This window comes from Ochlerotatus camptorhynchus, unplaced genomic scaffold (genome assembly GCF_037179485.1).
Source record: "Ochlerotatus camptorhynchus isolate MF236.1 unplaced genomic scaffold, CSIRO-AGI_Acam_v1.1 ptg000138l, whole genome shotgun sequence".
Lineage (NCBI taxonomy): Eukaryota > Metazoa > Arthropoda > Insecta > Diptera > Culicidae > Ochlerotatus > Ochlerotatus camptorhynchus.
The window spans coordinates 509970-582058 of record NW_027040628.1 but is presented as its reverse complement, the minus strand read 5'-3'; the positions used below and the strand labels follow the sequence as shown (position 1 = coordinate 582058).

The window sequence follows — 72089 nt, the reverse complement described above, 5'->3', positions numbered from 1 at the left end:
CCGCCTACGTGGGAGTGCCTGTAAAACGTGGTTCGCTTCGTAAAAATGACAAAAAGATTGACACTCAATCTTATGTCATACCGTGCTGCAGTTCGTGTCAAGTGCTAGTCACAATGAACTTTGACTTCAAATTGCTAATCGATCAGCAGGCGAAACTAACCGAAATAATAAATAATAACTCAGAAGTCACACATCGCTCCGCTCAGCAAAATAATGTTGATGTTGTGCATAAAGCGATCGATCACCTCGACACTCTGCTCACCGACATAAAAAAAGAGCTGGCAGCGAATAAAAGCAGCGGTTCTACTGGAAATGTTATTGCCATTAAGAACCATATGACATCGCTAAATGATATGGCAATGCAGGCATCCAATAAAAGCATATCGACGTCATTACAAGCGATGACGTTAGGTATATCAAGTGACTTGAGATGTTTAAGCGATGAAGTTAATAAAATCTCAAGTCTCACTATGGACCTGACAACTAGTGCTCCAATGCGCAATAATCCAATGTTAGAGTTGGACATTCTGGACGAGCTGAAGTCATTATCAGCAAACATTATGACAGTACATAGTACTGCACCTTTGACTCTGTCTCCGGATTTGTGTCCCAGCCTGGACTCAGAAATAAACAATACAAATAAAAATAACAACAATAATGATGCCACTGACTCAGGATGGAGACTTCTTGGTACCCGGAAGGTGTGGAGACCAGATTGGACGGACTACGACGCTCGTGTATCGCGCCGCTTGAGTCAGCAAAAATTGGCTGACAAGGCTAAAAAATGGAGGAAGCAGAACACATCACGTCAAAATTTAGGCTACAACATCCGTAACAACAACATCCGTAATAACAACAACAACAACAACAACAACAACAACAACAACAACAACAACAACAACAACAACAACAACAACAACAGCAACAACAACAACAACTACAACAATAACAAAATCAACAACCAGCACCAAAATCAAAGCAGAAACGACAACTACGATGTTTACTTCTACAACAACAGTCGTAACAGGGATAATAGTGACATCAATCGCAGAAACATTGGACTGAATCGCGCCCACTTACTTCCGTCTGATAGAGAGCTTCTTGCAGTAGCGAAAGATCGCTTCTCCAGGCCACCGACTAATTATCGTCCAACGATGCAATTTCATCGAGGTGAAATTCTAAACCCATATCCGGAGAGCGAATCTCCATGTACCATTCCTGCGCCTAACCGGATGATTTCAGCTACTGCATGTGAGGCATGTTCAAGTTCATGCAGGCATTCGTGTTTTCGACTAAATTGACGAGTCATCTAGAGGAAAGCCCCAACGATGACAATGTTTTTGAATAACTGGACAACTTTCACGATTTGACGACCTCTCGACAGCAGGAAGGAGAGGTAATTAATTTAAATAGTTTTAGTTTGCCGCCTAGTACTGAAGCACAAAATTTGGAATTGCATCGTAATGATGAAAGTAAGGAGTTGGTCATTTACTGTCAGAATTTTAATAGAATGAGAAGCGCCACCAAAGTGAATGAGATTTACAAGAAAGTTAATGCTTGCACTTTTCCTGTGATTTTAGGAACAGAAACAAGTTGGGATTCTAGTATTAATAACGAAGAAGTTTTTGGCGATCGTTTTAATGTTTATAGAGATGATCGCGATAAATTATTATCCAACAAAAAATGCGGTGGAGGTGTGTTAATAGCAGTTAGCGTGGAGTATGAATCTGAGCAAATTTCATCTTGCAAGAACAAGGAGTTTGACCATGTATGGGTCAAATTAATTATTGGTGATCGTGTTCATACTTTCGCGGTTGTGTATTTTCCACCAGAACATGCTAAAAAAGAAGCATTTGAAAAATTTTTTGGTCTTGCTAGCAGTATTATGTCGGAATTCGAGGCTGAAGCAAACGTTCACATATACGGAGATTTTAATCAACGGGCAGCTAATTTTATTGTAGATGACGAAAATGAATCCATTTTGATTCCGATTATGGGGGAAAATGAAACACTTCATACTTTGTTTGAAAAATGCGCAGAAATTGGATTGAATCAAGTAAATCATATAAAAAATCAAAATAACTGCTATTTAGATTTGCTATTTACTACCATGACTGACGATTTTTGCGTATCAGAGTCACCTTCTCCTCTTTGGAAAAATGAAGTGTTCCACACTGCTATTGAATATTCCATAATGATACTTGAAAAAACCGCAATGGTGGATAATAATTTGTCAGACCCCTATTTCGATTTCAGTAAGGCAGACTATGGAGCTATCAAAAATAAATTGAACAGTATAGATTGGCAACTTGTAATCCGTAGTCATGATACAGAACATGCAGTTGATGTATTCTATCAGATTATTTATTCTATTCTAGAACAGACAGTGCCCATGAAGCAAAAGAAAAAAGCCAATGCAAAAACACCAATATGGTACAATAGACAGATAATAAATCTTAGAAACAGAAAGCAGAAAGCTCATAAAGCGTACAAGAGAAACAAAAATGATGAAAATTTTACCTATTATCTTACTATTTGTGACCAACTTAATTTAGAAATTGAACATGCATATGAAGAGCACAATAGAAAGATTGAAACTAACATTAAGTCAGACCCCAAATCTTTTTTTAACTATGTTAAAGAAAGGCAAAAATCCAAGAGCTTTCCATCCAAAATGCAATTAGACAGTAAGTTGGGCAATACTCCTAGTCAGAATAGTAACTTATTTGCTGACTTCTTTCAGGACGTTTATACAATTCATGATGAGAATGAGCGAGATTATCAATATTTTTCGTATCTCCCCGAGCCAATGAAGAACATCGCAGTGGATAATTTAACTCTCAAGGAAATTATACGTGGTCTTGAAACCTTGGATGCTTCAAAAGGTGCTGGACCGGATGGTTTACCACCTATTTTTTTAAAGTCACTTTCGAAGGAGCTAGCAAAACCTTTGTTCTGGCTGTTTAATTTATCCTTGGAGTCGAGTGTACTTCCTCCGATTTGGAAGGAATCATTTTTAATTCCAATTTTTAAAAGTGGTAAAAAGTCTGATGTAAAAAATTACCGTGGAGTTGCTATATTATCAAGCATTCCTAAATTATTCGAATCCATCATTAATGACAATGTATTCTTACAGATTAGGTCGGTAATTACTAGCAAACAGCACGGATTTGTTAAAGGACGATCTACAACTACCAACTTGATACATTTTGTGTCATACTGTTTAAACTCAATGGATAAAGGAAATTATGTAGAAACGCTATATACTGATTTCAGTAAAGCATTTGACAGAGTTGATATACCACTCTTGCTTTTTAAGCTATCCAAATTAGGCTTCAGTCCTAGGCTACTGAAATGGATCGAGTCGTACTTATCAAGGCGGACGCAAAAGGTAAGATTTGAAGGAAATCTGTCCACCATAGTTAATGTAACATCTGGTGTGCCACAAGGTTCACATCTTGGTCCATTACTGTTTATTTTATTTGTCAACGATATAGAACATATTTTTAAATTTCTTCATGTTTCTATATATGCTGATGACATGAAACTTTTCATGGAGATATCTAAAGCACCTGATCTTCAAATATTTCAACAAGAAATTGACGTTTTTTACACATGGTGTAAGAAAAATTTGTTAGAACTAAATATTAATAAATGCAATTCTATATCGTTCACAAGAAAGCAAGCTGTAATACACGACACAATTACTCTTGGCCAGAAAACAATCCAAAGATCCTATCAAGTCAGAGACTTAGGTCACCTAAGTTAGGTGTTATCCTCGACTCCAAGTTAACTTTTGCTGATCACTACAATAACATTATCTACAAAGCAAGCAACATGCTCGGGTTCATTAAAAGATTTAGTTTGCACTTCAATGATCCCTACACAATCAAAACACTTTACGTAGCATATGTGAGGCCTCTTCTCGAATATTGTAGCATAGTTTGGGCTCCATATCATGATACACATGTAAACCGCATTGAATCAGTTCAAAAGCAGTTCTTGTTGTTCGCTCTAAGAAAGTTGGGTTGGACGAGTTTTCCACTTCCATCTTATGAATCGCGTTGTATGCTAATTAATTTAGATGAGCTCAAAAAGCGAAGAGAGTTCGCAATGGTTGCTTTTATAAACGATGTGATTTCGCAAAGAGTTAACAGTCCAGAGATTTTGGAAAATATCAATTTTTATGCTCCCACTCGCTCACTGCGGAATAGAAATTTGTTTAGCATCAACAATCAAAGAACAGACTATGCCAAAAACAGCCCATTGAATAGAATGATGTCTTGCTATAATACATACTGTGAATATATTGACATAACAATGAATAAAAGTACGCTTAAAAAAACTTTCTTCACGAGGTTAGCTAGGCATCAATAATAAAATATAAATGCTATGCAAGTAATTGAAGTAAAATTGTAACAATTAGCGTTTAAGTAAAACTGTTAAACGGTCTACACTGATTGACGACTAATAAATAAATAAATAAATAATTGAACTTCCTGGAGAAGACGGATGAAACTTTTTAATGTAGATTGGGGAAAAAAATCTGGAGGAAGTCGAAAGCCAAAACGCTAACGGAACAGTCGAAAGAAACAAGGACATAATTCCGGAAGCAAGAGTTCTTGGGGGATGTTCTAAGGATCCAGAAAATTTTACAAATAATCATAAAACATCCCTGAAGACCCCGCAATGCCCCTGAAGTTTATGGAACATTCTGAAATGTACTTAGGAATATTCCATATTTCCTCGGGCTGTTTTGGAGTACACTGATCATCTTTGAAATACTTGGAACTTCCCTGATTATAATGAGACTACCAGCATATCTCTAATCAATTTTGAAGGTCTCTGTACTTTTTTGAAGCTAACGAAATTTCTTAAGCGCACTCACAATGTTCTTGAATTTATTGTAACATCAGCATTGAAGTTCTCTGATCTTCCCGATTTTTATACTTTTTAAAAGTTATCAACGCTGCCATTAATAAGCACGGAACTTCACATAAAATGTTCTCACAATGTGCTAATGTTCATGTAACCTCCCTTACGTTTCTTAAATTTGCGTGAGCCCCTCGGAACATTGCTGAAGTTTTCGGAAATTGCCTGAGTTTCTCGGAACTCCTTTAAAATTACAGCGATTTCCTTGAAATTTATTGATCTGTCCTGATGTTCTCGGAGCTTCCTAAAGTTCTCTCAATTCTCCTGAAACTAATGAAACTGTCCTGAAAACCATTAAATTTTCCAGAAGTTCTTTGGACTTGTGAAGTATCCAAAATATTTATGATATTTCCTTAAGTTCACTGGAGTTCGCTGGACCGGGTTTTAGAATTTTAACAGCAGTTGTTGAAACATTCTTTTATTTATCAAAACTAACTCAAAAATCTGGACTTTTCTGAAGTTTCAGAACTTCTTAAAAGTTCCTGTAGCTAGTATGAATCCGCAATCAAAATCTGGAAGCATCCTTGAAGTTCCAGGAAAGTTGAAAAAAACTGGCCATTTTCTCTCTAGTGACAGTTACTCCGCCTCATCCTGTAGAAATTATTCTTGTCCTGTATAGCTCAGCAGCATAGGTTGCTGCAGAACGTTGGATTATATAATGGTTTCGATCTCGTGTTATAAATTGGGCAACGATTATCTTCCAATTAATAGCGACGCCGGTGGTGCAGTGGTAAGCGTGATTACCTCTCACCCCAGCAGGCCTGGGTTCAATACCAGTCGGCGCCGCCGGGATGTTCTGAGGCATAACATCTCTGATCACGCCCGGAAGTAAAGCCGTTGGTCCCCGGTTCATGAGTTGATGGGTCGATAGGTAGGGTCCAGGTGTGGGAGCTGCCTTCCTGGCACGTCGGTAGCATTGGTGCTCAGCACGGAAACAAGATCGACGGAAAAAACAAACCAAAGGAAAAAAAAAAATCTTCCAATTAATTGATTCTCATAGTCCCTCCACCGTGCGGTTAAGCTCGCTCAATATTGCTTCTTTTCGTGTGCTTTTCGCTTAGTGGGGGTTCACGAAGCTCAGGTAGAGCATCGATGCCAATTAATAGGCTTCCTCTTGATCAGCACAGAATTTGCCTAAACACTAAATAGGAGACCAACTCCACGATACTGGGGAGCTTCCGAAGACCCCGGTAGGTGCTAATCACGACAGAAAACAAATTTAAGCTATAGCCCACCGAATAATTCTTGTTGATTTGACGGCTGAACGTTACAGATAAGTTTGCTTTCAAGATGCCAATTAACAGCATTTAACAATTGCTTCAACGAAAACCGTCCGTACCAAAAGCAAGCAATCGTTAACAACAGGGGTGATAAATTTTCCTTTCGATAATCCAAATGTTCTCAAATCCAAACCCGGAAGCAGGTAGATGTATATCCTTCTTTCAATAATGGCCATCAATGTGTAAATGGCTCTACCACCATTAAATCCATAACCATAGCCAAATTACCTCTGTGGTAACCGTGTTCCAGAAAATCGTTGTCTTTCGCATTTTCACCTTCCGGATGGACACTGTTGAGTAAAACAGGATACAAGGTGCACATTTAGATAAATCCCAACTTGAAACGAGCTAATTTATTGCTTTAATGCCAATGCCGTGGCTCGACGCTGCTGAAAGGCAAGGACGAATGAACGGAAGAACATCCCATAAATTTATTCAAATCCGCCGAATAGGTACGTCGTTACATCTGTAATTCTACTTTCAGTTAGCTTTACTTTTATTCTTCAAATTGACCAAAGAGAATCGCGCGCTTTCCTCAAATTTAGCGATCATTTTTCTATCGCAATTGTATTTTTTGCCTCGTTAGTTTGACGCACAATAAGGCTGAGCGTGAGCAAATAAACGGAAAGAACAATCGAACAAAGTTTCACTTCAAATTCCAACATTATAGGTTTTATCTTATGTTACACGCTGAACGGGGCCAAAGGAGCGACCGTGGCATAGTTTCAACGCTTGGTAGAGATAATCTTTTTCTCACTTTCCATCACTTTTCCGGCGATCGTGATGTGCCGAACTTTTCGTTTCCTTCGTTCAAAGTAATGGACGTAAGTTTTTTCCCCTCTATTCTCCCGTTGAGCGTCTTTGTACTGTTTCCGCCTTGATTCCGATTCATCTTTCACTTATCGCAATTTATCGATTCGGAAGTTTATTGGAAAAGTTTTCCAATAAAAATCGAAACGCACCAGCCGAACTCCGGTGAAATGGCGAATGACGACAGTAAGGACTGCCCGTGTGCGGAGTGACGTTGCCGAATAAATGGGTTTTGGTATCGGAAGGGATGGATTTCCGCACTGCTTGGAGGTTGACTGCGAATCATCACTCCGTCGCGGCGTATGTGGATGTAAAAAACGGTGAAATGTAATGCTTCCTTTTGGATAAACAGGATGGATGCTGTCGATTCAGCGTCTGTCTCGGTGGAAGATACACCCGGTGGAAATGTAGAAAAAAAACAGAACCGTTTGTTTCGAGCATGAGCTTAAAACTTTGCAAACAAGGACACATTCCAAATTTACTTTGGTGACGACGGAGGTTTGCGGTATATCCATAGACAAACAGACATAATACATTAAATATTTCTCACTATAAAACATCGTCGCTAAAACATGACTGCCATCTGTTGAGTACACTGCGATGGGCAGTACTCTGACAGATGGCAGTAGAGGGATTCCATCCAGAATGAGCTGCAAAAACCTGAAATCGAGCTCGACCATCTTCGATTTGGATGATACTTTGCCCATATTTTCAGTATGATAGACCAAGTATTTTCCGCTTGAGAGGAGACCCTTTTGACTCAAGGGTAATTTTTTAAAAGGGCCTATGTGTTTTTGCACACATACTTTTAAAAAAAATGTAGTTCGAAAACAGTTGGTTGTAGAAAAAAAATGACTATGAAGGAGTTGTAGGAAACTAATAAGGCTTTATAAAAAATATATACACGGAATATTTTTTCTCGTTTTTTTTACAAAAAAAAATTAAAAATAAACCTCAAAATTAAAAAAAACAAAAAAACAAGTATATTTGATTTTTTTTTATATTTTTTTATAAAAACTTGAATCAAAAGCAGAAGTTTTGAAAACAACTCTAGGATGGACAAACATTCAATAAAAAAGTTTTTCTAAGAGCAACTTTTGAGGCATTTTTGAAAAATTCATTATTTACGGCAAAATGTTCAATTTGATGTTAGTATATGATTATAAAAATCATTTCAAACGATAGTGCTCATATCAATAAACTTCCTAAATATAACCGTTTTCGAGATATTTCAAATTTACTTTCATCAAAATCATTTTTTTGTAGAAAATAAGCCATTTTCATAAGTTAATCGTGATTCTCCATCAGCATTGATAAGTTTAACAAGATACACATATATTTACCATCAATTTGTCTGTTGACGATTGAACGATCAGACAACCCGTTTAGAATTTACAGGGGAAATGAAAACACTATTATTTTAAATATAGAAACCAACACTAGTTAAGTTGCACTTATTTTCATTATCAAGCGTAGTTTTATCCTATTTAAGTTGCTAATATTGATGTACCTATCCATCTTATTATTTTAGGTACATTATAATGTCTTCCATGGTATTTTTCATGCAAAAAGAGCTTCTCTGTTAGAGTAGCTTCAATACCAAAACAATATTTATACCTGAATATCCAAATGGTACCTACGTTTGTATCAGCGTTGCCAGATATACCGGTTTATCGGTATTTATACCGATTTTTATACTCAATACCGATAAAAAGATAAAGCCTTTGAAAATACCGATTTTTAATTTTTCATACCGATAAATACCGATTTTTAAGATTCCGATCCTGAACATGATATTTGGTTCATTAATAATTAGAGTGCATCTTTTTGAAACGCCCCTTCCTTGCGTCGTTTCTTGTGTGCGCTGCGCTCATCCCTGTCCCCCCCTGCGCATTTATTTTTTGTTTGTTTCTTTCGCAAAACGGGACGAGTAGCTATAGACTTTTACCACTCCGAATTTGTTTTGGCTTCATCGGTCATATAATAAGATCGTTTTGATGTCTGACAACCGTCGGCTCAATCGTTTGTTTTTGCAATTTAGATCGGGTCGGCATTTGTACTGACAATAAGCTCGGGTCTGTATAGGTTGGAGTTCGATTGAAAATGTATAAAAATCAAATTCCTCGATTTGAATGTCACCACAAGTAGAACGGGATCTCGATCGTATATTGACGCGCACTGTACGTTGTACGTAAGCTATACGCAAGTGAGTGAATACCATTTTTGGAAAAAAAAAAAATAGTTGTGTTCTGTGAAAATGCCTCAGTATCGGAAAGTTTTCTAATCTAGAAACTAAAAAAAAAAACAAGTGGACAGTCCATTCAGGATTATTTTGCTCGAATTGTTAAGTTTAAAATAGATCTTAGAAGGAGGAAGAAATCAAACCAATCCGAATTATCAACAGGTCAACAAAATCAGGAAGCGACCCAAAATAATGCGGGGGACGGGGAAGTGGCGGAAGTCACCCCCACAAAAACGTCATCGACTTCGGAAGAATGCAGCTCACCCGTGGAGCCATCACTGCTGGCTTCCAGTACTTGTAAGTCATGTTATTTGTAAACATCTTGTTGATAGAAATAGAAATCTAAATTAAATATTATATTTTTAGGTTCAGAAAAAGCAAATCCAGCGACTCGCGAAGAAGGAAGTGAGACATCTTCCCAGGAATTAGGCTCTTTAATTTCGTCGGGTAAATGTCTTCTCATTATTTATCGTAATTATCATATGTATTGTATTGTGGTCCTCATCAACTGTGCCAAATTAGAACGAAGTTGGTCCCGGTCTGACTTTGCGGGAGAAAAATAGTAAACAATTTTTCTATATGACATGATTAAAAATTTATAAACTTTTCAATAGTTTTGTGCACATAGTAATGCAACGATGTTTTCCTACTAAATTTTTATTCAGATGTGATGAAAACCGAACCCAAAAATAAAAAGCCTAAAAAGTCAAGCGATACATAAAGGACTGGGAAAAAAAGCTGCAATGGATTACTGAAAGTCAGAAAGGATTGTTATATGCATATTGCACAATTTGTGAACATGATATAAAGTGCACGGGTGGATTAGTAGATTTGGACAGGCATGGGAGGACAACAAAACACATGTCGAACGGCAAAAAAAATAAAATCGTCAGTAACACTGACGCCATAACCAGTTTTTTGTCGCAGCGTGATGGCTCTACCGAATCAGAACTCCGGCTTTGTGCGTGGGGAGCACAGGACAACATTCCGATGAGTACGATTGAGAGCTTTGCTAGAGTTGCCAAAGATATTTTCAAAGACTCCAATACAGCGCAAAATATGAAACTTCGTCGGACTATAATTACTGCCATCCAAACCAATGTATTTGGTAAAAGCCAAAGAGAAGAGCTTATTGACCTGATGAAAACCAGCAAATGAAGCTTATTGGTTGACGAATCCACTGATCTTGCTGGTCAAAAATCTTTGGCGATGGTAGACCGATCGTACAAGTGGGATGGTCATCACATTGTAATTCAAGATTATTTTTACAAAATTATCACAGTCACGGAAGCTAGTGCCACTGCACTGTACCAGCTCATAACTTCACAGTTTGAAGCGGATGCTGTGCAATGCAAAGGCAATATGATAGGACTTGGTACAGATGGTGCCAATGTCATGATGGGTCAGCACCATTCAGTTGGAGCTTTATTTCGTAAAGAATGTCCTGGAATTTTCCTTATGAAATGCATCTGCCACTCGTTCGCACTCTGTTCGTCGTATGCATGTAAGAACATCCCAACTTAGGTGGAGCAACTTTGCCGAGACGTGTATAACTTATTGAAATATGGAGGTCAACGAGGAGCAAGCTTCAAGGATTTGCAATGTTTGCTGGAACTGAAGCCGTTGAAAATGCTCCATCCTTCAGCAACACGTTGGCTCTCGCTGGAAGCAGTAATTCTGCGAATGTTAGATCGGTACGATGTTCTTTTGATGTTTTTCAATTTTATCGATGATCGTGCCGATAAGTCGATCCGTGAGAAGCAGGGATCTATCCAATAGGTACTGTTAAATCCGCTCACGAAAATGTATATTCTGCCTGCCATCAACAAGTTAAATAGATTGTTTCAATCTGAAACACCCGAACTCTGCAGGCTTCATACTGAAGTTTCCCAGCTATACCGATCCATTCTGGATAATTTCTTGAATGTTAATTACATGCTGTCATGCATAGATCTGGGAAAAGTATTGTTAGAGCAAAGAAACTACAAGGAACTGGGAATTATTTACATCGGTACAGCAGCAGAAGCGCACCTTGAGGAGCTACAAACGAACAACCTAATCCAATGCAATGATGCAACACAGTTCTTAACAAACAAAATGAACTTCTATAATTCGCTTGTGAACCAAATCCAGATCTGCATCAATCTTGAAGAGCCAGTGCTTGTTAACATGTCTATTATTGACCCCAAAAATGTGGTCGATCGGGCCCATGAGTCTATTTTGCCACTAATTAAGGTGTTCCCAAATTTAGTGACCGGTGAAACCATCCAGGAAATGGACTCGGAATTCCGAGAAATTCGGAATGTTGATTTTAAAAATTACACGAAGGAGGAACGAAGAAGTAGCAGTACATTTAGGTCAAAGGTTCTCTCTGCTCAGCGAGCGGGTGGAGAGTTTGCGTTCCCGCATTTGAGAAAGTTCATCGCGGAATTATTAGTACTTCCTCATTCATCAGCTAGCGTAGAACGTTTGTTCTTCCAGTATAATCTGAACAGAACCAAATTGAGAAATCGCCTCTCTGCTGATGTAATGCAAGGATTACTAGCAACTAAAGACTACGTCAAAACTCATATTGACGTTCATGGAAAATTACAGCTAACCGGAAGTGTGAAGAAGAATTTTAATAGCGACATGTACAACAACAAATGTAAATATTAATTATTTCATCCCAAGATAACAAACTAATTCATGAAATATTTATCAGAATAATGTTGTACCGTACCTTACCGTATTTATCAAATAAAAAACAAATAAGAAACAAGTAAGTCAGCCCTACTTATAAATTAATTGTTTATTTTATTTGACCTGTGGAGCGGCGTTTTCTTATTACTCGGGATGGACCTTTCTTGTCATTGCTGGCATCGAGTGTCAATGTGCTTTAAAAAGGGATGGGTTTTTGCTTCTTTTATTGTTAAACTGTAATGCATATACAACGACCGATAGCTGAAACACCTTTAACTGGTATTGTTATACTACTTTATTATAGAAATGCTTTAAAATGAAACATACATCGGTTGAAGTTAACCTATCTGTCAGAATTCATGATGTAGTAAATATCTAACTTCCGTCATATGTTACCGGTTCAATGCTCGGCACAATATGCATGTCCAAGGACAAGTTATACTTAAAAGATAAGGGACACAGTTTTGTTTATCACAGTAAATTTTCATAAGGAGTAATCAAATATTTAAAAACACTTAATTCATTTATTGTTCTTGCTCGGCTCGATATATTTCTTTCAAATGTACAGTAGTTTTAAGTTACTATTTTATGTGTTCTGTTTCCTTCACGGGGTTTGTTTTCTATGTGTATTTAAAAAAAAACAGTCTGTTAAATTATATTATACAATTTGAAACACATATAAGGCAGACTTGAAAACCTATATATACATTGATGGACTCCCGTGGTGATAACCTGAAGAACCGGCTACACAACACATAATAAAATACCTAACCCTAAATTAAAAAAAAAAAAAAAAAAAAAAAAAAAAACAAATAACTAGTCACCCAGCACTCTTTATTGAATCATGTAAGTCTTTGCATGTAGACAAAATAAGAACCAAAAACAATCTCGTAAACACACATAATAAAAGTGGTGTACGGTTTACTAGATTGCTATTATATTCTTCGAGAAGCGTCTCCTAGCGGCGGCTCTCTGGATAGACCATTCTCAATGCTGGATTTCTCTATGGCTCTTCTTTCATCGAACAACTCCTCACCGGGAAGCGATATGATTAAATTCAATCTTCTGAAAAATCTCCCAGATATCGCTAAAAGACGCTTGCTAGATTTATTCAATTCCTTGCTAGAAAACAACATTGTACCGCCTGAATGGAGACAGGTCAAAGTAATAGCCATTAAAAAACCTGGCAAATCAGCGTCTGACCATAACTCATACCGTCCGATTGCTATGCTTTCGTGCATTAGGAAATTGTTGGAGAAAATGATCCTTCGGAGACTCGATCACTGGGTCGAATCAAATAACTTGCTATCAAATACACAATTTGGGTTCCGCAAGAGCAAAGGAACAAACGATTGTCTAGCGCTGCTTTCCACAGATATTCAACTGGCCTTTGCGCACAAGGAGCAATTGGCTTCAGTATTCTTGGACATTAAGGGGGCTTTTGATTCAGTTTCCATTGAAATTCTGTCAGACAATCTGCACAGATGTGGACTTTCTGGAATTTTAAATAATTTCTTGTACAATTTGTTGTCAGAAAAGCAAATGAACTTTTCTCTTGGAAAACTGACAACTTCCAGAATTAGTTACATGGGCCTGCCCCAAGGCTCATGTCTCAGCCCTCTTCTTTATAACTTTTATGTCAAAGATATCGACAACTGTTTGGCAGAACAATGCACGCTAAGACAACTTGCAGATGACGGTGTGGTTTCCATAAGAGGTCCACATGCCATGGACTTGCAAGGACCATTGCAAAGTTCCTTAGATAACTTGTCTTCTTGGGCTAGGAATCTAGGGATCGAATTCTCGCCGCAGAAAACTGAACTGGTAGTGTTTACTCGAAAGCGGTACCCAGCCCAAATGCAGCTTAATCTTTTGGGCAGAAACATTACCCAATCATTGTCTTTCAAGTACCTTGGGGTCTGGTTTGATTCAAAGTGCACTTGGAATGCCCATGTTACGTATTTGAAGCAAAAATGTCAACAGAGGATCAACTTTCTCCGTTCAATTTGCGGCACATGGTGGGGTGCTCATCCGGGAGACCTCATAACGCTTTATAAAACAACTATTCTCTCTGTTCTAGAATACGGCTCTTTCTGCTTTCTCTCGGCAAGAAAAAGTCACCTAATAAAATTGGAACGAATTCAATATCGTTGTCTGCGTATTGCTCTAGGCTGTATGCACTCAACGCATAACATGAGTCTCGAGGTTCTGGCAGGAGTAACACCCCTCCAGAACCGTTTCTGGGAGCTCTCTCTCAGAATACTAATCAAATGCGGAGTGACGAACACACTTATAATTGCTAATTTTGAAGAAATTCTTGGGCTGAACACACAATCTCGATTTATGAGAATCTACCACCACTACATATCGTCGGATATGTGTCTTCCTTGTTATACTCCAGACCGTGCTCACTTCACCAATCGCAGTTCCTCAATTGAATATGATCTGTACATGAAACAAGTGATTCATGGGATTCCAGATCAACTTCGAACTATTATTATCCCGCGTATTTTTACTGAAAAGTACCAACACGTCAATTGCGTCAAAAGATATTTTACAGACGGGTCACGTCTCAATGGATCCACTGGCTTCGGTGTCTTCAATGAAAACTCTAGCGCCTTCCGCAAACTTCAGGAACCTTGTTCCGTTTTTGTTGCTGAGCTGGCAGCAATCAACTTCGCATTGGGGATGATTTCCAACATGTCCGCAGACCATTACTTCATCTTCACGGATAGTCTCAGTTCGATTGAGGCTATTCGGTCGATGAAACAAGGCAGGCACTCATCTTATTTCCTTTCAAAGGTAAGGGAGCAGATGTGTGTGCTGGTCGAAAGATCATATATGATTACCTTTGTATGGGTCCCCTCACATTGCTCAATCCCAGGCAATGAGAAGGCGGACTCTCTCGCAAAGGTGGGCGCGCAGGAAGGCGAATTGTATGACAGGCAAATTTCACACGATGAATTTTACCATTTAGTGCGTCAGAGTACCTTTTCGAGTTGGCAAACCGATTGGGACACTGGAAATCTTGGACGGTGGTTACATTCAATTATTCCTAATGTTTCTTCGAGAGCGTGGTTTAAAGGCTTGGGCTTAAGTCGTGACTTCATTCGCGTGATGAGTAGACTTATGTCCAACCACTACTCGCTAGATGCTCATCTCAATAGAATAAACCTCGTGGACAGCAACATCTGTCAGTGTGGAAACGGTTACGATGACATCGACCACGCAGTTTGGCAATGTACGGATAATGACGCCGCCAGAGAGCGACTTTTGAATACCCTCGAGGCCCAAGGAAGACAACCCTATGTTCCTATCAGAGACGTGTTGGCAACCCGTGATCTCTGCTATATGCCGTCCGTTTATGTTTTTCTTCAAATGTCTAGTATAAGAATTTAATTCCTTTTGTCTTTTGTCTCTCTTTATTAGTTTTTGTTTGTCTTGTCCCCCCGTCTCGATGAGTCTCATCGTCGCCCACTGGTCACCCACCATAGCCGGTCGAACTCCGGACGAAGCTAGAACAGCACTACCGTTCATACTGGCGACAACGCTCTGATGAGACAACGAAACCCTACCCCAAGCTCCTCCCCTGATCCTATCCTTCGAAAATGTACCCTTCTAACCTCGAGTAAGCCGCGAGTAATCGGCCCAACTCCTACTAGACATAGAATTAAGTGAATTTTGTTACACACAGTGAACAATGAATTATCGGCTCCGTAAAGCTAACGCGATTGAGCCTTCCAAATAAACGAACTAGATAAAAAAAAATAGATTGCTATTACTGTAAACGATAAAAAAAAAAGACGGCAAAGACCGCACTAAACCATTTACCCTACAAAAAAGTACTAAAAACTCTTGAATGCTGCTTCATGGGAATAAATGATGAGACGTCTCACATCTCACCATGGCAAACAATGCGTCTTTGTAGTTCCGGAGGAGGAGAGAGAGGAAAGGACGAAGAGTGAAGCATCTAGGAGGTTGAGAGGAGATGAATTGTAGAGATCGAGACAGTTGAGCTTGGTCCGTCGAAACGAGCAGAAGTGCTCAAAAAAAATATATCTGCTATCGGGTTCAAGTGACAGTGGTTGGTTGAAGGTCACGAGTCAACCTTGGTTAAGTAACCACGAAGTCAGTGAAGTGCGATACCGGGGTACTATTACGGCCCCTAGCCTGGAGGATACAGCGTGGAAGACTACGATCGTGTGACTGTACCGATCGGGGGCGTCAACATCGGCGGGTCCAGATCATTCGCTGCAAGTCCGGCGTGTTCGAACCCCTCTTCGGTGATTAGTGTGGGGAATATCCACGGAATTCCCCCCTGGAACGTCACTCGGAGGGTTACTGTTGGACATCATTCCAGGACGGACCACAAGTAAGCCCCTACTCAACACCCTACGGTGCCGGTGGTCAACGAGCCCCAACCGCTACTTCGTTGGATCACACGTGACGTGGAAGCTAGAACGGACGTTTTGGAGGTTAGGGCCCATTAAGGTCCGGCGGGTCCGCCCCCACTTATTGGGCTCCTGACCTATGAGTTCACTTCCCGTCGGCGGGCACACGACGAACCCTCTCAAGATCACCCCGGACAGAAGAAGCATCGGGCGTAGTCACAGGCGGTAACCAGAAACTGCCCGGAGACCACGTTTTGGCATGTAACCTGCATTCAACAAAGGTATGAGTTTTCCCTTCCTCCTCCTCCTCGCATGCAACGGACCAAAGGGCCCCATCGGATGCAGCAACGGCCGCAACGAGCTCACCCTCCAACCTATGTAGGGGAAATGCAGGTAATGTCGGCCTAAGTGTCCCTAATTTGGGCCCATACATAAATTCAGCAATCAACTAAGTTTTCAATAGCAACCAAAAATATCCATTAGTAACGTCCCAATAACGCATTCATCTAGATAAAATTGATAAATAGCAGACTTTTAGCGATGGGCCCATATTAGGGACATGTAGGCCGACATTACCTTCATTTCCCCTATCTTGTTGGAATAAAATTTAAAATTTACAAGTGAAATTCCTATTTGTAACTTTATTTCTATTTTCCGAGCCTAAGGATGACTTGTCTTTGTTCCGCTTTGTTTCTGAGTCCTCCTCGAGCAAGCCAGCCGACCCTGAGTGGATAAACCACGGGCTAGACGAAAATTACACATACTAAGCACAACCCGTGTTTTACTTCTCTATTTGGAGTTAAAGAGTCACAAATTGTTTCTATTATCTAAAATACATCACCGCTTCTTGATTCCAAACTCGGCATACGGATTTTATTTTCGACAAAACACATTGAAACGTGGTTGGGTTCCCTTCGGCACAAGCAGGTAGGCAGGAAAAATAGATTCCCTAGGAGTGCTTCTTTTCTTTTTGAGAAACGTGTAAATAGTCATACCATGCAATCTGATAAACTTTGTATTGCAGCCTTTGAAATAAAGTATCGTATCAAACGTATGATTGATTCATTCATGTAAAAATCATTGATGTATTTATTTATTTTTAGCTAACAACTTGAAGTTTTGTTACTTTCTTATAAAAACTCTTGACTGCATATTAAAAGCAAAATATGATATCAGACTTATGCCGCGAAAATTGAAACCAAAATAAGTTTTCATTACGATACGAACAGCAAACTTTAATATTACTGCTTTCATTTAGTTAACCGAGTTTGTTCAGGCGATCTGGTAATAGGCCTTCAATTAAGTTGACATCGTATAGAGTAAGTCCGACATCGATCAGTTTTATGGACGTTCATTTCAAAGTTCAAGCATAGTTAATTGAAGGATGTCTCGCTGGATATGCCCAAGTCTGGACGGGCGGTAGCTGGTGGCCGTGAACGGTTCCTGGGGAAAGCACTAGATGCGAACCTCCTCCCATATCACCATGGCAATACAGGAAGTATCACAACAAAGGTAATTGCTATTAGATATTTTGCAAACAGTGACAGATAGCGGACATGAAGAACCAGTGGAGGTGCCGGGCGTACCAGGTGTTTATCCTAGACAAATGGTAAGTTACAAATTCTCTGTTGTCGTTGTCGCAGGCGGCATCGTAGTCGTAGGCAGTACCGTTAGTATATTTAAAATTAAACATCAACCGCTGAAAATATGAATTATCGCGTATTTTTGTTGTTCATTACATTCCAAGTGAAATTCGAGAACGTAATTTCATTTGAATAGCTTGTTTAACCAGGTCTTAAACAATCGTTACGTCGGTCATAGCTTGTTATGATTGTCTGAACCATGCGTAAAGAGAAAATCGAAACATTGAACGTCGCGTGAAAGTGGATCTTAATGAAGGCCTAAGTACTCTTTCGTAGCTTTTAGTTTTAGGATTTCAAAGATCGTCGGTTGCAGTGGCTTGCTTACTGAGGAGAAAAACGCGGTCCCAGATCCTTTCATATTAAAAAATGCATGGTAAGATCGCTTGTTTATCGTGTATTTTGTAAAACTTTCGGTGCCGGGTTTGAATAGTTATAAAAACTTGAGTAACGCTATAATGTGATATGAGAGGCTCGGTGGCCTTAGAGCAACCGTTTTTGCTTACTGAGCAGAACATCATGAGTCTAATCTCAAGCCCATCCACATTCAAGATTCGTCAATGATTAAAAAGGAGATCGTCTGCCTAGTGGCAAACGTTTTTGCTTACTGAGCTTATCGTTTACCAAAACGAACCCTGCTGCTAACCCAACCCTCTTACCCAACATCCCTGTGATTCCTCGTGGAAGTGCAGAGGACTCCTTGGCTTCCATCAAAGCGAGTGTCACGTCAACACATTCCTACCCATTCCTTTCTTGACCTGCGTTCAGATGCGGCTGGCGCTGGTATTGCCTAATTCGAGATCACCAGTTTTTACACATTGAGGATGATTGCTAGTCTCAAACATCGTCTATTGGTTCTATGTGTAATTACAGCTGGTCTGGCAATAACAGAGTAGTAACCGTGGGCGGTAAATCATGCTCATGCTCATGCTCATTTCAAAGTTCAAGCATAGAGGTTCAAGTGAGTTGAACGCTGAATTGAATAATCTAAACCCAGCTTTAGCTAATGCCCTTTGCTGGGCGAAAAGTAAACATTTTTTGTGTCTTTCTATAACATTTTCAAAAATACCTAAAATTCACCGCCAACAATTTACATTTAATCTAAATTTCATGCAAAAGCCTGTTTTTTACTATATACCGATAAATACCGATATTTTTATTAAAGTAATACCGATATCATGAAAAACCATCTGGCAACGCTGATAGAACCAAAGCAAAAATAAGCGTCATGGCTACTGAGATGAAAATTGCAAATGGGATTGTTATTCTGATTGACGACCACGACCGGTATTAAGATAACCATTTTCCACAGATGATTTTCCAATTTATTCATTCACTGTTTAATTAAGTATATTTATGTGTGTTACAGCCAAATCGACTTTAATCCCGAACTTCACTCACAAAGCCCAAACCCTTACATAATCCACCTGAAGGGATGCATCCTTTCCATCATTCTTGTCCAGATTCCACGTGGGTAACCAGCTTTCACGTCCATTCCAGAAATCGGTAGCTGCTTGCGGTGAACTATTCTTCCAAGGTTTACCGCCAGGATTATCCCCATTATCCGGGAAATATCCATTAACTCCACCGACCGCAAGATTCAGAATAAAGTGAAACTCCTGATCGAACGGTGCCATCTTGGTTCCATACCGCCAGGGGTTCTCCATGTTGAGCTTATCGAATCCAGCTCGCTGCCAGAAACCATCCCCACCCTCGATGGTGGCCAGGTCCTCTCCGTTGATGCTGACCGTAATATTATCGGGAGACCACACGAATCCAAACGTGTTGAATCCCTTACTGTACTCCACTCCGGGCATAGCGTTCTTCGTCAGTGTGGCCGTGTTGTACCCATTGTGCGATGGATTCGGTCCAAAGTGTAGCGTCTGTCCGACCTGACGCGTCCCGATCTGAGTTTCACCAACCGTCAGATTTTCATTTCCACGGGATTCCATCAGATCCATCTCCCCGGATGCGGGCCACGTGCCGTATGCATTCCGCTTCGGTAGCAACCAAATCGCGGGCCACAACCAATTGCCGCTGGGAAGCCTGGCTCGAACCTCCGCTCGACCGTACTTAAAGTTGAACGACGGAAGCGTACGGATTCGGGCACTCTTGACCGGGTTCAGAACGTGCGTTTCCGTACCAACTCGCTCGCAGCCCCAGAAGGCAGCGTTGGTACATCTGAAAGATGGGCAAGTAATGGTGAATAAGATGTCGTTACTAGTGTTTGTACATTACGAGCCGACAACTCACTGTTCAACGGGGCGATTTCCACGCAGATTGATGGTACCAGAAGTTAAAAAGTGTTCACCATACTCGTGGGCTGTGAGCGTGGGCCGGATGTATAGAATGCCATCATCAACGAACGAATTGGAACGATTGTTAGTGTACCACTGGAATTCCCAGTTCTGAAATAACAAAAACAGAAAAATAATAGTAAGTGAAACCAAATGCAGTAGGTCAAATGATTATTTTGTCGATGGTCGAATGACGATAACCAGTGTACATCAGCGTACGCAGGTTGAGGCGGAAGTGTTGAGAACCTCGCGGAAAGGTGTGCTTTGTGTGTGGTCTGATTTTGAAGAATTAAGAATTTTAATTTTCGGCAGGTTTTTTTTTTAATCCAATCTAAGCACCCCCTAAGGCAATGGTCTCGATCCAGTCAGACCCACCCGGTAGGTTTCTGCTAATTCCATAGCAGTTAACAAAAAGAATGTCCAATATATACACCCAAATGGGAAATGTACGATTTTATTACAGATTTGCATGAAAAATATACAGAATATACAATGTTTCGCGACGTTAACAGGTTCTGTAATGTGGTCGCCAGAAGACTTTTCAATTAATTTTGTAATTTTTATGTTAGCTTATTTTTCGAACAAACTTTGTTTCCCAAATGAATTGCGTCATCTCGAGAAGGTTTCATACAAAAATATTCATTCTGGAAAAAAAAAACTTTGCAGTTCAGTGCAAGAACTGCCATTACATTTGTTGTCTGAAACACATGCAGAGGATGTAATCAATTCAACCTTACATTGAATGTAAGAGAAATTTGTTTTGCGTGTAGCATTCATATCAAGTATTTTGTCTGGTACCTTTATATCGTGCTATAAGTTAGCAGAAAATATAGGTATTCTTTGTCGTACAAAATATTTTCCAATCAAAATCACAATTACAAACATCATCCCAGCCGTGCGCACATCCTGGTTCAAATTGCTGTTTACGTTCCACTATCTGGCGACTTAACTCAATCGACACCAAACCACTCAATTCAAAACAAACAAAAAAATCATGTCTCACCCCACCACCGGCCAGCGTGTTCTCGTGTTCCCAAATCTCAAAGTCGAAAAAGTCAAAGTTGTCCTCGAAGATGAGCTCGCCACTGCAGAACTTCCGACCGCGCTGGATCATGCTCCCACTGGCGGTGGTCGGCGATCGGCCGCATTTGTTCCGTTCTCGAACAAGTTTCACTGAATCACCACCGCTAAAACCGGCTCTCGTATCATTGACCGTTTCGACATCAACACCGGCTGCGACGGCGACAACTAACAACACAAGCGATAATCCGCGTGATACGATCATCCTATAACTGCTGCAGTTAATAATTTACTTCGAACAAACTACGATCGCGTGCTCGACCAAACCGGTCAGAGCTGTCCAATGAACTGAGCGAAATGCTGGGAACTGGATGAGGCTTTATAATTCAGTCATTCCATTCGCAGAGAGCGAGCTAAATATATACAGAGAGATGGATTTTACGAGATTGAATATTTACCAAGAGGGTTACATTTATGTTGCACTTCTCTCGGGAAACGGTTGACTGGGTATTCCCGGGGAACTACCGTCGTGGTAATACTTAGAGTAAATAAGAATAACAATACTAATGCTAACTGCCGGCATTGGCCGTGTGGTATGATCGAGATTATGCTGATTAGAGGAAGGTGTTTTACGTATAATTGATTCACTTGATAGAATGGACACTTCTAGGCCAGTTGGTTCAGGGGCATGAAGTAGTTCGCCTCCTCGTGGTGTTCCCTGGAAACGTTAATTATCGAACCCAAGGGAGAGATATTGCGGCTAAACGAGCTACAGCAGAGTAAGGACGCTGGAGCCCCATCCAGCTCGTCCCAGGAGGTCGATAAGCCCTGCACAAACCCTCGTTGTGCAAAGGCAGGAATAACACCGGGTTCTTAGAGTGTAGACGACTCTGACCAAGTCGCAGCACACGCAGCTGGTAAGCGGTCACATCTGTCCTGTCCTGCCGTGGACAGTTGGCTGGCTATCACGTCTGCTCTAGAACTCAGGCGAACAATTAACAGCGAACGATAAGAGGAAGGCCCTGCACAGCTGCTCACTGTGCAGTTGCGAGTGTCACGTCTGTGACACACCACTAGTGTGATGCGCCATAGCGCAACCGGCCCCCTCCCATGCTTTTGGGCGGTTCCGGGGAGGACAGAGGCCAAGAGCACAGGGTAAGGTTTAGTAGGTCGGGAGCGCTACTTCTCCCATCCCCACACCCTGAGTTATCTTCTCAGGTGTTTGGGAGCAGATTCCCCCCTGTATGAAAAATGCCAGTTGGTCCCCATTCAAATGAAATAATTTGCGTCCCTTTTAACCTTATAGGGAACGTTTAAGTTATAACGGCGATATGCACGTTATGAACTCTCAAAAAGTTAAATAGCTCGTCTTCATTATCGTTAAGAGATCGTGCATTCCAATTAAAAATAATTAATGATTTACAATACAATACAAGTCATGACGATATTGTTCGCAAATTAAACTCCAGTTTGAATAGCATCACACATGGGGTTAGTTTTTCGCATATCAGTAATCATGTCGAATAATGATTTCTGTAAAAATTCCATTTTAGGAGCAGTAATGCTACCTACATAGGTCTAAATTCTTCATTATTGGTGATTTTAATGCAAAACACCGCTTGTGGAATAATGCTCAAAGCAATTTCAATGGTAATATTAAGGGGTAAGTGTGATTATCTCTCACCCCAAAAAGGCTGGGTTCAATCCGAGTCGGCACCGCCGGGATTATCTGAGGCATAAAATCTCATATCACGCCTTTCCTTTTTTGTCAATAAATTCAGCGGCGATTGTAGCTAGACGGGTAAAATCATAAAAATAACAAATTTAGGGTAAAATTGGGCATCATTGAGCCCAACTGGATGAAACTTGCACCAATCGATCTATTATCTAATTCCGGATTAGGAAAACATCTCTTAACGTTCTAAATTCATCGGCGTCTCAAATGTGGGAATTTGGGCACGTCGCGAAATTGGGGCCCCATACTGACCGTTACTTATTTTAGGCTGAACAAGCCTCATCGCCTAGTCAGTAAAGGCATGGTATTACCAACCGGTGGAAACTAACTATTTTAAATTGGCTCACTACTTGACTAGCCTAGTGGTCCCAAGCAAATCGATTAACGTACCCCATTCTAGTAGAAATTCTAGTACTACACTATGTTTGTTTTGATTCGCTATGAAAGTTTGACAGATAAAATGAGGGGTTCGTGGATTTTCCTATGTTTCGAGGGGTGCATTGATTAGCTTGGGACCGAAGAGAGTACCAGAGCTGAGCCAAAAAAGTTGAGCACGTTTCTTCGGGACCTTCTAGTCTTAGAGTTACCTCTATGGTATTACCAATAATCAATACGAAACTAACGATTTTAAATTGCCTCACCACTTTAGTAGCCTATTGGTCCCAAGCAAACGATTAACGTACCCTATTCTAGTTGAAATTCTATTACTACACTATGTTTGTTTTGATTCGCTATGAAAGTTTGACAGATAACATCAGGGGTGTGTGGATTCATGCAGAACATGCAGGGGTGAGTGAAATAGCTTGGAACTGCTTGGGACCGTTGTTCTGGTACTGAGTGAGCCAAAAATAATAATGATTTTCTTCGGGACCCAGTGGTCTTAGAGTTACCTCTATGGTATTACCAATCCAGAGGCGGCGGGTTCGATTCCCGGTCCGGTTGAGGGAATCTTTCGGGCTGGAAAATTTCTCGACTTCCCTCGGCATAGAGTATCATTGTGCTTGGCATACAATGTACAAATTCATGCATTGGTATTGTCATCGAAAGTTCTCAAATAATAACTGTGGAAGTGCATTTAGAACACTAAGTTGAGAGCACGCCATAAGCTAATATGCGATAAGCAATAAGCTTGATATGCGAAAAAGAAGAAGAAGAAGCTTTCATTCAGCTTTAAATGTTAGTTGGGAACCTTCTTATCTAGAAGTTCCTTCTTACTCTGAGACCGACTGCACCGTTCGAAAAAATCATGTAAATTTCAGTGATATCTAGCGCACACGTCATTAAGGTTCGGCGTAAATTTACATGATTTCTCATATAAATTTAAGTGTTATATAACATAAATTATAAATGTTGTATACAAGCTTGCAAAAAATTTCGTTGTTTACGCCAAGTATTAAACGAAGGGGAAATTTTACGCGATGATTACAATTCAGAATTTTTTTCTGTGTGGTCGACTCAGACTCGAAATCCACATTAAATAAATAAACCAAAAATATATGAACGATTTTTTTACTTTTTCGAATTATTTTTACATATAACATTAAAAATAAGGGAACCACATATGAGGGGGTTATAAGGAAAGGGTTGACTGATCGATTCTCTTCATCGACTTTCTCTTTTAATAGCCACAGCTTTATAAACAGATTTTGCGCTATTTCTGCCACATTGTTTGAGAAAGGAGGTTCTCATCTAGCATCCAGAATGGCACAATGAATGTGTTTGCAGCTGAATTATTAACGAAAGAGAAAGTCGACGAAGAGAATCGATCAAAGTCACTTACACCCTTTCATTCTAACGATCTAGTTAGGCTAAGGTCTTGTTGTCCTCTGCTGTCCAAAGAAGTCATCTCCACTCTACTCGATCCATGATTCGCCAGCCTCGTAGTGGTTCATTCGCCTCCTCCACGTTCCGATATCCATCTGCACTCCACCGTAGATGGTACGCAACACCTTCCATTCGCAAACACCAAGGGCGCGTTGGTCCTCCACGAGCATATCCCAGGTCCACCGGTCTAATCAGCGTCGACCGGATCGTCCTCCGGAGTCCAAAGTAGGCACGATTCCCTGCCATAATGCGTCTTTGAATTTCTCTGCTGGTATCATTTTCGGCGGTCACCAGTGAGCCCAAATACACGAACTCATCGACCACCTCGATTTCGTCTCCGTCAATCTCAACTCGGGGTGGGAGGCTAACATTGTCTTCCCTAGAACCTCTTCCTTTCATGTATTTTGTCTTTGATGCGTTGATGGCAAGTCCATTCCACCTAGCTTCAGCCTTCAGTCTGATGTTCCTTTTTCGCCATCGTCTCAAAGTTCCGTGCCATAATGTCAATGTCATCGGCGAAGCCAAGAAGCTGGATGGAAGATCGTGCCACTCGTGTCTATCCCAGCTCTTCTGATCACACCTTCTAACGCGATGTTGAATAGCAGACACGAAAGTTCATCACCTTGCCGTAACCCCCTTCGAGATTCAAAGGGGCTCGAGAGTGTCCCCAACACGCAAACAACGCATCGATCCCCAACACGCAAACAACGATCGATCCATCGTTGCCTTGACCAATCGCGTCAGTTTATCCGGAAATCCGTACTCGTGTATAATCTGCCATAACTGATCTTGATCGATTGTTTCGTTTGCAGATTTTAAATCGATGAACTAATGATGTGTGGGCACGTTGTATTCGCGGCATTTCCGCAGAACCTGCCGAATCGCGAAAATTTGGTCCGTGGTAGCGCGGGCACCCATGAATCCCGCCTGGTATTGCCCCACGAACTCTCTTGCATATGGTGACAGACGGCGGCATAGAATTTAAAAGAGTACCTTGTAGGCGGCGCTCAGCAGTGTGATCGCGCGGTAGTTGCAGCAATCCAACTTGTCGCCCTTTTTGTAGATTGGGTAAACGACCTTCTCCCGAATCTTGGCAATCACGCAGTGCAGCGCACTTGCCAGTGCTACACCACCGTATTTTAATAGCGCACTTGGTAGTTGATCTACACCAGTTGCTTTGATGTTCTTCAGCCGACCGATCTCCTCCTCAACTTCTTGAAGATCAGGGATCGGTAGCCTGTCGTCTTCTGCGCGTGCTCCAAGGTCTTTTTTTTGTGCCACCTTCGTTTTCTGCTGCATCACCCTTGAGGTGCTCGTCGTAGTACTGCTTCCACCTCTCAATCACCTTACACTCGTTCGTGAGAAGGTTACCGTCCAAATCCTTGCACATATCGACTTGCGGCACGTAGCCTTTTCGCGAACTATTTAGCTTCTCGTAGAACTTCCGTATGTCGTTTACGCGGTACAGATTTTCCTTCGCCTCGCGATCTCGGTCTTCCTGCTGACGCTTCTTCCTTTTGGAATTGCCGGTCTATACATTGCCTCCCGTCCTACCTGAGTGTTTATGTCGTCCCGTTGCGAACAGCCGTCGTACACCTGCTCCAGCTGCGCATAGAACGCTTCTTTCTCGTCTTCGGATCTCCCTTCGTGTGGGCAATGCACGTTGATGATGCTGTAGTTGAAGAAACGGCCCTTAATCCTCAACTTGCACATGCTCGCGTTGATCGGCTGCCAACAAATCACGCGTTGGCGCAACATACCCAGCACTACAAAGCCGGTCCCCAGCTCGTTGGTGGTGTCACAGCTCTGGTAGAAAGTAGCCGCTCGATGCCCGCTTTTCCATCCCGTTTGTCCCGTCCAGCAAAGTTCCTGCAGTGCTACGACTTCGAAGTTGCGTGGTTGAAGTTTGTCATAGATTAACCTATCGCAGCTCGGGAAGCCGAACGATTTTCAGATACATGTTCCGAGTTTCCAATCGTAGTCCTTATTTCGTCGCGTAAGTCTGAGCCGATTGTTCCGATCCGTATTTCTTTCTTCGGTGATTGCAACTTTATGTTTTTTCCAGGGCAGCTTGTTGGGCCTGCCCCAACCCCCTGTCTCGCCGGGGGACCATCGTGCACAGCTCTGTTTATAGTCCCACGCTAGCACTAGGACGGTGATCAGCCGCTCCTAACATGGAGAACAGACGCCGTTTTGAGCCGATTCTCCATGGTGAACAGACGCTCAGGTTTGGTGAAGCATTTCCTCTATCATCGTACTATGGTTACCACACCAGTGTTTGCGTCGCACCTCTTCACTTTGCTATTGCCGGATTGGCAACATTGCCCAGGCTACGCCACCCAGCTGTGTCCATGTTTCAGCTGATAGTCTTTTGTTATCATACACACATGGAAATACCTAATTTTACACGTGACGGAATCCATCTTTGACATAAAGGTTGAGACGTAAACAAACATGTTATGTAAAATTAAGTGGTCCGAGACTGAAAAGTTCGTTACTTGACGAAAAGTACATTTGATTGAGCTGAATTTCGAGTCTATTATGACTCAATTTTATGTCATAATTGACGCTCGTATATGTCAGTCTCAGAGCACCTAAATTTACATGAATTTGTCCAAGTGTGTATGACTCGGAGAGGCGTAAGGTAGGTGGATAACTGCACATAACGTATTAGTGTTACTTGGGGCCTCCTTTAGCTCAGTCGATAAAGACACAGCTACAAAGCAAGACCATGCTGGAGGTCGCTGGGTTCGATTCCCGGTCCAGTCTAGGGATACTTCGGGTTGGAAAGTACTTGCCATACAATTATACTAATGCAAAAATGGTACAGACATCGAAAGCTCTTAATTCATAACTGTGCATCTAGAACACTAAGTTGAGAGCACGCAATAAGTTAACATGCAATCAGCAATAAGCTTGAAATGGCAAGAAGAAGAAGAAGAAGAAGTATTAATGTTACGCTTATGCAGAGTGAATATTTCATTTTCTGGAGTATTTGTAGATGCATTCAGTGAAATCTTTTGATTTTGTAGTTTTAAATATGCAAAAGACCACCCTAATGAAAAATAAGTGTACATCACGTATTAAGGACTGCATCAAAATAAGTTTTAAACATATTTTTCTTCAAAAATCAATAAAAAAATATTTTAAAATTAAGAAACGTTCTTTAACTATGCCTGCAAAGTCCTTCTTAAGTAATGAACTTCACAAAAACAAATTAAAATCTATTCTCTTAGATGATCTCTCTGTCGTCTTATACTTTTTGGACAGTGTGACAAAACAGGTTTTAAGCACTTTTTGTACAATATTTTTAGGACTTGTTACATGATCTTAGTAGCTTTAGCATTCATGGAAAAGGTTGTGAATAAAACACAACAATTTTCAATTGTTTTGACCTAATTTGCAGTCAATTCTGTACTTTATTTGATAAATGGGTAAATTGAAAAATTGTGATGTTCGCCTAGAGCGACCCAATTCAGCTTGTTCGCAACTACAACCTTTGGAATGCCTGAATTGCTGATGCTAAATGGCAATTGTAAAGTGCATCTTTAAAAGGATATTAAAAGTTCTAAAACATTGAAATAGTCAAAATATATGCGTTAAAGAAACACGGAAATGCATTGTCCACTACATCTAACATGATACCAGTCCTTTAAAGGATATATTTTGCTTCACTTTACTCTGCTAAGTTATGAGGACGGATATGACACACATAATAGATTAACCTTTTTTTTTATTAAATCATATCTTTTAACCGATTTGGAAGGAAAATTCAGTTTAGAACTTATTTTCGATACAGTCCTTAGACACTAGTGAAAAACGTCGATTTTTAACAAAAGTTTTAGATACCACCAGATCTCAACGTTTCTCGACGCATTTTTGAGTCATTTGGCAACTAAGTCATGTACAACATCCCCTAAATATTAGGTTATTTTTCGGTTTTCAAATAACTCAAACTTTAACGACTTTGCGCCACTCCTAAATATTTAGGTTTAGGGACAAAAGAGCGACAGAAAGAATGTCGAAAGACAGAAGGTCGAAAGACAGAATGTCGAAAGACAGAAGGTTGAAAGACAGAAGGTTGAAAGATAAAAGGTCGAAAGAAAGAAGATCGAAAGACAGAAGGTTGAAAGACAGAAAGTTGAAAGACAGAAGTTCGAAAGACAGAAGGTCGAAATATAGAAGGTCGAAAGACAGAAGGTCGAAAGATAGAAGGTTGAATGACAGAAGGTCAAAAGACAGAAGGTCGAAAGACAGAAGGTCGAAAGACAGAAGGTCGAAAGACAGAAGGTCGAAAGATAGAAGGTCGAAAGACAGAAGGTCGAAAGACAGAAGGTCGAAAGACAGAAGGTCGAAAGACAGAAGGTCGAAAGACAGAAGGTCGAAAGACAGAAGGTCGAAAGACAGAAGGTTCAAAGACAGAAGGTCGAAATACAGAAGGACGAAAGACAGGAGGTCGAAAGACCAAAAATTGAAAGACAGAAATTCGAAAGACAGAAGGTCGAAAGATAGAAGGTCAAAAGACAGAAGGTCGAAATACAGAAGGTCGAAAGACAGAAAGTCAACAGATAGAAGGTCGAACGACAGAAGATCAAAAAATAAAAAGTCGAAAGACAGAAGATCGAAAGAAAGAAGGTCGAAAGACAGAAGGTCGAAAGACTGAAGGTCGAAAGACAGAAGGTCGAAAGACAGAAGGTCGAAAGACAGAAGGTCGAAAGACAGAAGGTCAAAAGACAGAAGGTCAAAAGACAGAAGGTCAAAAGACAGAAGGTCGAAAGACAGGTTTACAGATAGAAGGTCGAAAGACAGAAGGTCGAAAGACAGAAGGTCGAAAGACAGAAGGTCGAAAGACAGAAGGTCGAAAGACAGAAGGTCGAAAGACAGAAGGTCGAAAGACAGAAGGTCGAAAGACAGAAGGTCGAAAGACAGAAGGTCGAAAGACAGAAGGTCGAAAGACAGAAGGTCGAAAGACAGAAGGTCGAAAGACAGAAGGTCGAAAGACAGAAGGTCGAAAGACAGAAGGTCGAAATACAGAAGGTCAAAATACAGAAGGTCAAAAGACAGAAGGCAGAAAAACAGAAGGTCGGAAAACAGAAGGTTGAAAGACAGAAGGTCGAAAAACAGAAGGACGAAAGACAAAAGATAGAAAGACAGAAGGTCGAAAGACAAAAGGTTGAAAGACAGATGGTCTAAAGACAGAAGGTCGAAAGACAGAAGGTCTAAAGACAGAAGGTTGAAAGACAGAAGATCAAAAGACAGAAGGTCGAAAGACAGAAGGTCGAAAGACAGAAGCTCGAAAGACAGAAGCTCGAAAGACAGAAGCTCGAAAGACAGAAGGTCGAAATACAAAAGGTTGAAAGACAGAAGGTCGAAAGACAGAAGGTCGAAAGACAGAAGGTCGAAAGACAGAAGGTCGAAAGACAGAAGGTCGAAAGACAGAAGGTCAAAAGACAGAAGGTCGAAAGACAGAAGGTCGAAAGACAGAAGGTCGAAACACAGAAGGTCGAAAGAAAGAAGGTTGAAAGACAGAAGGTCGAAAGACAGAAGCTCGAAAGACAGAAGGTCGAAATACAAAAGGTTAAAAGACAGAAGGTCGAAAGACAGAAGGTCGAAAGACAGAAGGTCGAAAGACAGAAGGTCGAAAGACAGAAGGTCGAAAGACAGAAGGTCGAAAGACAGAAGGTTGAAAGACAGAAGTTCGAGAGACAGAAGGTCGAAATGTAAAATGGTCGAAAGGGTAAAAAAGTGGAATGAAAAAATGGTCGAAAGGACAAATGATCGGAAGTCCAACAGCTGATTTAAATATTATGAAACTAATTTGTCATTACTTTAAACAAATTCTCAATAGTAAAATATGATTTTATTCTATTATTCTCTTCTTTGAAAGCTGTTCGTTCTTTCAAATTTGGTTTTCATTGATTAATCTGTAATTTCGAATGATATTAAAAAAATTATATCTATTCAATATACCCTTCTTAGAAAGGTTTATGATGAGAATTATTTGAGATACTGTGATTGAAATTTTCATTTAAGACTTTGAGTATTAAAAATGTACACTTCGAACATTGGAAATTTTCGAAGAACTAAGATTAGATATTAGTATCTCATATTTTTCAGAGGTTTTTCCTTTACGTGAGCAATGCTTTAATGTATTAAATATTTTAAAACTCACTCTCTTTTACTTTACACTCATTTAACGAAAAAAATCGACCTTTTGTCTTTTAACCTTTTGTCTTACGAAGTTTTGTCATGCATTCGGTCGGTTTGGGACATTCGTGGGTCGCTTTTTCCCATACATTCATTGGCACTCTAGTAAATAGTCATTACATACGATCTTATATTTTGTAATGGCACTTTTGAATTAAAGTATAATTCATTAGTTCACGGTGAAATCAAAGATATTTGAGCTGTTCTGGTTGATAGGACGGAAATAGGCGCTTAGGCCGAAGTAACTCCTGCTCAATATTCAGTAAGGCAATCTGACACGTCTTCCTTTGCCATACACTCTAACACTATAGTACCCATTAATGAGTACAATTTCACCCATTTTTAAGTAAAGTAGGTTAACCCATTAAATGGGTGAAAAAAATACCCATTAATGAGTAACGTTTACCCACTAATGGGTAACAATTACTCATTTATGGGTATTAGTTACCCAATAAAGGGTAATTTTTACCCATTAAATGGGATAACCTCCTTTAATTCAAAATGGGTGAAATTGTACCCATTAATGAGTACTTTCCAGTTATAGTGTAGAACAACTCATGTTACACAACTTGTCATTAAATGTACACTTATCTAAATCATATTGATAGCTTCAAAACTCCTATCCAGCTTTCCATGCTCGGTAATGGCGGCCTGTTTGTTTGACACTAACTGGAGGGCGTATGTTGTTCCATTATCTTCTGTTCCTGGGAGAGGGAAAGGGAAGGGGTTGAAATTCGAACATCCAGATAGTGTCAAAAAGCACAGTGAAGGATACATTTATTCATACAAACAGGCCGCCATTACCGAGCATGGAAAGCTGGATACCGTCTTTCCCATTTCATTAACATCGTTTCTTGTTGTCCATATCAAGTTATAGGGCAGAGCGCTACTTCGTCGTAATCGTCTATTTCCGTTCTATCGAGCAGAAAACATCAGTATTATCAATGATTTTACCGTGCACAAATCAGTAATACGTTTGTACCGTTGCGTTAGTTCACAAGCTACAACACCAAGCCTATTACAGCTTATTGTGTGAATATTTACACTCATTGTTCTCAAAACAAAAGAAGCACTGCTAGCGAGCTCGTTTTATTCTCCTTTCATCCGTAGGACGAAGAAAATCCAATGGCGTTTCAATACGTTTGGATGGAATTGAAACTCGTAGGACGAATTTGGAATCAAGAAGCACTGTTCGATTTTTAACAATATACCTATCAACAATGTTGTGGTTCTTTATAAAATTCAACGGTAATTGTGGAAAGAGTAATAAATTTAGAAGTCATCTTTGATAGAAGCATGTCATTTATTGTTAAAACTTGTTCAAGAAAGAGAGGTAAAGCGTGAGTTGTGCTTAGTAGGACGTAAATTAGATCAAAAACCCTACTGCCATCAACGAAAACCTCTAATGGTGGTAAGCTCCACCCGATATTATCCTCGGATTAAATCCCAATCACAAATGTCCGGCTGCTTGGATTTCGACATAAGAGTTAATCAACACGCTGCTAAGTAAACATTTTGCAGATCATCCAAACAGCGACGGTATTAAAAGTGAATCCGAGTTGGAGCTTACCGCCAAAAAGAACAATGAATAAAGCACTCGTAAAACCAGTCACCAGTCGCTGGTGAAGTGCATCCTGCAGGGGAATCACAATAAAAGCGTTCAAAATAAATTGCCAATTCTCTTTTACACTATGGAAACTGCGGCAATCACGTTTTTTTTTTATTTACTGCTCATGTTAGTACATAGCTGGATTATCCGCTAATATTAAAACTTAAATCTAATAATAGGAATTATAGAAACATGTCACGATCTTTAAGCCACTGCACTGTATTTATAACAGTCAGTGAGTAATCAATAGAACTTCAACTTCTCACAAGGCCCACACCCTTACGTAATCCACCTGCATGGATGCTTCCTTGGACTCATTCTCGTCCAAGTTCCACGTGGGCAGCCAATCGTTTCTGGCATTCCAGAAATCGGTCATCGGATGAGGCGAATCGTTCCTCCACGGTTTCTTCGTCGGATTGATATCGTCATCGGAAAAGTACTCATTTCCACCAACGGCCAGCGAAATTCTAAAGTAAAACTCCTGATCAAACGGTGCCATTATGCTTCCATACCGCCACGGATTATCCATCCCCGGCGACGTGATATTGTAATTGCCACGGGCCCAGAATCCCGTTCCCACGTTGACCGTTCCTGTTTCGATGTCATTGATGCTGAACGTAATGTGATCCGGTGTCCATTCCATCTGATACCGATTGAATCCAGTGTGGTACCCCTTCCCGGATTCGGCGTTCCTCGTAAAAGTTGATCCCGATCCAGCATTGTACCCCTGGTTGGGGCCAAACTGAAGCTTCGAAGTAACCTGCTCAATTCCGACATTGATCCCATTCTTAATCAAATCACGATTCCCTTTCGATTCGAGCAAATCGATTTCACCGGAAGCGGGCCAAACGCCGTAGGAATTGTACTTGGGAAGGAACGCAACCGCTGGCCACATCCAATCCCCTGCGGGAAGCTTTGCGCTGATTTCCACCTTTCCATACTTGAACGCAAACGTATCCACCGTACGCAGGCTGGCACTTTTCACCGGATTCAGAATGTGAACATGCGATCCGACGCGCTCGCAACCGAAGGTGCTCTGCTTGGTGCAGCTGTGGAAAAAAGAATGAACTCAAATCACTGGATCTGATCAAGATTGACAACAATATTGAGCTCACTAATCAGCAGCTGATCCACCATGAATGTTCAGATCTCCCGATCGGAGGAACGCTTCCCCATACTCGTCGACTGTCAACGTCGGTCGGATGAACAGGTTTCCTTCCTTCACGAATGAATTGGACCGGTTGTTGGTGAACCACTGGAAGTCCCAATTCTAGAACGAGTAATCAAATTTCATTCTGGGAGGTTTTTGAAATGGAATCAACGTACAGTATTTCCAGCCAACGTATTCTCATGCTGCCAAGTGTCCAGATCGAAACTGTCGAATGTGTCTTCGAAGATCAGGTCTCCCGGGCAGTAAGGTCCTGATGGGTATTGGATAGAATTTTCCGTTAGTATTGTAATTTTAAATATTTGAATTAGGCAAATTGTGTTGAAAAATATTGTGCTATAAGGTACTAGGTTCAATATTCCTGATCAAAAAGACTTCAAACCTCCGGCTATTCCGTAGGATTGCGATACAGCCATTCAGGTTTCAGGCCCTGCTCAGTGTTGGGCCATGTGCCTATCCCAACTATCGTTTTCAGTATATGTAAACGCTTTATCAATTTCGATTTTACAGCCTCAAGCTGCATTGAAAAACTATACGATATACGGCAACTTTTACACAACCTTTACACAAGCAAATCTGGCGAACACAGGCAGCTAATTTTGGTCACATTAGACACTTCTCAATCCCATATTCGTTAACACTTCTATTCAGAAATGCTCTTATTCAACCTTTTCCCAGCTACTAAATGATCACTATACAGCTTTGTCGCAAAGTAGAGATAAATATCGTGTGTGTAGAACACATTAAAAGAATTATCGAATTTATATTATTCTGAACATTGGCCGCATTTAATTAAGCACCTAACTATATTATTTCTTGCACCGGTACCTGGACTCGAATTTGTGATGGAAATCTTGGACGCTACCAACTTTGTGACACCAACACTTAAAACTGATCTAGAAATATCTACATGTTGTTCTGCAACGAGACCGCTGAGCAGAGGCTTTATAATAGTACGTGTGCAACACTTTCTTGACCGTTATATTTATAAGATTTATGGAAGACGCAGTTTAAAAGTTATAGAACTGCTGCAAAAGTACACATCATAAAACCAAACCGCTTCGGATAAATAATTGCTTCCAAAAATCGATTAGGGTAAACGCTCCTATAGTTGCGGTACGTTAGAAGCGTTAGGATCCTATAGTTGTGTATTGAGTCTCCATGCACAACTATAGGAACCTAACGCTTCTAACGTATCGCAACTATAGGAGCATTTCCCCTATATGGCTGAGTAAATGCGCTTTCGATGTTTATGTTATTGGTTGTGTAGATGCCATGAGATGAGTAATATAAACTTTTTATCAGCTTTGAATTGCAGCTTGTATGTTGAGAAAAATGTGGTAAACAGTGTACGCGTTTAGCAGCTACTGTTACTTAATTTTACTGACAAGCTGAATAATACCCTAGCAGCACACTTGTCATTTAACTGTTGTGGTTACTTGTATGCACCTTATTTCAGTCACAATCAAGTTGCAGCAACCTATTTTGATGGATGTGTGTTGCTTGGGTAGTTACTCATACTATTTTGACAGCTTTTGCCAGTTAGGTGAATTCACAGCTTTTATGCAGCTGCTTTACAGCATGAAACTTCAAAAAGTAAGCTTACTTAGCTGAAAATGTTTGTTGCGATGTCACGATGTTTTTAATACGATGAGTCAATTTTTAAGATATACAAACTTTGAAAACCAGCTTTCATTATAGAATATCAATATCATAAAATCATTAAAAAAAAATCAAAAAAATGCAAAGATGTATTTCACTTGAAGAAATGAACAGTAGTGACCGGTTTTGCTTAATGAGAAGATGATTAAGGGTTCAATACCAGCGTCCATCTTTTTTTAAAAATCTGAGCATCTAATTTGTTTGTAATGGTGAATGGAGCAAATTACTACTGATTGATAGTCGGCACGGTACGAAAACGTTATATTCTCGGTAAAACATGCTCTTCCGAGAACGTCATTCCATTTCGTCGGTCTTGAACGATTTTTTTTTCCTTGATTTGTTTCCCGTCGAACATGTTTTCCCTCAGATGGGAAAACATACCGATTCCAGGGATGCAGCTTCCATACCTGGACCCTACCCATCAACCCATCAACTCATGGACAGGGGACCAACGGCTTCCCTTCCAAAGGAAGGCGTGACCAGAGATTTTATACATCAGAAAATCCCGACGGCACCAACTCGGATTAAATCCAGGCCCTTTGGGGTTAGAGGCAATCACGCTAACCATTATACCTTTCCTAAAACTTTGTCTCAGATGTCATTTCGATTAGATGATCCGTTTTTGCGCTAGGCAGAAAGTTTGCGAAACTTATGGATGTGATTTTTTAAAAGCTGATTAACTTTCCTTTAAAACAGTGTCAAAATTATTGATACGATTTTGGTCGATTTTTGTTTGTTTTTTTATTGAACTACTCACTACTGATAAAACAATACCAAATGCCCCGTAACGTGGGTAGATCACCTTTTCGTGGTACGTTACGGGATGTAAGATCTACCACCGATTCCTAGTCCTGACTTCTTCAAACTAGGGGAACAGGATTTTTCAGTAATCAAAGGAACACATCTTAGTCCTTGTTACTTTTTATGCCTTGTTGATAGTGATAAGTCCTCGGGTTGCCTGGACCGAGGATGATCTTGAAACAAGGAAAAAATGAGTTAGTTAGGCTTCACCTATGTGATTAATAATCTTCTAATCGTTGTTCCCTAGTTTGAAGTGGTTAAGACTAGGGTTCTGATGCATGGTCATTATCGGTGTCATAGCTTGTTTTTGTTGTAAAGGAATCCAATTTTGACTGACAAAGGGGCGCGCCTTTGGAGGGTGTTCCAACTCCGAAGGGTATAAATAGCGGAACCTTTCAGTTAGAATCGATTCCTTGCGATGAAGGCAAGAATGACAACTGTATCAAAAGTGAATACTTCATCATTTCTCAATAGTGATGGAGTAATACGACATGCACTAAACTAAGGACACGGGATATACTACAATAGATCAAATTACTGGTCGCAGTGGTGTTATGTCCCGAACAGAGGAAAAAAAAAAAATACCAATTGAATTCAATGTTTAATACCTATAGGAAATACGTTCATAAGTGTCGTCTGGTTACTCCTGCTTTCCATGTCACGCGAAGCGGCTGTACAACTCCCTTTGCTAGCAGGATGGTTGCCAGTGATTTCTCGAAGAACCTATGTCCAAAAATACCATATTGTCTATTTGTTAGGATATCCGGCTTTCACCCGGAAAGCCTGGGTTTGATTCCCGGTATGGAAACCAAAAAGTTGTAGTTATGCTATATGCGAGGGGGGCGACACATGTAAATCTCAAGTTTAGATGCTCAACAAATCTCATACTAGCGAACCAATCTTCGAAAAATCTTCTTTCATTTGTCGCATCTACTTGCATCGCGCATCATCGTTTTGCAGGAAATCTTCAGAATCGTCAGAAACTCAATTTTCGATGCAACGCCGTGCCTCAATCCAACTCAAACCTCAACGTCCTTACCATCCAGCGCCAACAGTCAATGACCCTCTACAACGGGAACTACGCCGTAGACACCATAACATTTTTGGACGGAGGTTCATCAAACACGTTGATCGAGAAGTCACTGGCAACCAGTGCTGATAAAAATCATTCCTTCTACACTCAAGTTAGCTGAAAATCAGGGGGCTGGCAACCCTATATCAATCCTATACGTTTGACAGTAGGCAACATCACGGGCCTTATTTAAATACGGCCCGCCTGACGTATACATGCTGGAAAGGGACGGGAAATCGTGTTATAAGCAGAAAGACAAGAGCTGATTATAGCATCAAAAACATGGCCGCCAGCCAGGCCCCTGCTGAAAATAAAGAGAACCTTAAAGGTGTATTCAGATCTGAGCGATATTTCACGCGCGGAGAAAGATTTTGCGAAGGTAAGAGAGGGAGAAAAGTACTAGTTGTCTCTCTCATTCCAACGCAAATTTTGCTCCGCTCCGCTAATGTACGCTCAGATCTGAATACACCTTAACAGATAGACCTGCATGAATCTGAATTTTGACATAACAACATTCTTTTGATCAAGGCAACCTCTAAGGCTGTGAACCATTTGCCGAGTTAAATTTAACTCATGGTTAAAACTGACATTTCGAAAGTTATTTTCTATGTTCGAAAATCCCTGTGCTGTCGATCGACCGGTTTTCGAGAAGAACTCAGCCACAGTTGTCAAAATTTAACTTCTTGTCTGTCAGAAGTAACCACGCTCGGATAGCAGGGTTAATCGATAACTTTCCATCTGTCAAATTATAACCAAAAGTTAAAATAATCCACCAATTGGTTCAGAGCCTAAAGTCCGGCTCACAATAGATACGTTTTCGGGTTTTTTGACAGATAATGCATGGGCTAACTGTCAAAAAACCCGAAAACGTATCTATTGTGCGCCGGCCTTAAGTATCGTAGTTAACATTTCCCTTTGAAAAAGTTATCGAAATTTGTTTTTCTTCATTCGTGGTTGGATGTTCTTTATCGCCTCCGTTGTTGTCAATATTAATATTTGTCTTCATCTTGGTGGGGAGGATTTGAGGATCAAATGCAAAATGATTATATTCCTTTTAATCAAATATAGCGCTGAAGAACGTGTCGTGTTAGTTTATACACACAAACCGATGGTAAATTGTTGCCTCAAGCGGAACTGATGATAAAACCCCGGTTTTAGGCTCTGGAGTCGACAATATTCAAAATAATCATTTTACCCTAAATAAATTTGATTATTTTGCTTTTGAGGATCATTTCTAATTTTGAATATTTGGGGTTGGATAATCAAGCACTGGAGAATATCAACAAACGCATATTCGTTGATGTATAATGAACTCATTTGTTCATTTCGCTCGTACGTAGCAGCGAAGATTTTCAAAACAAACACAATTCATCTACACTGCGTTGAAGCAATACTCGCTGCGTGTGATGGTAAATGATAAAAACAGACACTGCTGGCAACCATCCTGCAAGCAAAGAGAGTTGTACAGCCGCTGCGCGTGACATGAACAGCATCCGGTATCCGATTTCCACCGAGGAGTTCCTGAAATTCTCATCGGCTTGAAAGACATCCACCTGTACGCTCCCATCGAATCTAGGATCGGTAGACCGGATGAACAAATCGCCGTCAAGTCGAAACTCGGTTGGACAATCTGCGGAGCTACCCACGCAAGCCATCCTGAAACAGCGATAGTCGGACACCACAGCTGTGACATCGTTTCCAACGAAGATTTGCACGACCTGTTACGGAGTCACTATGCCCTGGACGAGTCCATGATATCCGTAGCGCTACTTTCCAAATCCAGTGACGACAACCGAGATCCTCTGAACAGCACGACATTGAGGATCGGAAACCGGTTCGAAACAAATCTTTTGTGGAGCGAAGACGACCCACGACTCCCCGACAATTATCCGAAGATAGTAACCTGTATGATAAGGTAAGGGAGTTAAATCCAGATTATACGAAGAAGGGGTATATCCATTGAGGTAACTCTAAGACCACTGGGTCCCGAAGAAAATCATTATTATTTTTGGCTCACTCAGTACCAGAACAACGGTCCCAAGCAGTCCCAAGCTATTTCACTCACCCCTGCATGTTCTGCATGAATCCACACACCCCTGATGTTATCTGTCAAACTTTCATAGCGAATCAAAACAAACATAGTGTAGTAATAGAATTTCAACTAGAATAGGGTACGTTAATCGTTTGCTTGGGACCAATAGGCTACTAAAGTGGTGAGCCAATTTAAAATCGTTAGTTTCGTATTGATTGTTGGTATATCCATGTAGCTTCGAAGTCTGAGTTAGCTGAGTTCTAATCGGATGAGGTGTGGTATCTGCCACTGAGTGTATTAGTGCATCCGAAGAAGCCATGGAAAGACCGATTAGTATGGGACGCTGCGGCTGCAGTAAATGAGGTGTCGCTGAACTCGAAGTTGCTTAAGAGTCCGGACATGCTAACTCCACTCCAGCTAATCAAACTTCCGTGAGCGATAAGTGGATTTCGGAGTGACTTTAGGGAGATGTACCTTCAAATGATGGTTCGTAAAGCCGACAAGCGTGCACGATTCGTCTTCCGAGAAAGTTCAGCAGAGGAATTCTAGATCTACATCATAGACGTGACGATGTTTGGTGCGACGAGCTCACCAATTCCCGGAAGCGGCGAAAGCGATCGTGGAGAACCATTACGTCGATGATTATTTCGACAGCATGGATACTGTAGATAAAGCGGTTAAGCGAGCCCAGGAGGTGAACCCTAATAAAAATTTTATGGTTTATTTGCTTAACGACGTGTTCAGGGTATCATCCAAACCATTTGTGGAATAGTTCAATCATTTTGGTTATCGTTCATTTATGGTAATTTTTTATTAGGGAAGTACGTGCAATCGAAGGCTGCTTTCGAAATCCGCAACTGGGTGGCTAACTTTCATAGTTAGGCTACGGGATGATCTGATGACGTATCTGTCAGGTGAGCAAAGTCCGACAAAAAGGGTGATCATGACCCTTTTCGATCCCCTTGGGATGCTAGCAACGTTCAATATCCACGGAAAAATGCGAATTCAAAATTTATGGCGTAGTGGCTGCGACTGGGATCAACCGATTGATGACGAATGCTGCGATAAGTGGAACCGATGGATCAGTTGGCTTCTGGCGATTTAAAATGTGAAGATCCGCACCACTATTTTCGAAGGTTCATTTCACTCGACTTCATCACTCTACAGCTCCATGTCCTCGTTGATGTCAGCAAAGATGCATACGGTGCTGCTGCATATTTCCGTGTATTAACGGATGAAGGTCCATTGTGTTTACTGGTGATGGCGAGATCGAAGGTCGCTCCGTTAAAAATGCTGTCAATATCTCGTCTTGAGCTGCAAGTGGCAGTCATTTAGTCCGATTCCGGAACGGTGATTTCTTGGATTCAGTCGGAGCAACGCATATACAAACCATTTGTCAATTTCCGGATTGGCGAGTTTCTGAGCCGATTCGAAGCATAGTGAGCTGCGGTGGATTTCAACGGAGAGTAAAATAGCGGAAAAAGGGCAGCAGTTTAGATTCGAACGGTCCGTGGTTCCAGGGCCCACGATTCTTGTACCTGTTAGAAAAACACCGTAGAAACGAATACCCCAGAGGAAGCCCGAATATGTAATTTGTTCCATGATATTTCGATAGTTGAGACGGTAATCGATGCCACGCGTTTCTCTCGTTGGAAGATCCTTGTCCGAGCAGTAGCCTTCATCTACCGGCTCAGGTCCAACTGTATCAGGAAACGGGAAGGCTTGGCGATTGAGGTGATTTCAGCACCACCAAGGGTGCAACGGTTGGTGAAAAGGTCTATACCAATTGTGGTGGTTCCACTGAAGCGAGAGGAGTTTCAACGTGCTGAAGCCTACATTTGGCGATGGGCGCAGGCAGAGGCCTACGAATATGAAATAAAGATCCTTATGAAGAACCGTGAACTTCCGTACAGCGAGTGGTATCCGTTGGAGAACCCAAGTAACAATTTTTGTTTTATGAGGGTTCTGTAGACCATGATTTAGACTTGTAGCATGCTTTAAAACCACTATAAAACTGGCAATGTTACTTGGGAAGAACAGAAATTTATACGACGTCAGTCCGTTTTGGTAAAGTGTCCTCCGGATGGAAGGCAGAACCGTTCATTCCTTCCCTTTGAACTACGATTCCCGGTAATCTTGCCTAAGAAGCACCCGATCACGACGAAGTTGCTGGAATATCATCACCAACAAGCGACCCACGCAAATGGGAAACTGTGGAAATTTATTTCGAGAACTGGTCCGAACACTTACAAGTAGTTTTTTAAAATTTATTTTGGATATGATGATCGCTTGAAAATAGCTAAAAAGTCAATAATTTAATGTTTGCCAAAGATGAGAAATGTCTGTTAAAATTGAAATTTCGTGAACTTTGAAGTGTTATAAAAAAAATCTGAGAAATTCAATGAGGATTATGGGACAAAAGTAAAACTTAAGCGCCTGGAACAGTAATTAAATTATGTCCACTTTTGTCCCACTATGCAAGGAAAGGAAGATATCCACACGGTAAGAAAAAAGTACCCAAAATTGAGTTCCTTTCACTCATCACGTGGCTTCCGTGGGGCTAGGTAAAATTAAGTTAAAGAAGAAAACTCAATTTTGAGTAATCCTGGCGTTGACCAAGTTGACAAAAAAAATAATAAAACGGAGCGGACTGGAACCGAACCATGGACGTTGAGATTACGGGACCCGTGTGTTGACCACTCGTCTATCAACGCTTGTGAAAAAGAAATGGTTAAAGGCGCATAAAAACCCAATGAAAATAAACTTATATTTGAATTCATTTATTATTACTCAATAGTTGAGTAAATTTTAACCAACGCCGCTTTTCTGATTCACCCAACGGCGGACCTCAAATGATAGAACCCAACGTTGAGTTTTTTTGAACTTAATTTTGAGTATTTTTTCTTGCCGTGCAGCTTTCCATGCTCGGTAATGGCGGCCTGTTTGTATGAATAAATGTATCCTTCACTGTGCTTTTTGACACTAACTGGAGGGCGTATGTTGTTCCATTTTCTTCTGTTCCTGGGAGATGGAAAGGGAGGGGTCAAAATCCGAACATCCAGATAGTGTCAAAAAGCACAGTGAAGGATACATTTATTCATACAAACAGGCCGTCATTACCGAGCATGGAAAGCTGGATAGTGAAGTTGCGGGAAAAATGAGTAGAAGCAAAAAAAAATCTGTTAGATTATTTTTGAATTTGTCCAAACTTTAAAGGGGCTATTCATACACCACGCGGATAGTTAAGAGTGGAGATAGGGCTCACTGTACTGGACAAAATCTATTGGTGGTGGACTGTTCAACTGAGTTTTTCCTTAACTGGCGGCATTTGGCTTCTAATTGAATGCCTCGTACTAAGATTGCTTCTGACAGCACTCTTCACCAGAGAGCGAGCAGCTTTGTAATGGCTGGTGGAAAACCAAATTGAGAATTTATGACCAAATTAACTTTTTATTAATATATCAATAATTGTACATTTTGATCCATACATCGCTATTACTACAAAGAAAAATGTAGAAATCTTCTCACCGGAGAAAATAATATTTGAAAGGAACTTTCGGAAATCTCCATTCTACAAATTGGTTTAGCCATCACTAGCAGTGCGACAACTGTCGAATTGGATGGGGAAAACCTAAGAGGAAGAGGTGACAATTGGCTTCTTACTCTTTAATTTCTATCTCTATCTCTATCTTTATCTATGTCTATCTCTATCTTACGCACATCAAATCAGCCAATCACGAGCTGGTTCACGTTTGACAGAAAAGTGGTTCATTTTTGACCCCGTATTGTCACCTCTTCTCTTAAGCTGGGTTTAGACAGGGCAAGTCAATTGATCAAGTCAGTTGAATTCAACTGACTTGAATGCGAATTGAACGTGTAAACCATGCCATTCAACTGACTTGATCAACTCACTTGAATTGAAAAAAGTTGAACCAGGCTCAACTTTTCAAGCCAATTGAATTCAACTGAGTTGATCATTTGACTTGCTTAGTCTAAACCCAGCTTTAGGGGAAAACTAATGCAGTAATGACCCGATTTTTTCAGTGCCTCCGCGCATACGACATTTTTCCTTCAATACTTTCAGGCGTAACATTTGAAAACGGCACACAAGCTTTTGTAAAGTATTACAAAACTATAAACAAATTGTCTAATTTTTAACTGGTCTTCCATCAGATCACAAGCACTGATAATTGCTTACCGGGAGGAGCCTTCAATCCGCTAGCCGTGGTCAGCGATTTTTCACATTTTAAGCTGGAACTTGCCTTCCCGGCACTAACCGTTTTCACCACCGACAACAAATCCAGAACAATCAAACCCGCACAAACTGCCACCAGTATCGATCCCATATTGTCACTTTGGCACTCCAGAACCCAATCTAACCGTTGGACTCCCTCGGTGGCCCCATTTTATAGTACACCGGCCCAGCGGGATTGCTCTGAACCTAAATCTACCTATTCCCTCAATCATTCGAAACAGTCGGGAGACAAGAACAATTCTCACACGCATTGATTTACTGCCCCCTTGGTGGGCCCGCTTTTCCGCCATCACCTGTGCTGATTTAGTGCAATTGTGCTAGTAATCAATCACAAAGATGCAGCATTCGTTATATTTTCCATTTTCATGCTACATACAGCAAAAGGTTCTGTCTGATTGGTAGTCGGTACAAGTCATATACTACATCGACTTGAAGTGATGTGATAAGAGATAAAGCAATGACAAGTCGGGTGTGAAAAACGCTTTTTGTTCAGCGAATGCCGCAGAATCGGAGTGTTGAAATTCTCCCGGGTTCTAACGGTTGCAAATAATCGCAGATTGTTTTTCATAAAGCACAAGTGAGCGGCATCATTCCGTGCACATCTCCAGTTTATGGGAGGTACTAAAAGCTTCACTCCATCATAACAGCCAAAGAACAGCCGCAAAACTCACCCGCTCGGGTTCAAGAGATTTCAATGAACTCTCTAATTGAATGTTGAAGCGTGACAGCATTGTTTTGATAGTACTCCGTTAGAACAGTGTGCCACAGGTTTATGCAACGGACAAAACTCAATGTATGAATAGGGTAGGGTGGGGCAAGATGGGTCAGCTAGTACATTTATTAATTTATTCGTTTGTCTAAAACGACAGCTTCATTGCAACCCCAATTGCGACTGTCAAGGTTGACTCTGTTCATATTGACAATCAAAAAATAAATAAATCAACTAGATGACCACCCAAGTAACATTGCAACGTTTATTGAGGTTTTAAAGCATTCTACAAGTCTAAATCATGGCCTATAGAAACATCATAAAACCAAAACTGTTACTTGGGCACCTTACCCTACATTCGATTTAAAGATTCCTGCGAAATTTCATGTGTGATTTAGAGTATTTAGTCTGATAGCTTCAGGATCGTACCGTGGACCGAGCCGTGGACCACCGTTAATATCATCGACACTCCGTGCACATTACCGGGGTTCATTTTTAATCTGAACTTCTAGTAACCCTATGGCCATCAGAAAAGCGAGTTTATTTGCTGTTTTGTTTTGAATCATCATTCCGTTTCGCATCGTTCCATACCGCTTTTCTTCACTCCATCTGCTAAATGACGGGTGAGCAATTTTTAATTTGCACAGCGTGCAGATTAGCAGGGTTCAAACTAAAAAGTGTTCAGATTGAAAACGGTCAAATTACCGGGGGTCCACGGTATCCCCTTTTTCCATAAATCCTTATTGTGAAAACCGCACAAACGCGAAGCTTACTGTACTCGGGTTTACCAGTTCCTCAAACGTCACTAACTCGGATCGCATTCTGGCTATACAACCGCGCCACCGCCACCACCAACCTGACCTGCACTCGAGGGAACTCCACTGAAGTTCCGTATACACTGAACCAAAACATCCACCGATCGTTGAATGAAATCTCATTCAGCGTCAAGCAAAACTAATGATTCCTGAGATTGAATGAAAAACACGTCGAATGATTTTATGATCAACAATAAGTGGTTTTTGTTTACTTTTCAAACGTTTTTCTTCTTCTTGTCGTCCGATAATCAGTCACATATTAATAGGCACAAAAAAATTTGTTTTTATTGTGAACCAAAATGAATATATTTCATCATAGCCCCTTTATGAAAATCATTCTATTTCAGGTTTGTCATCATCTTTCGGCTATTCTCTATCAGTTAGCAAATGGCGGCGAAGACCGTGACTGCGCGAGTTTGTTTTCATTTGTGAAAAAGTGAAATTTAATGTTTGACTAAATACAATAAAATGAACAGTAAATGGCTCAAGTTTGTTCGGGAAAAAGTGATAGTTTGTACCCTCGGTACCTCTATCGTTCTTTTTTTCCGTTGACGAGAAATATTCAATTATTTTAAGATTTAATTAAGATACATTATTTTGGAATAAAGTTACGTCAATAAAAATAATTGTCTAAATGTTTATTTAAATATTCTAGAAAAATATAGTTAGACGACCATTTCATATGAGATAACTCATGTAGTCTTCTTATTTTTACACAGTAATGCTAATAACTGATTGAAATGGTTGTGTAATTATTTTTTTCAAGAATATTTCTGATAAGAAAATACCCCTATTAAGCCAACTACATAGATATGGACATCATTTGAATTCTATCTCATTTTCTTTCATTACAAGACTGATGAGTTGAAAAGTTTTTGTATGCAAATCATTCACACAGTGTTCTGTTTTGATTATTGTATATATGATTATAAAGCTAATTTTAAATTATATTCATACATTTTGCCTTGATTCTGTCAAAAGATGAATTGAATGACGATCTTCTTAAAATCATCTGATAATAAGCATGGGGCTTGGGTGAGGCAAAAATCATTCAGTAAACGGCGGGTGTTTTCGTTCAGTGTAGGTACCCGTCCGTCGTCGTTGTCGTCTGGTTCACGCTCATGTTTCCAGAAGAGACGGAAAAAAAGTGAGAACATAAATCTTTCCATCACCGTCGCCGCAGTCGCTGCCGCTCGTCAACAACGGGCGAGAGCGTTTGTGTTGAAAGGTTTTGCCAACACGTCGTCAAATCCGCCGCTCCTCTGATAGGGTAGAGAACGACTTCGACATAAGCGCCCATTTTCGTTGTATCGAGCAGAAACGTCAAATCTTGAGTGTTTTTCAAAAGGTTCTAACTAACAAATGTAAACAAATGGAGTTAATCGATGCCTGCTATTGCTATTCTATCATTGTATGTGCTACACAAACACCCACTTAAATTAACTTTCATGTATTTAAGCCGAGAGGCCTCCCTTAGCTCAGTCGGTAAAGGCGCAGCTACAAAGCAAGACCATGCTGGAGGTGGCTGGGTTCGATTCCCGGTCCGGTCTAGGAATTTTTCGGGTTGGAAAATTTCTCGACTTCCCTGGGCATAGAGTATGATTGTACTTGCCACTTGCCACAGAAATGGTACAGGCATCGAAAGCTCTGAATTAATTAATAACTATGGAAGTTGAAGTTGAGAGACACGCAATTAGCACAGACAGACATAACACTCGCAATTTGTTCATCGAACAAGCATATTTAACGGTCAATTTAAAAGTATCTATAAGTATAGGACCGCCACCTGTGGTGCGCATGGTTGATTCTCTTGCGTTTGACGTTTACGCACTACAGCCATCTATTCAGCGTACTACGCACCACAGTATGCTCATCAGATGGCGGTAATGTTTTTAGCGACGATGTTTTATAGTGAGAAATATTCAATGTGTTATGTCTGTTTGTCTGTGCAATAAGCCAATATGCGATATGCAATAAGCTTGAAATGCGAATAATAAGAATAAGAAGAAAGAAGGGCGACTTTATCTACCATGCAGGAAAAAATGTGTTTTGCTGTGGGTAGCTGCGTGCACGCTGAGTAGATAGAAAAAAGATATATTGCGATTCTCAAAATTTCCTGCATAAAGATGATGCGCGATGCAAGTAGATGCGAGAAATGAAAGACGATTTTTCGAAGATTGATTCACTAGTATGCGATTTGTTGAGCATCTAGAATTGAAATTTAAGAGTGTATACCCCCCTCCCCCCCCCCTCGATGTGCTGATAAAAATCATGTCTTCTACACTCAACCTGGGTGGCATCAGCTCATGTTAAATTTTGAGACCAAGATCAAGACCGCTTTCTGATTGGCTGAAAATAACACAAGCAAGCCTCGATGAAATTACTGTTTGTAATTGTTTTGGTCGAAGATTGGTATGATACACATAATTGGCATAGCAACAACAGCGGTTACATTCAGTTAATTTCATTTTGTTCAAATCTGCACTATTTTGGTTCGTTTGAAACTCCAAAATGAAGTGCAAGGTGACCGGATGTGGAAGAAACGATAAAGAATCGAGTGAGCGTGAAGCGTGATAGTCCGTATGTAAACGGAGTCTCATTGGTTAGAGAATTTTGATAGGTTAGCAGGTATAAATATGAGGTAGGCCTAAGCTCGTTGAAGCCATCATTCGCTGCCAGACTGTTGAGCAGTTCAGTCGATTTGAATTCTCTCTAGTTTCGTTCGTTCGTTCGCAAGTCGAATTAGCTCCGCGTTGTATAGTGACGCTCTCGCTGACCCAGCCATGGGTAAGAAATCGCGCGGTAACGCGAGTGCCGGCTTATCGGGAAAACAGACTCTCCCAGGAGACGGCGCGACCACCGAGCCAGCTCAGAAGAAGCAGAAGAAAACCCCATTGCCCGTCCCGACAGGCGTTGCGGACCCGCAGCCGGGGCCTCCCGGAACTAAACGACCCAGACCTGAAGACATCAGCGCCACCGCATCGGCAGCAAAAAAGCTGCTGAGCAACAATCCGTTCTCCGCCCTGCAGAACGGAGCCCAGCCGCCTAAAAAAGTTAAGTTGCCACCCTTCTATGTGAAGGGCTTCCCTCCCGGGCTATGGGAGCAGCTGGATTTCTACATTAAGCAGGGCCTTCGCTGCACCATTCAACGGTGCACGGAAGGCTACAAACTGATGGTCTCGGCCGAAAATCACTACAACGCAGTCCAGGCCCTCTTGGACAGGATGAAGCTGGAGTACTTCTCCCACGACGTCGAGGCCACCAAGCCGCTGAAAGTGGTGCTGCGCGGGCTCCACGACATGGACACCACCACCTTAATGGACGAGATTAAGGCGAACGGCCTCAAGCCGGTCGAAATCCACAAGATGACCCGCAGCAAGGCCATCAAGTATCGTGACCAGCTCTACTTGGTCCATCTGCAGAAGAACTCCACAACCGTGAAGGATCTCCATACGACACGCACACTGTTCCACATCGTAGTGAAGTGGGAGCGGTATAAGCCAACCCACCGTGGCGTCACTCAGTGCTCGAACTGCCTATTGTTCGCGCACGGCACCAGGAACTGCCGCATGGCCAGCCGCTGCATCAAATGCGGCAAAAACCACAAGATCGACGACTGCGACAGCATCGAGGAAGCCGCTCCCACATGCGCCAACTGCGGTGCTGCCCACAAGGCCACGAGTAAGGCCTGTCCGAAGCGGGCCGAATACGCCGAGATCCGGAAGAAGGCCTCGTCCAACAACCAGCCCGGTCGCAAGAAGGTCCCGGAAAACAACGCGCAGAACTTTCCTCCGTTATCACCGGTCCAACCACGGCCAATTCCAGTGTTGGCGCCGCTCCCGCTCAACCAACAGTTGGCTGCTGCCCAGTCGGCTGCCGCTGCAGTACCCAGTCAAGCCTCCGGCCCATCGACGGATCCCCCTGCTCCGGGATTGGCCGGTACAACCGGTGAAGCTACAGACGATTCTCCGCTGTCAACGGATGAGATCGTCACACTGTTGGCCCAGGCCATCATCATCAAGCGCACCTGCGCAACAAGAACACAACAGCTCCAAGCTATCATCTCCTTCGTCGCTAATTATGGACCGTGAACCCATAAAGATCGCCAACTGGAACGCTCGCTCCGTAGGGGCGAAAAACATTGAGCTTGCAGACTTCCTCCGCAAGCACGACATCGACGTGGGCCTTCTCACCGAGACTCACCTCAAGACCGGTGACAGCTTCTGGCTGCCCGACCACAGCATTGTCCGGCTTGATCGCACCAGCTCCAGGGGGGGCGGTGTCGCGGTCATCATCAAGAAAGGCATCAAGTACTGCACCCTACCCCACTACCGCACTTCCATCATCGAGGCCGTTGGCATAGAGGTGGAAACATCGACCGGAAACGTCCGGTTCATCGCCGCCTACTGCCCCCGGCAATGTACCGTTAGCAATGGTACAGCACAGCAGTTCAAGAACGACCTTGCCATCATAACCCGCACCAATGCCCGCTTCGTAATCGGAGGGGACCTGAACGCCCGGCACGAGGCCTGGCGGAACTACCAGCAGAACCAAAACGGCCGCCTGCTATTCGACCATTCCCAGCATGGTCTCTATTCCGTCTGGTTTCCGGACGAACCAACCTTCACATCACCGGCGGGCAACCCATCGACGCTGGACCTGTTCTTGGCAAACACCAGATTAGCCAAGCCGGTTGCCGTCAACGACCTGAGTTCGGACCACCAACCGGTGCTGACCGAGCTGGGCTACAACGTGGCCCCTGCACCGTGCCAGCGGAAGGACTACCATCGAGTCAACTGGGTCCAGTTTCGACGCGTGGTCGACCGCCACATCGACGACAACCCACCACTCGACACAGTGGATGACATCGACCGGGCCCTGGAGGGTCTCCATCAAGCCATATCCGTGGCTGACGAAGAGTGCGTTCGACGAGTTCCTGTGAGGGGTAAGTTTCAAGCAATTGATTCCCACACCAAACTCTTGATTCGGCTCAGAAATGTTCGTAGACGCCAGTTTCAGCGGACTGGGGATCTGCAGCGTAAATACGAAATGGTCGATCTGAATCGGCAGATCGCTTCCAGAATGGTCTCAATCCGGAACGAGAGTTTCGGGCGGCTCGTTCAGAACCTGGACGACCGTTCCAGACCATTCTGGAAGGTTGCCAAGGTGCTGAAGTCTCACCCCAAGCCCATTCCACCACTTAGAGTCAATGACGAACGGCTTATCACCAACGAAGAGAAGGCCAATGCAATTGGGGAGCACATTGCCCAATCGCATTTGCTTGGCTCTACAATCCCAAGTCCACTCGAGAACCAGGTTGTGCAGTGCGTCCAGACGTTAGATACCTCCCCTTGTGCCGTCCCTCCAGAAGAACGGATTACAGAGGAACAAATTTGCTCAGCGCTGAAATATAGTAAAAACATGAAGGCTCCCGGGTTTGACGGAATATTCAACCTAGCGTTGAAAAATCTCAGCCCGAGGGTCCACTCGCTGCTGGCTGCCATCCTCAACAGATGCTTGGAGCTGCACTACTTTCCAAGCATCTGGAAGGTGGCAAAAATCATCCCGATCCGCAAACCTGGGAAAGACCCTTCACTACCGTCAAGCTACAGACCGATTAGCCTGCTCTCAGCGCTGAGCAAGCTGTTCGAAAAATTGATCCTCAGCCGACTAAACAAGTTTGTGGAGGAACATGACATTCTTCTTCCGGAACAGTTCGGGTTCCGCAAGGGGCATTCCACCAATCATCAGCTAGTGCGGGTGATGAATAACATCCGAAGTAACAAAGCTGTATCCAAGTCCACATTGGCTGTTAGACGTCGAAAAGGCGTTTGACAATGTCTGGCACGACGGACTTATATACAAGCTTTGTAACTCCAACTTTCCACCATACCTTGTGAAAATCACCCGTAACTATCTCCAGCAAAGGTCGTTCAGGGTGTCGTTGAATAGTTCCCTTTCGGGACAATTTCCGATCCCAGCAGGTGTTCCGCAAGGGAGTCTGCTGGGACCACTGCTTTACAGCATCTACACGTCGGACATCCCTCCTCTAGGAGACGGTTGCGTGTTCTTTCTGTTCGCAGATGACACCGCGATAGCCGTCAAGGGTAGGATGCCTCGTGAAATTACGAACAAGCTGCAACGATGCCTTGACACCTTTACTGATTATGCCACCTCGTGGAAAATCAAAATCAACGCCTCGAAAACCCAAGCGATCATGTTCCTTCACAGACAATCACCAAAACTTAAACCGTCTCCCTCCTGTACCGTAATAATGGATGGTACAAGGGTCGAGTGGTCCACTGATGTTACTTATCTCGGGATGTTGTTCGATGAGAAGCTCCTGTTCCGCTCGCACATAGAGAAAACCCTAGTTAAGTGCTCCGCCTTGGTTAGGTGTTTGTATCCGCTCATTTGCCGCATATCCCGCCTCTCAAGGCAAAACAAACTGGCTGTTTACAAACAGATCATAGCCCCCGGGATCTTCTATGCCGTCCCGGTGTGGGAATCGTGCGCTCAGACCCACAGGAACAAAATCCAGGTTGCACAGAATAGAGTGTTGAGGATGATCCTAGATCGTCCATTCGACACAAGAATAGCAGACCTCCATCAAGAGGCAGAAATTCCCAAAGTAGATTCCAAAATTGATGATATGACAACTAAATTTATTCAAAAATGCAATCTTTCTGAACATGCTTTAATAAGCAATTTGTACATAGTAGGTTAAGTGTATATAGTAGAGTAGGTTAGTTTTAAGCTGTAAATAGTAGTATTAAGTAGTTTCTCTTCAAATTCTAAAAACAAAACAAACCAATCCCACCAAGGTGGTCGACCGTGTACTAAGTCTAGGACTAATCCTGTAAAACAAATTTTAAATTTTGCCCATACCTAAAGATGAAGAAAGCAATTAAATCACTTAGTAAAAATTTATATGGTAATCGTCCAAGTTAAACTAAAATAAAGATCATTTAAACTAAAAAAAAAAAAAAAAAGCTCGTTGAAGAGATTCGCTGCCAGACTGTTGAGCAGTTCAGTCGATTTGAATTCTCTCTAGTTTCGTTCGTTCGTTCGCAAGTCGAATTAGCTCCGCGTTGTGTAGTGACGCTCTCGCTGACCCAGCCATGGGTAAGAAATCGCGCGGTAACGCGAGTGCCGGTTTACCGGGAAAACAGACTCTCCCAGGAGACGGCGCGACCACCGAGCCAGCCCAGAAGAAGCAGAAGAAAACCCCATTGCCCATCACGACAGGCGTTGCGGACCCGCAGCCGGGGCCTCCCGGAACTAAACGACCCAGACCTGAAGACAGCAGCGCCACCGTATCAGCAGCAAAAAAGCTGCTGAGCAACAATCCGTTCTCCGCCCTGCAGAACGGAGCGCAGCCGCAGTCGGACCCTGAGACGGTGCCGAAAAAAGTTAAGTTGCCACCCTTCTATGTGAAGGGCTTCCCTCCCGGGCTATGGGAGCAGCTGGATTTCTACATTAAGCAGGGCCTTCGCTGCACCATTCAACGGTGCACGGAAGGCTACAAACTGATGGTCCCGGCCGAAAAACACTTCAACGCAGTTCAGGCCCTCTTGGACAGAATGAAGCTGGAGTACTTCTCCCACGACATCGAGGCCACCAAGCCGCTGAAAGTGGTGCTGCGCGGGCTCCACGACATGGACACCACCACCTTAATGGACGAGATTAAGGCGAACGGCCTCAAGCCGGTCGAAGTCCACAAGATGACCCGCAGCAAGGCCATCAAGTATCGTGACCAGCTCTACCTGGTCCATCTGGAGAAGAACTCCACAACCGTGAAGGATCTCCAGACGACACGCACACTGTTCCACATCGTAGTGAAGTGGGAGCGGTATAAGCCGACCCACCGTGGCGTCACTCAGTGCTCGAACTGCCTATTGTTCGGGCACGGCACCAGGAATTGCCGCATGGCCAGCCGCTGCATCAAATGCGGCAAAAACCACAAGATCGACAACTGCGACAGCATCGAGGAAGCCACTCCCACATGCGCCAACTGCGGTGCCGCCCACAAGGCCACGAGTAAGGCCTGTCCGAAGCGGGCCGAATACGCCGAGATCCGGAAGAAAGCCTCGTCCAACAGCCAGCCCGGTCGCAAGAAGGTTCCAGAAAACAACGCGCAGAACTTTCCTCCGTTATCACCGGTCCAATCACGGCCAATTCCAGTGTTGCCGCCGCTCCCGCTCAACCAACAGTTGGCTGCTGTCCAGTTGGCTGCCGCTGCAGTACCCGGTCAAGCCTCCGGGCCATCGACGGAACCCCCTGCTCCGGGATTGGCCGGTACAACCGGTGAAGCTACAGACGATTCTCCGCTGTCAACGGATGAGATCGTCACACTGTTGGCCCAGGCCATCATCATCAAGCGCACCTGCGTAACAAGAACACAACAGCTCCAAGCTATCATCTCCTTCGTCGCTAATTATGGACCGAGAACCCATAAAGATCGTCAACTGGAACGCTCGCTCCGTAGGGGCGAAAAACATTGAGCTTGCAGACTTCCTCCGCAAGCACGACATCGACGTGGGCCTTCTCACCGAGACCTACCTCAAGACCGGTGACAGCTTCTGGCTGCCCGACCACAGCATTGTCCGGCTTGATCGCACCAGCTCCAGGGGGGGCGGTGTCGCGGTCATCATCAAGAAAGGCATCAAATACTGCACCCTACCCCACTACCGCACTTCCATCATCGAGGCCGTCGGCGTTGAGGTGGAAACATCGACCGGAAACGTCCGGTTCATCGTTGTCTACTGCCCCCGGCAATGTACCGTTAGCAATGGTACAGCACAGCAGTTCAAGAACGACCTTGCCATCATAACCCACACCAATGCCCGCTTTGTAATCGGAGGGGACCTGAACGCCCGGCTTGAGGCCTGGCGGAACTACCAGCAGAACCAGAACGGCCGCCTGCTATTCGACCATTCCCAGCATGGTCTCTATTCCGTCTGGTTTCCGGACGAACCAACCTTCACATCACCGACGGGCAACCCATCGACGCTGGACCTGTTCTTGGCAAACACCAGATTAGCCAAGCCGGTTGCCGTCAACGACCTGAGTTCGGACCACCAACCGGTGCTGACCGAGCTGGGCTACAACGTGGCCCCTGCACCGTGCCAGCGGAAGGACTACCATCGAGTCAACTGGGTCCAGTTTCGACGCGTGGTCGACCGCCACATCGACGACAACCCACCGCTCGACACAGTGGATGACATCGACCGGGCCCTGGAGGGTCTCCATCAAGCCATATCCGTGGCTGACGAAGAGTGCGTTCGACGAGTTCCTGTGAGGGGTAAGTTTCAAGCAATTGATTCCCACACCAAACTCTTGATTCGGCTCAGAAATGTTCGTAGACGCCAGTTTCAGCGGACTGGGGATCTGCAGCGTAAATACGAAATGGTCGATCTGAATCGGCAGATCGCTTCCAGAATGGTCTCAATCCGGAACGAGAGTTTCGGGCGGCTCGTTCAGAACCTGGACGACCGTTCCAGACCATTCTGGAAGGTTGCCAAGGTGCTGAAGTCTCACCCCAAGCCCATTCTACCACTTAGAGTCAATGACGAACGGCTTATCACCAACGAAGAGAAGGCCAATGCAATTGGGGAGCACATTGCCCAGTCGCATTTGCTTGGCTCTACAATCCCAAGTCCACTCGAGAACCAGGTTGTGCAGTGCGTCCAGACGTTAGATGCCTCCCCTTGTGCCGTCCCTCCAGAAGAACGGATTACAGAGGAACAAATTTGCTCAGCGCTGAAACACAGTACGAACATGAAGGCTCCCGGGTTTGACGGAATATTCAACCTAGAGTTGAAAAATCTCAGCGCGAGGGTGCACTCGCTGCTGGCTGCCATCCTCAACAGATGCTTGGAGCTGCACTACTTTCCAAGAATCTGGAAGGTGGCAAAAATCATCCCGATCCGCAAACCTGGGAAAGACCCTTCACTACCGTCAAGCTACAGACCGATTAGCCTGCTCTCAGCGCTGAGCAAGCTGTTCGAAAAATTGATCCTCAGCCGACTAAACAAGTTTGTGGAGGAACATGACATTCTTCTTCCGGAACAGTTCGGGTTCCGTAAGGGGCATTCCACCAATCATCAGCTAGTGCGGGTGATGAATAACATCCGGAGTAACAAAGCTGTATCCAAGTCCACAGCCATGGCCTTGTTAGACGTCGAAAAGGCGTTTGACAATGTCTGGCACGACGGACTTATATACAAGCTTTGTAACTCCAACTTTCCACCATACCTTGTGAAAATCACCCGTAACTATCTCCAGCAAAGGTCGTTCAGGGTGTCGTTGAATAGTTCCCTTTCGGGACAATTTCCGATCCCAGCAGGTGTTCCGCAAGGGAGTCTGCTGGGACCACTGCTTTACAGCATCTACACGTCGGACATCCCTCCTCTAGGAGACGGTTGCGTGTTCTTTCTGTTTGCAGATGACACCGCGATAGCCGTCAAGGGTAGGATGCCTCGTGAAATTACGAACAAGCTCCAACGATGCCTTGACACCTTTACTGATTATGCCACCACGTGGAAAATCAAAATCAACGCCTCGAAAACCCAAGCGATCATGTTCCTTCACAGACAATCATTAAAACTTAAACCGTCTCCCTCCTGTACCGTAATAATGGATGGTACAAGGGTCGAGTGGTCCACTGATGTTACTTATCTCGGGATGTTGTTCGATGAGAAGCTCCTGTTCCGCTCGCACATAGAGAAAACCCTAGTTAAGTGCTCCGCCTTGGTTAGGTGTTTGTATCCGCTCATTTGCCGCAGATCCCGCCTCTCAAGGCAAAACAAACTGGCTGTTTACAAACAGATCATAGCCCCCGCGATCTTCTATGCCGCCCCGGTGTGGGAATCGTGCGCTCAGACCCACAGGAACAAAATCCAGGTTGCACAGAATAGAGTGTTGAGGATGATCCTAGATCGTCCATTCGACACAAGAATAGCAGACCTCCATCAAGAGGCAGAAATTCCCAAAGTAGATTCCAAAATTGATGATATGACAACTAAATTTATTCAAAAATGCAATCTTTCTGAACATGCTTTAATAAGCAATTTGTACATAGTAGGTTAAGTGTATATAGTAGAGTAGGTTAGTTTTAAGCTGTCAATAGTAGTATTAAGTAGTTTCTCTTCAAATTCTAAAAACAAAACAAACCAATCCCACCAAGGTGGTCGACCGTGTACTAAGTCTAGGACTAATTCTGTAAAACAAATTTTGAATTTTGCCCATACCTAAAGATGAAGAAAGCAATTAAATCACTTAGTAAAAATTTATATGGTAATCGTCCAAGTTAAACTAAAATAAAGATCATTTAAACTAAAAAAAAAAAGCTCGTTGAAGACATTCTTGTGACGAATTTTGGTGGAGAAGCAGCAGCAGGAACTGCAGCACAGCAGTCAAAGAGAGCAGCCGATAGCATTGCGGATTCGTGTAGTCGTGACATAGGCTGGAAACCTCGGTCCGGTCACGACAGTCCTTACATTATGTAAGCTTGTGCTTACCTGCCAGCCTATAGCTGGCCCGATTTTACCCCGGTGGGGCGGCCTCGAGCAAGGGTACTTCCCCCAAAGACGTCCGGATTTGGGTGAAACAACCATACGACAAAAAGGAAATCAATTTTAGACGTCTATTATCCACTTATCTTCTCCTCGCTGTTGCTGCTGCTGTTCGGTGGGGCCCTTCGACGACGGTATGGCGGCGATTCTGCTGCTACAAAGCACGGACTGTGCACTGTGGCGAGACTGGCTCTATTGACTGAGCCACCGCAGTCAGGACGGCGAGTGTCTACCGGATCCTTTGTGGTTAGCCGGGGAAGCGATTAGCTCCTTAGTGTTTAGCTTCCCACAATGGCGATCCGACACTCTGTTGCACTCAACAACACTAATTTTCGCAGCCACGGAGCCGGCTTCCACTCGCGGCGCACTGGGAAGATGCGTACTGGCACTCGCGTCGCGGCTGGGCAAACTTTTCCCAGGTAAAGTCCGTTTTCTCGGGACTAAGAAAAAAAACGTCTCCGAACGAAAAACCCGCGTAGACTCCACCGTGGCTCGAACTGTTCTCCTCTTTAACCATCTCGAACAATAACAAAAACCGCCAACGTCCTCCTGCAACCGCGCTCGACTTTTTATGCTGTTTATGTTATTCGCCTTCTTTTGCAGCGGGAGGAGAAACGGGGCCTAATTTTATTTGAGACGCGATACATTAATAAACGATAATTTTTTTTCTAGTCTAACTAAACTAACAACATAAAAACCCGAATAAAATCTACAAAGAAAATAACAAATTAAAATATTTACTTATCAGGCAGTGGTGAGTATGTTGCCGAGCGTGTGACCAAAACAAAAACAAATGTTAACAGACAAGACACACGCTCATGGCAAACACGGCAAAAGGGTCGTTTCTAATTGTCACCCTGGATGAGGGTTACAATTAGACTATGCAGCGTAAGTAAATACTAAAAACCCGAATTTATCCACCTATGGTGTGATCAGACCCTTCTTACTTATTCAAGTTTATTTATTTTATTGTCATTATCAGTGACCAAGCCCCCACCCCCGTGTCATCCAGTGACGCTACGCCACTGCCTGGGGGTACCCGGAATATATCCGGGTGTAGTCTATTTGGTGAGGCTACCAATCACCTTATCATCGTATTTTAATGTGATTTAATGGGTTTTAATTCAATTCATATTCAAGCAACTTCCCCGGGGTACCCGGATCATGTCCAAGTGTGTCCAATGTGGTCTGGAACACTTAACACGACTTGCATTGATCTTATTTTTGAATTCTGTAGTAATTTGATGTGTCGCATGATGGTTTTGATACGTTTTCCGTTAAATCCAGCGTGAAGGCCCATCCCAACAAACAATTTTAGCTGCAGATTAGCTTATACAGCCAAAATTTGCCTTATGCAGCTAATTTTTGCCTGTATAAGCTAAGCTGCAGCTAAAATTGTTCGTTGGGATGTTCACCGGATCTTATTCCGGCCATATCTCCGGAACCGGTTCACCGATTCCAAAACCGTTCAATAGCGTTCAATGGGACCCCAAGACCTATCATTTGGCGTCGAGTTTGTCCAAATCGGTTGAGCGGTTGCTGAGAAACGTGAGCGCATTCATTTCGTTACATACACACACACATACACACATACACACATACACACACACACACAGACATGTTCCGATCTCGTCGAGCTGAGTCGAATGGTATATGACACTCGGCCCTCCGGGCCTCGGATCGATAGTCGGTTTTTCAAGTGATATTTATACCCTTCTTTGTAAGAAGGGTAAAAAGGTGGTCATTCTTAAAACAGGCCTGAACTAACGTTGAAAAAACGCATTTGTGTCACTTGATAAGTTATACATGTAAACCACACAAATTCAAGAAATATAGATCATTTAAAGTCTCGTTGAAGACATTCTTGTAACGAATTTTGATGGAGAAACAGCAGCAGCAGCAGCAGAAACTGCAGCACAGCAGTCAAGGAGAGCAGCCGATAGCATTGCGGATTCGTGTAGCCGGTCAAGACAATGGCACAGTCGGTAGCAGCATATAGTGTAAAACTGAGTATAGTGAAATAATTAAAAACGGTGAATTTTCGCAGAATAACCATCACCTGATGGATGGTAAATAAGAATTACAATGACCTCATGAATGGTAAATAAGAATCACCATGACCTGATGGATGGTAAATAAGAATTACCATGACCTGATTGATGGTAAATAAGAATTGATACAACATGATGGATGGAAAAGTAAAGTGAAGAAATTTACCATGATATAATGGATGGTTACTTTAGCTCATCGCAAACTTGAATAGAACGGTAATAATCATGTAAGCGGTTGAAATTGTTATGGTGACACTTATTTCACTGGTCATATTGAAATAGGTAGTCATTTTGATTAATGATGATGACAGATAAATTTGAAATAAATTTCAGTGTGGCAAGTTTGAAGATAATCATGACCGAATGGGTGGATATAATGCCCCTCTTCCTCAATTAAGGAGAGTACACTGAACGAATTTGACATATTCCTGTTATGTGGAAGTCTAATAAATTTGCGCTATAAGATAATCCATTGAAAATGATATGATTGAAAATGTGTCAGGTAAATTCTATATGAATATCTGATACATTTACAATGCTGATAATTTGGTAACTTTTTTATGATCGTCATATGATAAATGAAAATCGATCAAATTATAATAATTAACTGAAATGGATTTGAAACCCATAAGCATAAGCTATACTTTTCACCACAATATAATATATGTGTCATAAATCAATCGAAGTAAAGTTTATGTGAAAATACCATGAAATTTACTTCTTCTTTTTACACATATATTTAATCGATTTCTAAAAATAAATTCGAAAAAATAAACATCAGGCAGTGGGAGCTTTCACAGTTGTGCCTTTTTTTATTGTAGCTGATTTGGGATTCGATCAAGAACTGTTGAGGTGTGATGCTTTCGGTGTCTGTGCTCGATTCCACTGGGCCACGGCTGACTTCAAGATTGAGCTCGTTCAAATAGCATGAAGTAAGAACAGCTCTCCCGACATGGAATGTAGTGCAACTTTATGCTCGTTCTGCTAGAGTGAAGACAAATAGCACTGTTCCGTTTCGGTGGTGTGGTTTGTTCAAATCTTTCTTAATGCACCTGTGTGCAATAAATCAACGACTAAATTATATGATTTGATAGAACTGGCTCATGAAGTTCGAGTACTACTTAGGGCTGGAATCTGAATTAGCCGTGTAGAAGGCTTACAATTAGAATCATAGTAAAGTAAATATTACAGTAGAATCATTTTTTTTTCAATCTCAATACATTCTTTTCTGGAACCAATTATCATATGAAACAATAACAAACAAAGATTATTCAATACAGTATCATTGTTGTTAGTAGTATTTAGTTCAACTAATCATTTTAATGAGTGTACGTTAACATCGTTGAAAATTGTTTCAATAATTTATAAAGAACAATCATGTAAGATGTATTTTATTGGGAGCGATATTCATCCCAGAAAAACATGCAAAAACAAATGCTTGCTGTTGGATTTCTTAAAAGGCATTTATATATGACTATTTAATGATTGGGATAGATCTGTTTACAATCTCTAAACCTCAAAAATCAAACGAAGCTATTCCAATGAGATATACATGTTTTCCTATACTGCAAAGTTAAATGACAGTCCAATAGTTTCTACATGTCTATTTACACGCGACATATCAACAAACGTCAAAAATCAGTAAAAGCAACTCCAATAAAATATACATGATTATCTTATAAGATATATATTTTAGTGAGCAATATTCATCATGAAAACAGGTATATTTTACTGAATTTTCTCATAGTGCAAACTTATATGATTGTCCATTAGTTTCTAGATGTCTGTTCCCACCCATGACATATCAACAGTTTTTCACCATGAAATATATCAGACAATATTCATATACTTCTTACCTTCGCTAACCACGTTCGAAGCAAAGTATTATCAAGTACTAAGTATGTGAAATTACGATAGAAATCATTCCATATCGCAGTCATAGTTTTTAAGTGATAATCCAATGGAATCTATCAATCATCACATAGAATGAATAAATCTGCTGACATTGCTATGTTATAAGATGGATCCAATAAACGGTACATGTCGATTTGTTTCAGTGTAGAAGAGGGGAAGAATGGAACGGGTGTTCAATAAAAAATGAGAATGATTTCAGTGCCGTCCAGCACTCTTGTGAGAGCATCGCGACTAAGTTGCGTCGTACGGCTGACCAGGGCTTCTTCAATATTCATTGACGTTTTTTTGAAGAATTAACATTATGTTTTTAATTAACAATACTGAATTCGTTGAAAAAAAAATTTTTTACTAGTTATGACTGAAAAAATTCTCATTTTTTATTGAACATCCGTTAGTAGATAGAGTTAGTGTTGCATAAATAACGAGAAGAATCGAGTGAGCGTGAAGCGTGATGGTCCGTGTAAACGAAATCTCATTGGTTAGAGAATTTTGATAAGTTAGCAGATATAAATATGCGGTACCTAAGCTCGTTGAAGACATTCTTGTGACGAATTTTGGTGGAGAAGCAGCAGCAGGAACTGCAGCACAGCAGTCAAGGAGAGCAACCGATTGCATTGCGGATTCGTGTAGCCATGACATACACCCATATTCTTGTTTTCGTTCGAACCGTATTTTCCATACAAAAAAAGGTTCGAACGAAAACAAGAATATGGGTGATAGGCTGGAAACCTCGGTCCGGTCACGACAGTCCTCACATTAGACTATGCAGCGTAAGTAAATACTAAAAAATAAATAAATAAATACAATATTGTTTAACGCGAAATGATTAAGTGTGGCCAATTTTAGATCCATACGCTCTCAATATTGGAGCAAATATCATGCTTTGATATTGCTTTACAAGCTCCTTTGATATTGCTAGACTATTCACATAAACGTGTAAAGTTGAAGTTGACAGTTGAGCACTCATACATAGGATTTCCAGTGAAAACTAGATGTATGAGTGCTCAATGCAAGACAGCCTATATTACATTATATAAGCCATAGTCTGTACGGGGTATTAGTTTTTCTTTATGGACCGATTTGCCTCCAAAAATCATCTGTTATACTTGGGTAATTTAGGAACTATCCTCCTTCTAGTAATTCTCACTTCGAAATGTAGGTGGCGAAAGCTCGGAAAAGTTTCACTGCAAGACACCAATAATGCTATTGATGAATTTACGCGAAACTGCACCAGTACATGCGACACTTAGGCTTGAAATCCATAACCACAAAAGTGATTATGTATGTACTAAAAAATATTCCATACGATTGGACAGGTAGCAAAACGTCATTATCATTTTCACATCATTTCCATCTGCTGGTCGGCCGTAACGTAAATTCATCAATCTCTTTTATCTCTTCACCGACGGCAGGTACGAAGCGACTGCGGCCAGCCGTTATGGAAGTTTCGGTTGTGTTCGGGTGTAAAGCGAAAATCATGAAACTCAATCTCACCACAGTTTGGTGCGATTTGCAGATGGTGAGTTCTGTTAGCTTGACGAAAATCCGGCGTGGTCTTATTCTTTGGTGAGATTTTTTTTTTTTTTAATATTTTCTAACACTCAATGACATTTCAATGTGTTTGGACGAAATTGAAACTCTTCTGACGAAGTTACAATCAAGAAGCAATGTTAGATTTTTAACAATATCTCAAAAATATGTGACACTTTATCAAAACTAACATTACGTAATGGAAAGCAAAATAAATTTAGAAGCCATCTTTGATAGAAACATTCAATTTTTTGTTCGAAAAACCGACTTAAAGTGCGGGTTGTGCTTAGTGTGACGGAAATTAGATCATAACCCTATAAGATACAACCACTTGTGAGATACAAAGGCACAGGTACATAGCATTGCGCTATATTGGCCCAGGTTTCTACCGTATCCATGTATGAATGTAGGTGGCAACAAAAGAAAAAGAAAATATCAGCTGTCAACACTTCAGTCGCTTTTTTCTACGTCCCACGTCTGAAGAGTCGGTCGATTTTTCACACAACTCCATTGTCGAGACCGTCGCCACTTTGCGATCCTACCTCACTTCCAATCTTAGTAAATGAAGGGTGCATAAATTTATGACCACTTCATTTAAGCAACAACACCAGCATGCGTGGTAGATAAGCTGGTTTCGGTAGTAAATGCCTACCAGTCTAGAATTCAAGCGTTAATTTCAAGTAAATCGGCTGTAATTTATCCTATGGATTAATATCATATGATTATTGTATGAAAGTAAGTCATAAGACATCGAATACTTCCTCGTTGACCCTTCTTACACGTTTAAATTTCAACAAAGGTCTCCAAGAAGCAGATTCAGGAAAAAATCAAATCAGACGTGAAGGTGAGACATAATACGAATAAGCAATATATCTTAGGTTTTTCAAAGTGCCTGATAATTAGATCTTGAAGTTCTCTAGACTCAAACAGGTATTGTTGAACGATGTCCAGCATCGTGAAGGTCCAATACTATCCTTTGGGATGTATACTTGTAATGACAAAGTATTTCGGAGTCTCCAAATTATCCTATAGATTCGATCTAGAAGTTCTGCAGGCTCAACAATATCTTGTGATATGTCCAGATTTAATAATCAAATCCGTAGTGCTTCGAGGCATCTCATCACATCACGTGTGACATAGGTTGTACAGTGCCAGAAATTCCTATAAGCGCAAGACCATTTTTCGGTTGTAAGGATTTTCTTGTGGAGGAATTTCTTTCAATTTAAATTCGATTTTCTTTGCATTTTACTGGCGTCCTGAAGAAAACTTTACCTTCATTCGAAGCGTTTCTGGTTAATTGACAAGGTCATGTGGTATTCAGTCATTGCGAGAATTTTTGTGCAGGGGAAATGGATGCAATATCGGCCTAAATGCTCCTAATTTGGGCTTATACATAAATTCTAGCGTCACTTTTCAAATAGACCAATTTTGAGAAAATCGAAGTTGAAGTTCGACAGATTATTAATTTAACTGTTTAAAAACAATACATTTTGCAATACGAGTGTATAATAACGCTGAAAATTCAGAAGAAACGGCAAAATCACAATTTTACTTTGAATTTCATGCTACAACATAGAAAAAACCACATAGGAAGTTTTGATAAGTCGAGTTTTACATCGGACATGTTACATTGGACGATTTTTCTCAATGACATAATCAATGAGTGTTACATTGGACGTTTTGTCTACATGATACTAGATTCCCTTTCACAGATTTCAGAGTATAGTACCTAACTTTAGAATGGCCCCGCCTTTGGAAAATGAGCACCAATCATGTTAGGCAGTCCGACTGACCGAAGTAACAATCATGTACCCATCATTTCAAACTGTACATTGGACAATTTTTTACCTATGACTATCTTAAATAAATTAAAGTGAATTTGGATGGATGTTTTTGTAAGACATACAATGATAGAAGAGCATCAATTTGTATCGCTTAACTCGGTTTGTTTACATTTGTAACATTGGTCTATTTGAAAAGTGACGCGAGAATTCATCAATCGAATAAGTTTTCAATAGTGACCAAAAATATCCATTAGTACCGTCCAATGACGTGTTCATCTAGATAAAATTGATAAATAGCAAATTTTTAGCGATGGGCCCAATCTTAGATCCATAGGCCAACATTAGAGCCATTTCCCCTACTACTTCGCATTTGACCACAGAAGTTTGGTTACAGCAGGGTACACTATGAAAGAGCTTTGAGGGGAGATGTGACTGGCAGCAAGGCGAGCGAACGTTCAATGAAAATTTTCTCTTAAACAGCATGTATGGTGATCCTGAGAAGAAGCGTTTTGTCGTGATGGTTGAGTAATACCATAGAGGTAACTCTAAAACCAGAAGGTCCCGAAGAAATGTGCTCAACTTTTTGGCTCAGCTCTGGTACTACCTTCGGTCCCAAGCTAATCGATACACCCCTCGAAACATAGGAAAATCCACAACCTCCTCATAGCTAATCAAAACAAACATAGTGTAGTAGTAGAATTTCGACTAGAATAGGGTACGTTAATCGATTTGCTTGGGACCAATAGGCTATTCAAGTAGTGAGCCAATTTAAAATCGTTAGTTTCCAACGGTTGGTAATACCAACAATCAATACGAAACTAACGATTCTAAATTGGCTCACTACTTGACTAACCTATTGGTCCCAAGCAAACGATTAACGCACCCCATTCTAGTCAAAATTCTAGTACTACACAATGTTTGTTTTAACGGCGCCGGTGGTGTAGTGGTAAGCATGATTACCTCTCACCCCAGTAGGCCTGGGTTCAATCCCAGTCGGCGCCGCCGGGATGTTCTGAGGCATAACATCTCTGATCACGCCTTCCTTCGGATGGGAAGTAAAGCCGTTGGTCCCCGGTTTATGAGTTGATGGGTCGATAGGTAGGGTCTAGGTGTGGGAGCTGCCTTCTTGGCACGTCGGTAGCATTGGTGCTCAGCACGGAAAACAAGATCGATGGAAAAAACAAACCAAAGGAAAAAAAAAAAAACAATGTTTGTTTTGATTCGCTATGAAAGTTTGACAGATAAAATGAGGGGTTATTCGTTTTTCCTATGTTTCGAGGGGTGAATCGATTAGCTTGGGACCGAAGAGAGTACCAGAGCTGAGCCAAAAAGTTGAGCACGTTATTTCGGGACCTTCTAGTCTTAGAGTTACCTCTATGGTAATACCATAGAGGTAACTCTAAGACCACTGGGTCCCGAAGAAAATCATTATTATTTTTGGCTCACTCAGTACCAGAACAACGATCCCAAGCAGTCCCAAGCTATTTCACTCACCCCTGCATGTTCTGCATGAATCCACACACCCCTGATGTTATCTGTCAAACTTTCATAGCGAATCAAAACAAATATAGTGTAGTAATAGAATTTCAACTAGAATAGGGTACGATAATCGTTTGCTTGGGACCAATAGGCTACTAAAGTGGTGAGCCAATTTAAAATCGTTAGTTTCGTATTGATTGTTGGTAATACTGCGCAATTAAGGTGCTCAACACGGATGATGGCATAGATGGCCCACAGCGACTCACGAAGACCTACTGAAGTCGATCAGTAGCGGTGCGGCTTCTTGCTCCTTCTTCGGTGAATGAAAACTCATGTGGACTGTAGCTCGCTGCTTGCGGGCAGCCTTTCGTTGTGTACTGGAGAACAATGTTCAACGCCACGTTCCGAAAGCACTGCTGCTGCTGCTGCTGATGATGACGACTAACCAGACCCCACCACACACGGTGATTAAATAAGCACCGTTTGGCGAGACCGGATGGAATTCGATTTGAAATCTGTGTTACGGATAGCACTTTTTGCAGGCAATCGGTGATAATTTTTATCACCATTGTAACCACAAACGAAGTGACAGACGACTAACTGGCGAAGAAATCCATTTAAATAATGTGGTTCACTGTAATAGAATGTTCTTGGAAGCTTATGCCATCATCCACCAGATGGGTTAGTTTTTTTGTTTTGATTTGAACAAAGTTGATTTTGTGTACAATGATTCTTTGACAGTGTGCAAAGAGTGCGTATCATTTTGTCATTTTTTTATGCATTTCAGTTTTGAGTAGAGTGAAAGAGATAGAACCAAAACATTCTAGTACATTTGGTGAAAATGCTAGTTCAATCCAGTAGTAGTGTTGCCATATGGTTCAATCCAGTAGTAGTGGTGTTGCCATGTGGTCACTGAAAAATTGCAATAGCAGGTTAGTCACCAAAGTTTTCGAGCCGCTTCGTTTGTGATTGTAACAGTTGGACATTTTTGTAATTTTCAATAATGACCTATTGAAAATTGATGATGTGTTAGTTTTAGCAGATTTGTAGATAAATTTTCAATCGATTGACTTGTTTAGAATTAAAATCCATCCATCATTGATAGAGTTATAAATGGTCAAAACCTGACCACTTTTCGTAACGCGGTCGATTTTGGTTTTTGAAATTGCACCCCTACTACCATAGTTGAATGGTGAGATTCTGATTCTTATTTGTATTGATCTTGGGATCAATATGGGAATATGGGATAATTATGGGAAATTATGATAACATTGAATAATTTGAATTTCCCCCGACAGAATATTTTAAAATGAACTGATTTACGAATGTCAGGAACCAAACTTTGGTGAAGAAAACCCCGATGTACGAAAAAGTTGATTAACGCGCCATTTCAGACACAGCTTAAACCAGTGTTGCAAAAGTGAATAGTGAAAGTGAATAGTGAAAGTGAATAGTGAAAGTGAATAGTGAAAGTCAATAGTGAAAGTGAATAGTGAAAGTGAATAGTGAAAATTAATAGTGAAAGTGAATAGTGAAAGCTAAAGTGAATAGTGAAAGTGAATAGAGAAAATAAATAGTGACAGTGAATAGTGAAAATGAAAATAAATAGTAAAAGTAAATAGTCTAAGTGAATAGTCAAAGAGAATAGTGAAAGTGGAAATAAATAGTCAAAGTGAATAATCAAAGAGAATAGTGAAAGTGAAAATAAATAGTGAAAGTAAATAATCAAAGAGAATAGTCAAAGTGAATAGTGAAAGTGAATAGTGAGAATGAATAATGAAAGTGATAAAATAGTAGTAGAAATAAAAAGAAAAATAACGTAATAAGGTATAATTTAATCAAATTATCGAGGTCCAGGACTAATATAAAAGCGTGCCCGATCCAATCGGCTCCTCACACACCACTCGTATGGTCAAAATTATGACCAAAATCACGGCCAAAATGACTATAAAAACTTTAAAATTGTTTTGAAACACACACACACAAAACCATTAAAGTAGCTTAAGGGGCAATCCATTAAGTACGTTACGCTTTCAGTGGAAGCTGAGGAGTGGAGGTTTAGTTAGGGAGTATCAATTAAGTGTTTCCTAGTATCTGATATGTATATTTAAGAGTTTTTAAATATTTTAAGTTTTGTATACACTGGAGTCGCTTTTTACGCGGTTTTTTTTTACACGGTTTTTTTTTACGCGGTTTTTTTTTACGCGGATTTCGGAATTTACGCGGTTTTTTTTTACGCGGATTCCGGAATTTACGCGGTTTTTTTTTACGCGGATTTTGGTTTTTTTTACGCGGATTTCAGAATTTACGCGGATTTCAGAATTTACGCGGTATATCGCTTTTTACGCGGTTTTTTCTTACACGGTCTTTTTTTACTTGGTTTTTTTTTACGCGGATTTCGGAATTTACGCGGTTTTTTTTTACGCGGATTCCGGAATTTACGCGGTTTTTTTTACGCGGTTTTTTTTTACGCGGGACGTATCACCCGCGTAAAAAGCGACTCCAGTGTACTTTTAATCATAGTGACACTAATGTAGTTGTTTTTTGTTGTATATTCCGTTACGTTTAATCACGTACTAAAGCCTATCAATAATAGTTTCAAGCATTTTTTAATTAAATTAATCATATTTATGAGTAAGTATTTGAAATTCTACTTCTGAAATAGTTCTTCAAAAAATACTTTTCTTTCAGCGAACCAGTTGGAGCAGGGAGAGCGAATTATTCATGCGGGTGGATTCGATTCATCAAGAAGCGGATATCGCATCGCTCACTAGAGATTCCCTGAATCTGGACGACAACGTGAATCCAAGAGTGGTTAAAGTGGTACCTAAAGGTAGTGATCTCGCGAGTTTGAGTTTCGTAACATTCAAGGTAGGCGTGAGCAAAGCTCTGAAGGATGTTGCGCTTTCAAGCAATTCGTGGCCTGAAAATGTTTACTTTCGGGAGTTTGAAAATTATGTAAAAAACGAAAGACGAGTGATCAGCATCAATCAGCCAACTGGCGGTTCGGAGAAACCTGCTCCGAGTGGTTGAAATCGAGCCCATCAAAATGTCGAGATAAGCTGCTGAATCTTACCCGTGGATCCGCCGAACGCACTGCCTGTCGCCTCATGGAAGCTCCGAAGCCTCTCAACCTAGTCGTGCTTGCTGGTTCCTGTCATCGTAGTCGTTCTGGCCCTGTGGTTGAGAATGGTGGCGGGGTCTTCCAAGCTCTCAATTCAGGCAAGTTACCGAATGATCGTAACAATTCTCCGCCTGATTTCTTTACGAGTGTCAGCACCACACCTCGTATTCCCAATCAAGTTCCTGATACCAATCCTGGATGTTACGAACGAAGCCTTCAACACTCCTGTAATGACGTCGCAATACCTGTTGTTCAAGATGTTTTGCCTAAAACGCCTGCCAATGTTTTCGCTGCTCAGCTTTCGGAACCGGGACGCATCGATCTTAGCAGAATGGAAGCCCCTAATCCTGTCATCACAGTCGAGCCTAACCTGCCAGCGACCTTCAGCCGTCCCGGCCCTGTGTATGATTTTGGAGATGGGGTCTTCCAAACTGCCTGCGCAGGCAAGTACAATCACGTTTTGAACACTATCCGCACTGATAACCTTCATTATCACAGTACCATCACATCCAATGCAACACAGTCACCGACACCACGCCTTCCGGGACGCACAACGCAAAGTATTTTGGAAGCGTCCAAGCCCTCCTTCACAGTCGTGACCGTCCAGCCTGCGTTCAACAGCCGTCCCGGTCCTGTGATAGGATCTGGTGAGGGAGGCTTCCAGCTTCTGCAATCAGGAAATTCATCCATCGGTAATCAACCATCGTCACTAGCCGAACAACGTACTTCTGCGCTTCAATATGGATCACCTGGTGAACTGCTGATCTACTATCAAAACGTTCGTGGGTTACGTACGAAGATTGATGAATTTTTCCTGGCTGCTCTCGAGTGCAACTTTGATGCTGTGGTGCTTACCGAAACGTGGCTTGACGGTCGAATCAATTCATCGCTACTTTTTGGCAGCTTATTCACAGTATTTCGCAATGATCGTAGCCGTCTAAACAGCACTAAATCTCGTGGAGGTGGTGTACTCATAGCTGTTGCAAAGCGCTTAAATTACTGCCTGGACCCTACACCGATCACTGTTTCGCTTGAGCAACTGTGGGTTTAGATCAAAACTACGAGCAGTTCGAAGCCTTACTGACTGTTTACAGTTACAGCATATGATCGAAGACTTTGAGGATTGGTGTTCCAGGAACTTCATCACGCTGAGTATTCAAAAATGCATCATCATCTCTTTTCATCGCAAGCAGAAGCCAATCAAGTTCAACTATACAATCAACAATGAACCTTTGCAACGTATGAGCAGTATCCGCGATCAAGCTGCATTATTCTGAGATCATCGCTAAAGCTAATAGACAACTCGGGTTTATCTTCAAGATTGCTGATGAACTCCGTGATCCAACATGCCTGAAAGCACTGTACTGTTCTCTCGTGCGTTCAATATTGGAATTTGGAGATGTCATCTGGTGCCCATACCAAGTGATTTGGATAGCGAGAATCGAATCCGTTCAGAAAAAATCATACGTTATGCATTACGCCACCTCCCATGGAACGATCCTGTCAATCTCCCACCATACGAACATCGCTGCCAACTTTTGGGCCTTGATACATTAAAACGTAGACGCACTATCGCTCAGGCAGTGTTCGTTGCTAAGGTATTTTTGGGCGGTATCGACTCTCCAAGTATGCTAGAAGAATTAGAAATTTATGCTCTTGAACGACCATTGCGGACAAGGAATTTCTTACATCTTGGGGCGCGCGCAACAAATTATGGCCTGCATGATCCAATAAGACTCATGTCTGCTAGTTTTAACAGCTTCTACGAATACTTCGATTTCAACATTTCTGCAGCTGCAGTTCGTAACCGAATTCAACGAAGTCTGCACGAGGGATGAATTCTACTGAAAATTGGAATAACTCGACGTGCAATGATGGGCAAAATTACATTTTGCAACAGGTGAGTAACATTCCAATGCTCTCACAGCTTAAGAAATGTGCTACCTGGATCTTTTTCGTTTCATGTTCTCTGTATTTTACTTGACGACGAGGTTTGCTTCCAACGATGGACCATGCCAATTACACATTTTATGCTTCGGACTGCTGCTGACATCATGTTTGTTAAATGTTATGTTCCTAATTTTGTATTTTGTATTGTGTATTGTGAAAAGATGTGGGGTTTTTACGCCATTTCGGCTTTTCCCAATCAAATTATCAAATTTCATTAAGACACAAAAAGTCAGATGAGAAATATTAAATAAATAAATAAATAACTGTCAGCAATTCGTTGGGTTGATTGACTCGAAATTGAACTGATTTCAATTGCCACTGGTGGTCGTATCGTGTCGCGTTTTGAGAAACTTACATCGGTAAAGATGAGTTACGACAGACCGGTGAGGGAGCTGAGTGAGTATCCTGATAGTAACCGAACGCTTAATGTGAAATCAATATGAATTTCTCACTTTAAGGCTTCGGAAACCAGTAAGGATAAGAAGGAAAATATTAATTTATTTCAAACCATTGATATACCAAAAATACGATTTAGTTCAAACACGTTACTAATTTGTTCCCATTTCGTGTTAAATGATCCTTAGTTAAAATATATGAATTAATTTCAAACCATTCCCCAAACAATCCATATTAATGTTTTAACACATAACAATCGTCTCTGATAACACAAAATCATGCCCAGCCTTAATAATAAGCCTTAAGTAGTAGTGCATCGAAGGTTCCAAATCCGAGGAAATGTGATTCACTTCTACAATGAACTCATTCGGCGGCAATCTAGGAGATGTGGCTTCCCGGACGTCATAAGTGCGAATGGTGCGGAAAGCTTTCACAACCTTTTATTCAGCTTTAATCAGCGTAATTCCGTGAGTTATCGTCCAACGGTCAAGATCCTAATGGACGAACAATCCACATTAATGCAGAGATAGTTTTGGGATTGAAAAATTTGTTTAGATGATGTGCTTCCACACTCAGTTTCTTCCACACTAACTTTCCAAATAGTTCCAGATTCTCCCTTTGAATGACAGGTGAATCGGTTTGGCATTTCCTTGAATCAAAATGGTCTCCTCCTCGATTTTTACAAGAAAGGAATAAATTAAAAAATAATAATTGATTTTTCTAAACACGCACACACAAAATCCCAGATGACATTGCGTAAATAATCGAATGAAATGTGTCTAGCAACGGTGGTAACAAACTAGCGCTAAATATTGCTTAAGTATTTTTAAGTATTTTCAGGTATCTTAGATATCAGTAAGAACTTTCTGAGTATAATGCAAGAAATATAAATTACACTGAAAACGTTGAATGTAACATTGTAAAATCGTTTTTTGGGCATGAATTTTATCAAATCTGACTAACAGAAGTATTTCAAATGTCGCTTTTGATCTAACGACCCCCTTGACCTAGCATCCTTGGACCGAATGTACTTCAGCTTAACGACCTAGCACCTAACGAGTTTACATATGGAAACCGATGAACGTGTGTGTTTGTCGTGTCT

The 72089-nt window shown here is 41.7% G+C and overlaps 2 protein-coding genes across 2 annotated transcripts; both read right to left on the bottom strand.

Moving 5' to 3' along the window:
* Positions 1–19330: 19330 nt before the first annotated feature.
* LOC135700553 (beta-1,3-glucan-binding protein-like) lies at positions 19331–21655 on the bottom strand. The gene is made up of 3 exons (XM_065221068.1): positions 21278–21655; positions 20231–20385; positions 19331–20158 (listed from the first exon to the last, which is right to left on the bottom strand). The coding sequence occupies exons 1-3, from the start codon at positions 21557–21559 to the stop codon at positions 19375–19377; spliced, it is 1221 nt and encodes a 406-aa protein (XP_065077140.1). The 5' UTR covers positions 21560–21655; the 3' UTR covers positions 19331–19374.
* An 11104-nt stretch (positions 21656–32759) lies between these two features.
* Positions 32760–43750, bottom strand: LOC135700563 (beta-1,3-glucan-binding protein-like). The gene is made up of 4 exons (XM_065221091.1): positions 43603–43750; positions 33996–34090; positions 33785–33939; positions 32760–33718 (listed from the first exon to the last, which is right to left on the bottom strand). Exons 1-4 carry the CDS (start codon positions 43748–43750, stop codon positions 32932–32934), a joined length of 1185 nt encoding a protein of 394 aa, XP_065077163.1. The 3' UTR covers positions 32760–32931.
* Positions 43751–72089: the final 28339 nt, after the last annotated feature.

Coding starts and splice junctions, on each gene's coding strand:
- LOC135700553 (XM_065221068.1), bottom strand. CDS start 21,559: ATGATCGTATCACGCGGATTATCGCTTGTGTTGTTAGTTGTCGCCGTC. Junction 20,386..21,277: donor ACACGCTGGCCGGTGGTGGG/GTGAGACATGAT, acceptor TTGTTATTTCAG/AACTGGGAATTCCAGTGGTA. Junction 20,159..20,230: donor GGAAATCGCCCCGTTGAACA/GTGAGTTGTCGG, acceptor CCCATCTTTCAG/ATGTACCAACGCTGCCTTCT.
- LOC135700563 (XM_065221091.1), bottom strand. CDS start 43,750: ATGGGATCGATACTGGTGGCAGTTTGTGCGGGTTTGATTGTTCTGGAT. Junction 33,940..33,995: donor ATACGTTGGCTGGAAATACT/GTACGTTGATTC, acceptor TACTCGTTCTAG/AATTGGGACTTCCAGTGGTT. Junction 33,719..33,784: donor GGTGGATCAGCTGCTGATTA/GTGAGCTCAATA, acceptor TTTTTTCCACAG/CTGCACCAAGCAGAGCACCT.